The following is a 71,057-nucleotide window of genomic DNA, read 5'->3' on the forward strand; positions in this document are numbered from 1 at the left end:
ATGACATTATATAATTATACCACTCTTCATTTATCCAGCCTTTGGCAGATGGATATGTGAGTCAATTCAGTCTTCCTCTTATTCCTAATAATACTGCTATCACTGTCTTACACAGGACCCCTTGTGCCGAGAGCAAGGGTTTCTCTAGGATGCCAACCAAGAAGTGTTCCTCCTGGGACATGGACCATATGAAGTGCCAGCCTGAGACAGTTGCCAAATCGCGCCCCAAGCAGCTCTGCTGAGCTGACTCTGGGAGGGCATGGGCGTGCCCAGGGCTCTGCACCCTGCCTCCCCTGACCTGGTATGGTAAGACTTTATCTTCGTGCCAGTGGGTGGCTGTGAAATGGTACACGTAATTTTATAGCCTGCTTTTCCTACTTAACAGTATAGTACAGACTACTTTCCTCAGTAGAATGTTGTTCTATAAGTGTGTGCTTCATGGCGGCACAAGCTTCACGCCTCTGTTGGGGTGCTGCTGGGATTTTCTTAACTCATTGCCTGTGGTTGGACACCAGGGTTTGTTTTTGCGGTGGATTGGAAAATTGGCCCCAGATACCGCCCATCCTTGTAAGCACGCTCCTCTGCAATGTGACTTTGCAGCTCCTGCTATTAAAAGGCAGAGTCTATTTCTCCAGTCCCTTGAATCTGACTTTGGCCACCTGACTTGCTTTGGCCAATGGGACATTTTCAAATGTGAGGTAAGCTGAGGCTTGAAAAGGGCTTGTGAACGGGGACTGGCTCTCTTGCTGCACCTGGGACCCTGAGAGCCCCCCGGCCCGCCGTGTGAATGAGCGCTGGCTAGCCTGAGGGATGATGAGACACCCTTGGCCAAGTCGTCCTGTCAACCCAGCTGACATCGAGCCATCCACCAGGTCTGTGAGGGAGGTCATCCTAGACCATCCAGCTCAGCTGAGCTGACCTAGACCAGATCAGAAGAAAAGTCCGCTTGACCCGCAGAAACATGAGAAATAAATTTGGGGGTGATTTGTTAGATAGCAAGAGCTGACACAAGTCTAATCAGCTCTTTTCCTTTGCTTGGCCAGTTACTGCCTGTGAACCTTGGGCAAGTTGCTGAACCTCTGCTTCCTGCTCACTAGATTGGGGGATTCAATATTCACCCCTCAAAGTCACTGTGAAGGCTGAACGAGGTGGCACCTGTCGGTGTCACATGGCAAAGACTAGGTACCCAGGGGCTCATCTTTCACATTCTGGTGGTCTGAGACGTGACCTTGAAATTAGGCATGGCCACACGACTTGCTTGGACAGATGAACGTGGATGGACACTTTTAAGAACCGTTGTGTGATTCTCTGTGCTTCCTTCCCTCCTGCAGACAACCAGAAGCCTTGGGTTGAGACAGAAGCAGCACGAAATAGTCAAAACTCTGCCAGCCCCGGTCCCTGTGAGGTTTCAATGAGCTAAGACTTACCTAAGGACCCCCATTGGACAAGAAGCATGAGAAAGAAAAAAAGTGTGTTGTATTGGGCTGTTGGAAAATGGCAGCATGACCTCACTGCTATGGGTTGAGCCGTGTTCCTCCAAAATATATGTTGAAATCCTGGTCCTCGTTAGCTGAGAATCTGACCTTATTTGGAAATGGGGTCAGTGCAGATGTTACTAGTTAGCTTAGGATGAGGTCATACTGGAATCGGGTGGGCCCTTCCTTACAAGAAGACCGATGCCATGACACAGAGGCAGAACCCATGTGAAGCTGGAGACGGGACTGGAGAGATGCAGTTGCCAGCCAAGGTATGCCAGGGACGGACGGCCATCCCACAAGCCAGGAAGAGGCAAAGAAAGATTCTACCCAGCGTCTCAGAGAGAACATGGCCCCACTGACACCTTGATTGCAGAATTCTAGCCTCCAAAGCTGGGAGGAGATCAATTTCTGTTGTTTTAAGCCATCCAGCTTGTGGTACTTCGCACAGCAGCCTCAGGAAACGAATACACTTACACTCACTAATGCAACCTTCAGTAAAGTAACAATCATCACAGCGCCTGTTTCGTGAGACTTTCTGTGTACAAGGGAAAATGCTCAATGCTCCACATACAATATTCATTCCCTGATTATTTACTTATTTTATAGATCATGTGCTTCCCGTGTGTCCAGCACTTTTCCCCGGGCAATGGGAATGCACAGAGAACAAAACAGCCTACACCCCTGCCCTCGTGGAGCTGGTAGACTAGAGGTGCTGGCTGACTGGATAACTGTGTGACAGATGTGCGTGTGCCATTTTAGACAGGATGGTCAGGGCCGGCTTTTATGAAGAGATGATTGAATTCTGGCCAATGAGACATAAGCCAAGGTTTGTATAACCTCCGGGATAGGGATGGAGCTTGTTTTTCTCCTTCCCCTTTTTTCCTTCCTGATGTCTAGAATGCAGCTCTGATGGAGCTGGAACAGCCACCTTGGACCATGAGCTGAACCTGGGAATCGAGGCCACACGTGGCAGGGCAACAAGATGGAAGGAGCCTGGGCCCCAGCCCTGATTGTCATTCCCTGGCCTTTAACTGAGATAGAGACAAACTTTTCTGTTGATTCAGCCAACCCACTCTCAGTGCTGTCATTTCTACCTTATGGAGGTCTTGTGAGGACCAAATGAAGTAATACCCATGAGGCAGTCAGAATACAGAGAGTGCTGGGAGGAGTAACGGAGTAAAGCAATGTGCCTCACAGTCAGTAAACCCTCCCTGAAAGAGAGCTAGTATTATTGTTATGGATGTTATTTCATGATCTTTGCCCAACGTATCCAGCCTTTTGTGGTCACACTGTGACAACTTGATAAATAATAATATGAATAACAACCAATATTTATTGTGTGCTCTGTTCTGCACACTGTTCCAAGCTGCACACCTGCTAACTCATTTGTCACACTTTGTCTAAGTCAGCAAGTGTCCACTTCTTAATATCCTCCAAATCAGGATGCACTTTACAATTGATGGCATCTCAAGTCTGATGGGATATGGTTTCATACCTCAGGATACCCACAACCTCAAGAAGTCCACGGAGCTCTCCAATGCCCAGAGGGCAGGTCTGGGGGGTCCCTGCTGTTCTGTTTTCCTATGATCTGTTGATCCCAACTTCCCAAGATGTCTATGGCCACCCTCAGGGTCCCTGGGGACCCTCCAGCTTTCTCTGGCTGCACAGTCTCTCCCAGGCCTGTTTTGCCCTAGTGAATGAGTCCCCTTTCCTTCCATGCCCCATGCCCTGACTGACTGGACCTGGAGGCGGGGGTGACAGTGCAAGAGCCCAGCCTGGACTGGAAACAGCAAACATTTGACCATCTCAGCCACAGGGCTGCCCACCCTCCTCTCTCTCCTGGACCCTGGCTTTGCCCACCGTGGCCATCCTGCCCACATACTAATCAGAAACTTGCCCCCAGAAACCTATCCCGGGCCCCACCTGAATCCCATCCTCAAGCTAAAGGTACATTGTGCTTCCTGATACCAGAGCTTCCGCCCTCTAACCTAGGTGAATTCTGCCACTGTCCTCAGTTGGCTTTTCTTCCCTGCAATGCTGCTGTTCCTGCTGTCGGGGAGAGGCAGTTGACACCCTTCAAGGTCCCTGTCCCCAGGAAGCCATCTCAGATTCCCGACTTCACAGCATTCTCCTTCCTGACAACAATCACAGCACCAAGAGGGAGGGAGTGAGAGGTTAAGAAAACAGACTCTGGGGTCGGTGAGATCTGGCGTCTCTGAGCCTCAGTTTCCTCACCTGTAAAATGGGTTGAATATAGTGTCTACCAAACTTGAGTAGCTGCTGGGGGATGAAATTGGATCAACAAACATCACCATCAGCACCTAGAGCGAGGACTCAATCAGCAGCAACAACAGCTACCACAAGGAGCATTTACCGAGGGCTTACTGTGGTCAGGGACTGCACCACCACCTCTGTGATCACACCCGAAGTATTAATAACAGGGTGTTAGGATACCCATTTTGTGGTTGAGGAAACAGTGTCAGCAAAGCTAGGAGATGAGACATGAAAAGCCAGCCATGCACTAGAGATGTGGGCGACACCAAGGCCGGGCTTCCAACAGAGCAGACCCTGAGCCCCGAGGGTGGAGATCCCAGCTGAGCCCACACGGCTGCACACGCCGTCTGCAGGAGGGCAGCCGGCTCCCTGGGCTCTGGCCTTGGATATCCTGGGCTCATTCCTCCACCTTCCAGCTGAGTGAACCTGGGAAAGTCACTGAATTTTCTTGAGCTCAGTTTCTGCCTTGGGAAGGTGAGATAATTGTCTCTACCTTGCAGGGGTGTGGGAGGATTAAATGAGTAAGATGATGGAAAGGTTGAACCCAGAGCCCGATGCATAGTGGGGCTGGTTGGGAAGGTAGAATCAGGCGTGGAAATTCTGAAGGGCAAACATGCATTTCTCACAAACGTCACCTCCTTGGCGAGGACGTTTTTCTGAGACTTGGCAGCAAAATGAAGTTCTATGGATGACAGAAATTCTCAAATTTGCTTATTTTCCTAAGCGGGGCATTTTTTCATTCTGCACTGGGGCAAGAGGTATGTCCTTGGCCCAGGGATTGCTGTCCATAGATTTATTCATTTATTGAGACGTCTCCCACCCGTTAGGTCATTTAAGCCCAACCTCAGGGTCTTTGTATTTGCTGTTCCCTCTGCCTGGATCACTGTTCCCCCAGGGGGGTCTCTTCTTATCCTTCTAGTCTAGACTTAAATATCTGCCGTCCAAGAGATCTTCCCTGGGCACTGCATAAAAATGCATCCTTCATATAAACTCTTTCTCCCTTCCCCCGCTTTAGTTTCTTCCTGTCTCTTTTATTGTCTGACATCATATTCTAAGTATATTTGTGTATCTGTTTGTTGGCTGTCTCCTTGTCTTAGTCATTTCAGGCTGCTATTCCAAACTACCATAAACTGGGTAGTTTGTAAACAACAGAAATTTATTTCTCGCAGTTCTGGAGGCTGGCAAGTCTAAGATCAAGGTGTGGGAAGGTTCGCAGACCGCGCCTTTTAGCTGTCTCTGCACGTGGTAGAAAGGGCGCATGGGGTCTCTCTTGGGCGCTAATCCCACTCGTGAGGGTTCCACCCCCATGACCCAATTACCTTCACCAACCCTACCTCCTAACTCTGTCACGTTGGGGATCAGGTCTCTGCATATGAACTCGGAGGGGACACGAACATTCAGACCACTGCACTCCCTCCCCTATTAGATCATGAGCTCTTGAGAATGAGGAGTGTATCTGAGGCATTCATTTCTATACCCCTGTTACCTACAGCATACCTGGCATACAGTAGGTGCTCAAAAAGTGTTTGTAAAATGGATGAAGTATTGAACTCTCTAATTCAAGCATTTTCTGAGCACCTACTGTATACCAGGCCCTGTGCTATGGGCTGTAGACACAGAAATACATCAGACAGAGTCCTCAGCCTCAGGCCACTCGGTCTGAAGGAAAAAGAGAAATTGTAGCGATGCCATAGCTGAGAAATTCTAGCTTCTGCAGATATTCATGGAAGTGAATGAAGGGTGAAGGAAGAACGATGTGTTGAGGTCCTATTCTGTGACAGGATGTTTCACATGCCACCCTTGTCTCAATCCACACAATAGCCCATTTTACAGATTAAGTATCAAGAACTCAGAGAGGTGAAATGACTTGGCCAAAGCAAACTCATGGTAGAACCAAGGCTGGGACCTGGGAGGCCTAATTCCCAACTTGGTGTGCTGTCTGCTCTCCCTTGAAGTCTCTCTTGCCCAAGAGAAAGAAGTTAAGTCCAGCTTAAGTGAGCACATGCAAAACAAATTATATATATATATAGTCATCATTATTATTATTTTTCTTCTCATGTGACAGATACACCAAAGAGTAGTGGCCTTCAGGCATGGCTGGATCTAGGGTCTCAATCAATATCACCAGAACCACTCCATTCTCAGATGGGCTCTTAGGTCACAGTGGAAAGACGGCTTCCTCCAATGACAGTTCTCTCTTCCCCTCCCCACCCCCCAGCCCCAAAGAACCAAGTCCAGAGGAAAAAAGAATGCCTCATAGCAAGTCCTAGGGCTGGCTAATTCAGCACCCATTCCCATCAGCCTCCTCCCACTATAGAGGCTGTGCAGTCTAAGGTTCACTTTTCCACCTGTCCTACAGGTGGGCAGCCACAGGACACAATTCTGGCCAGGAAGACATAAGCTGAAGCCAGTGGCAGGAAGAGCTTTTGCTGTTCTTTTTTTTTTTTTTTTTTGAGACAGAGTCTCGCTCTGTTGCCCGGGTTAGAGTGCCGTGGCATCAGCCTAGCTCACAGCAACCTCAAACTCCTGGGCTCAAGCGATCCTCCTGCCTCAGCTTCCTGAGTAGCTGGGGCTACAGGCATGCGCCACCATGCCCGGCTAATTTTTTCTATGTATATTTTTAGTTGTCCAGATAATTTCTTTCTATTTTTAGTAGAGTCGGGGGTCTCACTCTTGCTCAGGCTGGTCTCGAACTCCTGACCTTGAGCAATCCTCCCGCCTCGGCCTCCCAGAGTGCTAGGATTACAGGCATGAGCCACCTCGCCCGGCCGCTTTTGCTGCTCTCATAACAGGAGTGGATGTGGCAGGAGCTGCCCCTGCCCACTTTGTCTTAAACGCAAACATGACACTTGGAGCATGGACCATCTTGCAACCACAAGGGAAAGGCAAAAAGCAAAACAAAACAAACAAACAAAAAAACCCACATTAGCCTGACATCGTGAAGCTGCTGGACTCCTAACTTCAGACTTCCTCCTAAGAGAGAAAAATAAACTTCTGTTGTTTAAGCCACAGCATTAAATTCCCTGTTACTTATTGCTGAAAGCATTCCTGACTCATATACCTCTTTGTCCCAAGTCCTCATAAAATTCCTAGGAAGATATCACATTGGTTCCCAGGGGATCATGCTTCCATTCCGGACCAGACTGTGGTGGCCAGCAGAGACAGGATGTGCCGACTGGCCACCCCAGTGGCCACCCCCACCACCTAGGGTACGAGTGGTAGGGATGGTTGCCCGGTGTAAAAGTTGGTGGGGGGGAGCGGTCTGCTGGCAGAGTGGGGAAGTGCTGGCTACACTCCCTACACCTCTGCACCGGCAGAGATAATAAATAACCCTGTTCTGGCCTAAGGTTTGTTCCATCATTTTCTGGAGCACAGAGATGATGGCTCATTGGTCCTCCAGGATTTTTATTTGGGATTGGGGGACATAATTCAGTGGAATTACCCACCTAGGGGATCTTCCTGGGAGTAAGGACAAGCCATAAAAATGGCATGAAATGCCAATGTGCACAGCGTCCTCTCTGTGCCCCAGGACCCTTCCCCTGCACGAGGTCTTGAGCCAGACAGCCCTGAGTTCAAACCCGCCTCCATCACGCCAGCAGGCGGGCAGCCTTGGGCACGTCTCACCTCTCTGCACCTGCGTCTCTAAAACTGGGGACAGAAGGACCCACTTCAGTAGCACAAGAAAGAGTGGCCCAAGTGCCTGTCCCATGGTGGCCCTGTGGCCAGCAGCAAGACCCAGAGCACTTTCTCTGCGAATCCTTCCTTGACAATCCCAGGATCCCAGGTAGAAAATCTGCTCCCACCTGAGGCAGGAACCACCCAGCCATGAGCAAATCCATTCTGGACCCCCCAGTCCACCCCACTGCATATGTCTAGGCCGTGTGACCGAGTTCCAATTTACCACACTCCTTCCCCTCCCGTGGGCTTGATGCACACAGGCCGGGAGACCTCGGGAGCCACGAGGGAAGATGGCAGAGCTACAGTACGGCAGGAGCTTGGGTCCTGGAACCACTGCTCGAGAGAGCCGCTCACTCGCCAGGAGCACCGTGTTGGGTTCTCGGTGAGTGAGAAATAGACCCCTGTGGTGCTCAGTGCATTGTGCACCTGGGCTTACTAACCTTGCCCTCATCCACCGCCTGGGGGCGCCTGTAAAAGTGTGCAGGGTGGTCAGTCAGGGAGGGTGTTCCCTGTGGCATCAGCAAGGGCAGAGGGTGGGAGGCAAGGATGCTGAAGAGCCAGTGGTGACCATGCTGCAGTGCCCAGACCAGGCTCCATTGACTACCAGCCCCCCCCCCCCCCACCGACTGCCAGACAGTGGCCCATGGTGGACCAAGCCTGCAGTCGGGCTAAGGGACTAATAACACCAATAACACGATGACAATAAAAGTAGGCATCTCTGCCAGTATTCAGGAGCACTTACCTCTTGCCAGGCAGGGCTGATTTCGTCATAGGCCTGACCTCACCTCATCCTCCTGCGACCCGGCAATGAAGGCAGAGCTGGTGTCAGCCCCATTTTACAGATGAGAACACAGAGGCCCGGCGGGTGTCTGAGGACACTCTCCGAAAGGCAGAGCACTTCCCTCATCAGCTTCCTTCCAGCACAGCCTTCCCTTGGGGCGTGTACCTTCATTCCACCATACGCCTACGCGGGCATTATTCATGGGCTGAGGACACAGCAGTGAACGAAATAAACGGAAATCCTGGGACTGGCCCAGTTCCCAGGGTCATGGAGAAGGTTAAGTGCAGGTTGCCTGGTGCTCAGGAACTGCTGGGAATCGCCACCATTGCTATGGCTTTGCATCCTATCAGGATCGCTGGTGTCACTATTAGTATTAGTGCAGGTCTCTCCTGAGGTCCCTTCCAGCTTTCCGATTGTCCTGGCTGCTGCCTGTCCCTAACCCCTTAGTGTCGGGGGACAGTGTTCCTCCACCTCACTGCTGCTGTGCCTGGAGTCGGGGTGGGGAATGGGGCTAGACCTCCCTCCCTGAGAGGGGACTCCAGCCCTGCTTCCTGCCTCCCAGCCTCCCAGCGCTCCTCACCCGGACACCCTCCTGCAGGGACCCAGGCTTTACTCCCCTGAGAAAGAAAGTTTCTATCAGGAGGAGAAGACAGGACCAGAAATTGTCCCTAAGGCCTGAATGTCTGCTAGGGCAGGTTTTTCTTTTTGAGACATAGTCTCACTCTGTCGCCTGGGCTAGAGTGCCGTGTCATCATCACAGCTCACGGCAACCTCCAACTCTGGGGCTTGAGTGAACCTCCTGCCTCAGCCTCCTGAGTAGCTGGGACTACAGGCTTGAGCTACCATGCCTGGCCCTCAGCAGATTTTTTTGAGTCTGGAGGGAGGGGGAAGAGGCAGGAAGAAGCAGCCCCAAGCCTGCCTGCTCCCTCTAGGATGACTGATCTTCAGGGTCCGGGGACAGGTTCCTTCATATTCTTCCTGCCCCCCTGTCCCACCCTGGCTCCCCTTTCCTGAGGGGACGCTCCTTCTCGCCCCTCCAGGCCTGCCCCAGGCCCACTGGAGAGCAGCAACTGGTCTTTCTATGACCCATTTGATTAAAATGCAGAATGCGCCTGTATCCAGAAAATTTGCCGTGGCCCTAATCACTCCCAGCCTTCTTGGCCGAGTGGCCACTCGCTGCTGGCTGCCCTCATCCCACACTGGACGGGATGAGGGAGCAGAGGCCCGAGTGGATCACAAGCCAGGCCTCAGACTCCCGTCCAGCGCTCAGGCTGGGCGGGACGGTTTGTGAGTGGAGGGTGGGGCGGGCAGCCCAGCGGTTGCTCCCCGGGACGGGACCGAGCGGTGGGTAGGGGGGTGGGCTCTGATGTCAGACAGCCCGGGTTTGCAGTCTGACTTTGCTATTTACTAGCTGTGAGTGAGTTAAGCCCGCTGGGTCTCAGTTTCCTCATCTGTCAAATGGGGCTGATAATGGAAGATTCCATACTGAGAATGGTGCCCCATCCATTGTTAGCACTCAACAAATCACTATATATGACTTTAGCCCAAGACTGCCACTGTCACCCCGTCCCTGCGTACCTGTGCCTCTCCTGCTACTTGCATCAGAACTGCTCTCAGTCAGGCACTGGCGGCCACACACAGCCCAGGGACGGGGCCCTGACAACCCTCTTCACCAGTCACTGAGCTCCTACCAGGCGCTAGGCACAGCGCTGCATGCTGCTCTCTCTTTTTCTTATTTTGGTGTAACAAGTTCTAGGAGGGCATAAGGCAAAGAGTTAGAACCGTGTCCTGTCCATCTGCTCCTGGGTCGCAGCTCTCTTCGCACACAGCTCCGTGGATGTCCCCGCACAGGCCACTCCGGGGCTTCTTTGTCTGCCGAACAATGGGCTCTGGACGAAGCCCTGTCAGCGCACGAGCGAGCCCTGCATCAGGCTTTGTTATCACTGCAGTTTTCCACCGTGGGGCTGGGCCACCATCAGTGGAGCCAACTGCCCCAGTGGACATCTGGGCTGCAGCCAGTTTCCTTCCGACAGAGGTGCAGGGAAAGTCCCCATTGGTGTCTCTTTGTCCACAGGGACATGCTTCTCTAAGATGAACAGCATGTGTCCTTTACATGTGGGGGTACCGCCAAACCCCACCTCTCCAGCAGGCTGCTCTAGACTCCGTCCCCCATGTGTCTGGGGGTCTGTTAACCTCACTCCTCCATCCTGGCCGTCCCCAGCCTCCTTGCCTCTCTTGTTTTCTCGTTCAGTTCCAGGTGGCTCGAGGGCCAAGATTCCTCTCGCGGCCGCGCTGTGGACGCTTGGCCGTCAGCCAGCCAACGCTGGTTTAGGTCAGTGTTCGTCTTCATCTCAGTGGACACCATCACAGGCATCCGCAGGAATCAGGGATCCGTGGGGAAGCAGTTTGGGGTCATAGACGAGTGCTTTGCATTTAGGGTTTGGGAGCCACGTGTGCAGGTTCAAATCCCACTGGCTGTGCGACTTCAGACAAGTCACCCAACGTCTCATTTTCAGCTGGGTCGTCAAAAAGCCAGGCCAGTAGGAGCATCTATCTAGCTCAGATGGCTGCTGTGACGTTTGGATGAGTTAACACACACTCAGTGCTTGCGAGAGTGCTGGGTGTGTGAGCTGTTGGTATTGTTGTTGGCACTGGCTGTACAGTAATGAGACCAAGGGGATGTCAGGAGGTGACAGCTAGTGCTCATTGCTTTGCATGAATGGCCTTACTTAATCCTTACAAGTAGAGCGACCTGAAGCTCTGAGAGGTAAAGGGAGGAGCCGCCTGCAGCTCTGTGAGCTGTTTCTCCACATGCCCTGTGGGCTTGTTCAGGTCCCAGTGGGGAGGGTGGCTGGTCTGAGGGTGGCCCAGCCCGGCTGGGAAATGGGATTTCCAGGGCTGGCACCCAGGCTAAGCAAGAGCCTTGATGAGGAACAGATGCACGCACAGTCCAAGGCCCCGTCCAGCCCTCCTCTGCAGCCTGGGGTGGGGGTGGCGATGGCTTCCAGATGGGCTCGGCTCTGAGCAGTACCTAAAGTGACTCAGCCTGGGGTCCTGCGGTGAGGGACCGAAGGCCTCTTCCCTGGTTCTCAGACCCTCTGGCCCTGGTAGACACCTGACACAGTACCTGAGTTCGAGCCAGGTGACCTTGGGAACGTCAGCCTTGCTCAGAGCCTCCGTTTCCCCATCTGAGAAACAAGCGTTCTCCAGCATGCTGGCTTGACAAGAGCAGCTGTGTGCAGGGAAACCCAAGGAAAAACAAGAGAGGACTTCCCGAACTGGAGAGGGCTGGGCACATGGGACAGAGGCTCCCAGACCAGGCATCCCTAGGCAAGTAGGGCTTTTTGATTTGGTTTTATTTTCCTTTTGCATTTATTTTCTGAATATATTAATATAATACATACCCATGGTACAAATCTCAAAAATACAAAAGGGGACATAGTGAAAGTGAATCTATCTCCCACCCCTGCCCTCCACACACTCAGACCCCTCTTCCCCGAAGGCAACTGCTGTTACCAGTTTCTTGAGAATCTGCCCAGAGATATTGTATGCACATGCAAGAAAATATACTTTTTACCCAACGATGGCAAACGTCACCCACACTATTCTGTGCTGTCATTTTGTTATTTAACAGCATGTTTTAGAGATCTTCCTATGCCACTCTATAAAGAGTGCCTCATTCTTTTTGATGCCTGACCAAGATGGTTTCAGAGCATCACACAACTGTTCAGCATGAACACTGACTGGCAGTGCACACCCGCTACGGCTGCACGTGGCTGATGGCTGGACACCAGCTCTGTGACTGCACAGTTTACCAGTGTGTGGATGGGCCAACATGCACAGAACTAGTCTTCAAACGATGGGTATGGGCTATTTCCAGTGTTTTTCTCTTTCAGTCAAGATTGCAATAAATATCCATTTTGTACATTTGTGGGAAGATATATGTAGGATAATTCTAGAAGTGAAATTGTATTCTACATCCACACGTTAAACAAAATCTCTACCCCCACCTCTCACCATACACGAGAATTAACTTAAAACAGATCATAGATCTAAATGTAAAACCTAAAACTTCTAAACAAAAACATAGGAGAAAACATTTGTGACCTTGGGTGAGGCAAAGATTTTTTAGATGAGACCCAGAAAGCATGAACCATGCAAGAGAAAAAGAATGATAAATTTGACTTAATCAAAATTTAAAACGTCTGCTGTTCTAATGATATTCTTAAGAAAATGAAAAGGCAAGCTACAGATTGGGAGAAGATACTTGCAAAAGTTTTACCTGATAAAAGATTTCTATCCAGAAAAAAAAATTATATATATATATACACACACATATACATGCATACAGTGCTTTCACAACTCACTAATAACAAATAATCCAATAGAAATGGGCAAAAGATTTACCTAAATCTTCACCCTAAAATAGGTATTGATGGAAAATAGGCACATACAAACATACCCAACTGCATTAGTTATCAGAGAAATGCAAATTAAAACCAGAAAGAGATACCACGACACACCTCTTAGACTGGCTAAAATTAAAAACAACTGATTACTAAGTGCAGGGGAGTGTACGTAACAACTGGAACTTGGGAAAATAGCTTGGTAATTTCTTATAAAACTGAACATTTGCTTACCATATAACCCAACTGCCCTGGTCTTGGGTAAAAGAGTAATGAAAGAGAAAAGATAATTGTGTTCAAACAGAAACTTGTAGGCAAGTGACTATAGCAGCTTTTCTCATAGTCACCAAAACCTGGAAACAACTGTCCGCCCACAGGTGAATGGAGAAACAATGGGCTACTACTCAGTAATAAAAAGGAACGAACGATTGATACAATCGCGAAATGTAGATGCGTCTCAAAGGCATTACCTGGAGTGAAAGAAGCCAGATGCAGAAGGCTGGCTCACCGGGGGAGGGGAAACGGGAAGATATTCAGGACGGAGAGGGGCCTTGGCAAGTGCCCACCGGACTCATGATGTGGTGGCACCTCGGTGTGAAGAAAGGAAACCCCACTGGCAGGGGCAGGGATGCAGGGTGACAAGAGGCCCTCCTACTGCAGTATGGAAAGTATGAGAAATGGGCATGATGTGCAGCTTCAAACTCAGGCCTCCCAGCCCCGAGCTGTGTGTCCCCAAGCGAGGGACTAAATCTCTGTGCGTCAGCTTACTCTTCTGGGAAATGACCCCTTCTCTGTTGGGCTGCCTGCGGAGTGAAGTGTGCCTGGCACAGAGGGGGCGCCCAGAAAGTGAGTGATCCGGTGCCCCCCAGTGCATCCCTCCCTTCCTTCTCTCGTTCATTCCACAGCCGTCACCTGAGAGTCTGCCCTGTGCCAGGTGGTCTCCTGGGTCCTTGCAATATGGTATAAATGAGGCAGATATAATATAATCTGTGCTTATAGTCTGGAGGGGAAGACAAACACAGTCAGGCGAGGGAGGCAAATTGTAAAGAGGTAAAGAATTAGGTAAATAAGATAATTTTAAATCACATTGAGGGTTAGGAAGAAAAATTTTAACAGGCACTAAATAGAGAATGACTTGGAGAGGGGCATGATATTTAAGGTTGAAAAGGTTATCAGGGAAGGCCTTTCACAGATCTGGCTGTGCCCCTTGGCTCTACCTCCTACCACCTGGGGCACTGAGCCTCAGTTGTTTCACCTGGAAAATGGGGAGAAGGTGGCAAACGTGTGAATAGATGCTCACTTAACCTCAGTAGTAATCAGAGAAACGAGGGTTGAATAATGATGTGGCACACCCTTCACCCACGCCCCAGGACTGGCAAAAATTGGAAAGCTGGGAACTACCAAGTGTTAGCGAGGGGGTAGGAGATGGGTCCCATGTTCTGCTGGGTGTCTGGACTGGTGCAGTACCTAGGAAGGCAAGTCGGAGTGTATCCGATGACCCAGCCACTTTCCTGAGTAGATACGCCAGGGACATTCTCCTGCAGGTCCAGAAGGAGATGGGAAGAGGCCGTGAGTCACTGTGACACGGTTTGAGGAAGTGAGTAGTAGATGATAACCCACGTTAGTTTCGGGAAGAGGAAACACCAGGTGGATAGGGGGAAAAGTGAAAGACAGGAAGGAATCTGTAGCACAAGACTGTTTCTGTGAATTAAAAAAACCTCACAAACATAAAAAACATCCCTGTGTGCTTTAAAAGGACTCATGTACACGCAAGGACAGAGGGCAGAGCAGGTGCCTGGGTAGGAGGCGGAGGGGAAGGGCAGGGTGGCATAAAGAGAGAACTTCAAACCAATCCAGTTAAGCAAGGGACACTTTTGCAAGAATTGATAAAAAATGTTCAACTCAGCTCTTGGCACCCGAAGTCCAAATTAAAAAAAAAAAAAAAACAAGGGAAAGGAGATAAAGTGGGGATGACAGAAGGGCGGCCACAGGAGGGAGCACCTTTCTCAGGGGGAAGCCATGCGTCTCCCGTGAGCTAGAGCACTGGGAGCACTCAGCGAGGACTGCAGCCCACTGTGCGCCGTAACTGTGCGTTGTGTTCTGTCCAGCCCCAGCCCCAGAACCCAGTGCGAGCCTTGCTCCTCCTGCGCCCTGGGCAGGGCTGCCCTCTCCTGGCCCAGACAATGAGTCAGACTGAATAGAAATTGGCTGTGGCCCGAGGTGTCCTACTACAGTGTGGAAGGAGAGAAGGGAGAGAGTCACGGGAGGCTTCCTGGAGAAGGAGTGACTATGCAGAAGGACGGATGCGATTTGGAGTCAAGGCCATTGATAAGCGAATGAAAGAATGAATGGAGTTGTAATATCGAGTGCTACCATTACTTAGCCCTACTATGTGCCGGGCTTTACATACCTCCTACCGTTCATCCTCCACCACCCATGGGAAGGGGAGTTATTGCTTTCAGCCTCATTTACAGCTGCAGAAAGGGAGGCCCCGTGGATTAGTGACAGGTCCAAGGTCAAGCAGCCAGCTGGGTGCAGAGCTGGATGTACACTCCAGTCTGTGTGACTTGCTGGTGCATTCTGCCATCCCCACCTTGGGGTCGACCGGGGAACCCAGGTGAGCTCAGGCACAAACCACTCCTGAGCCTTGTCTGGACCATGTCTTAGCAGAATTTCACACCACGTTTGCACAGTGGGTGGAAATGGAGCTTGTGTGGGCAAAGGAGGAAGCTCTCCGTGGGACAGCATGGGGGGCAGGCAGCTGGGCACCACATCCGGGGCTTAAAGGCTGGGTGCGGGGGTGGGGTGTCACTCCTTGAGTTCAAGAACATGTCTTAAGACACTGTCCCCAAAACGCCTTCATTTTGGAATTTACATCAAAGCCCCTTGAATCCTTATTGAGGGTATTTAAAGACCAGTTTTCAAAGTGTCCCCAAAGTATTTCATTTTTTTTTTTTTTGTGCTTGGTAATATATTTCCATGGCTTAAAGTTTGAAAAGAACAAGAGAGAAAGGTGAGCCTCCTTTCCACCCGCTCTAACCACCTCCGCCCCGAGCAGTCACTGCTGCTGATTCCTAGTGTGTTTTCACATGTAGGTTTTCACATACATGAATCATACACACATGTGTATTTCTCCCCTCCCCCTCCCCGCGTGGCAGTTCGCCGTGCACACTGTTCTGCACCTTGCCCTTTTCTCTTAAGCAGCCACCTGCGATTGCTCCGTGGCATTAGGGCAAAGGCTTCCTCGTGACGCTTCTTAGCTGCGTGGCACCCCATCGTGTGCTGTGAGACTGTGTCTTAAACAGACCTCCTCTACGCACTGAGGAGCTTTCCAGCTTTTTGTGCCACGTACCCAGGTATGCTTGTCGTTTTGCACGTGGGCCAGGCTAATTGGAGGATAAATCCCAGAAGTGGATTGCTGGGTCCGGGGACATGTGCACTGTAATTTTGATAGATGTTGTCAACTCACCTTCTACAGAGGTTGGGCCAAGTCACCCTCTCCCCAGGAAGGTAGGGGGGAGTGGCAGCTTACTGCCAACCCAGCCAAGGCCCTGTGGTTTCAATTTTTGGCTCTTTGCCAATCAGGTATGTGAAGAATGGCAGTTTTGTGTGCTTTTACTGTCATTTAATTTGAGTGAGGTTGACTGTTTTTTCTGGTGTTCAGAGCCATTTGAAGTTCCTTTTCTGGAAGAAGCGTTTTTGCCGTGTAGGCGCCATGCTGAGCAGTGCAGCTCTGGACACGTGTATGTCATATGATGCTCATCTCCTTGGGCTGAGTGGGACGTGCCCCTTGGGGGTGCCTGTGCAAGAAGTGGCCAGCTGGCGGAGGGCAAGGTTTTGAGTTCCTGTTCCACTACTTACTTTCTGAGCCGAGGATTCCCTGTCTGTAAAATATTGGAATAGCGAACTCACTTCAGAGGGATCTGGGGAGGATGAATTTAAGTATTTAATGTTTGATGCCTGGCACAGTTCCTGGCTCAGACTTGGGAAATGTTTGTTGAGTGAACAAATGAAATACATGTAACAATTTAAAAAGTTTTTATTGAGTACTTACTATGCATTTAAACCTTTTCTCATGTATTAACTTATTGAAACCTCACAGTGACACCGTGAGGGGTTCTCTTATTATCTCCTTTTAAAGATGAGGAAACTGAGGCACGGAGAGAAGTACGGAATCTTGCTTAAGGCTCACAGCTGGTCAGTGGTGGTGAGGGGATTTGTGGCTTTGCTATCTGCTCTTGCCCACCTCACTGCCCTATTCCCCCACCCTAGGAGAGACACGTCATGATTTACCCCTGTTCCAGTTGTCTACTGTCACAAAACAACCCTCCCAACTTAGAGGCATAAAACAGCAACCATGTTATTATGCTCATGGGTTTTGAGGATCGGGACAAGGTGGGGTGGCTTATCTCTGCTGGGAGGACTCTACGGCTGGGGGCTGCGACAGCTGGGACTCCTGATGTGGCTTCTTCAGCTGCAGGCCTGGCTGGACAATCTAGTCCACCCTGAGGATGGCAGGTCAAATGGAAAGGCGTGGCTAGGGGTGAGGCTGGGAGTTGAGGGGGGAAGGGTGGGGGAGTCGGCAGACCCCAGGGCTGATAGCTTAAGAGGCTTGGAAATTCTGGGGTTGGCACCCCCAAGAGTGGCTTCTCCTCCAGGCCTCTGCACGTGCTGTTTGCTCTCTCTGGGAAACCCTCCCCACCCCTGTCATTAACGCCTCCTCATCCTTCAGCCCTCAGCTTGGCTACCTGGTCCTGGTGGAGGAGCTGCCTGGCCTCCGGAGGCTGTGGACAGGATTTGCTATCTCTCCTCCCAGATTTTGCCCTCTGTGGAAGCTCTTATTACACCATCAGAATTGAATTGTCTGCAGACTGAATGCTCAGGGGACAAGGTCAGGGGCTTTATCACCAGCACCCAGCACAGTGCCAGGCAACCAGAAGGCACTTTATGCATATCTATTGAATGAATGGATGGATTTTGAATGACTTTGAGTCTCGGTTTCCTCTTCTGTAAGTTCAGTTGCAGGGTTGCTGTGAAGGTGGCAGGAGATGAAGGATGGGAAAACGTGGGGTTCATAGAAAGAATTCAGCAAAATGGCAGTTATGATGTATATTGAGGAAGGAAAAGCAAAGGAAATGAGATACTGTACCTGAAGTGCTTAGCAGTGCCTGGCACGTAGTAGGTGCTCCAAAAATATAAGACATCATTATCATCATCATCATCATTATCATCATCATTGTCATTGTTCCTGCTGTTTTTATTATAAGAATGCACATTTCCTAGGCCGGGCGCGGTGGCTCACGCCTGTAATCCTAGCCCTCTGGGAGGCCGAGGCGGGCGGATCGCTCGAGGTCAGGAGTTCGAGACCAGCCTGAGCGAGACCCCGTCTCTACTAAAAATAGAAATACAAATTATCTGGACAACTAAAAATATATATAGAAAAAATTAGCCGGGCATGGTGGCACATGCCTGTAGTCCCAGCTACGCGGGAGGCTGAGGCAGTAGGATTGCTCGAGCCCAGGAGTTTGAGGTTGCTGTGAGCTAGGCTGATGTCACGGCACTCTAGCCTGGGCAACAGAGTGAGACTCTGTCTCAAAAAAAAACAAAAAAAAACAAAAATGGAGTAAGAATGCACATTTCCTGAGTTAGAGGGACCACATAGGATGGCTTGAAATTTTCTTACAGGTGAAAATGGAGAAGTGTAATGCTCCACATGTCACCTGGGGCTGCATGTCTTGGCAAGAGGTCGTGTCATGGTGACTGGCGTGGGATGTGGGGCTCCGGTCTTCTCCTGAGTCAGGTTTCCCCTGCGTGCAAGGAAGGGCCTGGGCCAGGGACCCAGGGTCGGACCCTCTCTGCACTGCTGTGAGCGCCGTTCAGCTGAAGTCACTATGGCAACTGTTGCCCTTCAGCCCGAGGCGGGAGGCAGCCTGTCCCCCGCCCTCCCCTGCCCTCCGTCCTCCTCCAGTCCTGCCAGAAGAGAACCCCAACAGGTCCCTCCCGTTTCAGAAAGGCGCTAAATTATGGTCCTGGCTGCTGCGCTGTTCTCGATTGAGCGGCGCACTCTAGTGGCAGCATGTGGGAATGACATGCAGGGCCGCCGTGAAGGGTCGGCTGGGATGGGGACCGAGTGAGCAGGGGCCGGGGTCGGGGCTGGGGTTGGGGGCAGCCTGCAGAGAGGGTCCTGGTGTGGCCTCGCTGGAATAGGGGGGCGGGAGGGTTAAAGCAGAACGCCCCCAGCTCGGGCCAAGCTGTTGTTGGAGGGCTCAGAGCAGCTGAACGTCCCTCAGGGCTTTGTCCAGACTGTCCCTTCTGGCTGTGGGACCCCAGCCAGTTTCCGAGCTTCTCTGCGAACTTCCCCAAGCTTCTCCTGGAAGACGGGATTAGGGGATGACCACCCGAAAGCAGAGGGTCTCCTTCCCAGAAGGCGCCCCTGTCCTCCAGAGAATGTGGCAGAGGCTGGGAACAGCAGAATGTCTGAGGACCAGAGGTTCCCAAGAGGGGCTTGGGCCCCAGGAAACTTTATCTTCCAATTTGAAAACATTAGAAAACATTCACAGACCCCTGCTGAGGACAGAGGACCAGGCCTCCTGAGGGGAAAGAAGGTGGCCAGGGAATTGCAGGACTGGAAACTTCCACTCTTACCTTGGTCTTCTAGAGTTGTGAACTTTAGAACCTTCTATAGAATCAGATCGCTGAGCCTTGAGGTCAGAGTCAGAATTGCAGCCACAAATCTCAACCAAGCTCCAGCACTCTGGGCTGGAAGTCATCTGAGAGCCACCCCCACCCCCAGCTTGTCCTGGAACGAATGAGTTTGCTCTTGAACTTGTTCATGATTGGTAGGTCTGGGCTGGGGCCCTGAAATCTGAATTTTTCAAAAGCTCCCCAGCTGATGCCGTCAGGCCTCCCAGATTTGGGCAATAAATTTACTCCAGCCATGCCTCCTCTTCATCTATCAGATGGGTAAACTGAGGCCCAGAAAGGGGAAATGACTTCGTCTGGACCCCACGGATAGCTGTTGACAGAATGGAACTTGATCCTGGGCCTCCCTAAGGCGGAGGCCATTGTCACCAGCAGCCCAGGGCATTTAGGTGGCTCCAGGGAAGTGTCTGCCTCAGAGGTGCCCCTGGCCCCTGAGACATGGCATACAGAGCACAGTCGGGCTCCTGGGGCCACTTCTGTGATTCCTGGGACTGAGATGTGCCGGGGGACATGGTGTTGCCCTCTTCTGCCTTTGGCTGAGCCCCCTTATTTAGAGAGGCCTTGGGGGCCCCTCCTTTTTTCAGTGCCCCCCAAGCTGAAAGCCTACCCTGTCCCCAATGCCCCCTCACCCCTCTCAGCCCTGAGCATTCCAGAGAAAATCACTCCGCATGTTTCAGATTCTGTGACTCCAAACTCATCAACATCATGGTTTTGTAACACTCATTTGATGCCCAAGAAGCATTTGGAAGTTTCTTTTTTCTTTTCCTTTTATTAAAAAAAAAAAGTTGGGTTCTTAAAACAACACAGCATTTCAGAGGCACAAAATTTTGCAGAAGGGAAGCTGATGGCTTGGCTGGGCTTGGGGTGGCTCTAGTTGTCCTCAGGGAGGCAGGACAGAGGAAGTCAGAGTGAGGGTGGGCCTTGGGACCCAGGCCTCCAGGGGCCTGAGCTGAAGCAGTGCCAGGGGATCCCCATCTGTCAGGTGGAGGGCAGGTCTGAATGTGGCACTCCCTTGGGGGGGGCTATGTGACATTTTATCACCTACAGCTTCTCCTCCAGCCTGCTGCCCACCTCAGGGCTCAGACACTTGCCTCTCCTGCCCACTGCTGCTCCTAGCCATTGAGTGCCATGAGTTCAGCCAGCAGGTAATGGTGACTACAGATCAGGAGCGCCCCTCTCCGGGGATTCTGGGAGCAAAGGAAGAAGGGGGTACTACGATGGCGGGATGACAGGCAGTGGGAACAAACTTGCTTCTAAGCTCGGGCCAACTTGGAGAGTCCTCCCAGGGTCCTTCCTGCCTGGGGCAAGGGGGCATCACAGTGAAAGTCCAATGCTCAGGGTGGCAGTGGTGGGTGCGGGTGAGTGGGGGCTCTTCCCTTGCTCCTGCCCCAACAGTTTCCTTCATCCTCTCCCCTAGAGACCCCCGGAGTCTCATTTCAGCCATGAATGTGCCAACCATCAGGTAGGAGGCAGAGCATGAAGGTTCCCTGTGTGAGCTCGGGCAAGTCCCTTCCTTCTCAGGCCTCAGTTTCTCCATGAGAACAATAGGCAGGAGGTGCCAGGGTGGGGAACAGAGTGGCTGGATAATCTCAGCGCCCCTTCCAGCTTTGATGGCCTCTTCTGGGCTGAGCTGGCAGTTTCCCCAGGGGTGACAGCCCCACCTGATCCAGTGCTCGGGTCCCCAAAGGCCTAGGGAACACCGTCAGCTTGGGAACAAGGTGCAAGCGAACTGTGAGAGGGAGGCCGGTGGGGGGCATGGAGGGGGATGTGGCAGGCAGCTTCCAGGGGACAGAGCTGGCGGGCACAGGGCTGGCTGTCCAGCCAGAGGCCCCGTCATGGCTCCTCTGCGGCCAACTGGGGTAAGCTCTCCAGGCCAGGCCACAGGAGGCCTTGGAGCCTCTTCCGCAGGCTCCTGGGGGAGCTGGTGGCAGAGGGCTGTGGAAATGCCCTCTAGGGACTGGCCAGGGGACGAGGCACTCACAGCAGGTTCTGGGCTCTTCTCTGGAGCAGAAGCAGGGCTCCCAGGACTCGCCTGTGCTGTGGCCCGGGCCTCACCCCTGAACCCCTTCTCTGCAAAGGTGGGGTCAGAACAGGGTCAGGGAAAGGCCTAGAGAAAGATGTCTGCTTTCTTTAAGGAGCAGACAGAGAGAGCTGCAGGGAGGGCACAGGCTCGTGGTCTCTCTCTTACAGTGAGTGTGTGGGGGGCCGTGCTGGGGTCAGAGACAGTGAAGGACAGGAGGAAACACAGGAGCGAAGGGAAAGAAAGACGGATAAAAAGAAAGGAAGAAAGAGGAAAGGAGGGAGGGAGGGAGGGAGGGAGGAGAGGAAAATAACGATTGAAGAAATAAAGGACATAGAGCACAAGACAGGAAGGAAAGGTAGAAAGAAAAAAGAGAGAGGAACGAGGAGAAGATAAATGGAGGAGGAGGAGGAGGAGGAAGAGGAAGAGGAGGAGGAGGAAGGAGAGGGGGGTGGGTGCAGCAGTCAGGGCTGCCTGGTGGGTGAGCGCTGCCTGGCGTCCAGCCTGCGGCCCGGCTTCCTGTCCTTGTGCGGGCGCCGGTCCCTCCGGCCCTTCCTCTGGCTGCTTCTCTCTGCAGTGAGAGCACAGGGCCTGCGTGTGAGGCTGCAGGGCCTGCGGGGGCCTGGGAGGCCCCCCAGCCCTGCAAGACGAGGGTGCCCCACCCACTCCCTCATGATGGGGCCCAGGATCTCTGGGGGCCGACCTCACAACCCCTCCTTTTCACAGTTGAGACTGCAGGCTGGGTTACCCCAAACTGAACATCCCCCCTCGTTCTGTAGGGAGAGGGAGGGGCGCTAACTCGCTGAGGACCCCTGTGCTGGGCATCTGGTCTGGCCAGGCCTGGAGGTCCACATGGGGACCCGCGGTCAGGACTCAGGGTGGCCTCGTGGGGTCCCCATGGCCCTCCCAGGCGCACTCACTCCACAGTGTACCAGGCTCTTTGCTGGAGACTCAGCACTTTTTACCTGGGTCCCTGCACCAATTTCTCCACTCACCTCCCTGCCAAAGGCTCTGCCGTTCAAATATCGCGACAGCGACAGTAATTGAGCATTTAGCTAGTGCTGGCTATGGCACCACGTGCTCAACTCCCGACAGCAGAGAGAGGCAGGGACAGCCCCATTGCCCCATTTGACGGGCATGGAGGGGACCCCCACACTTGGTGCCCACTGTGGAAGGGGTGGGCTGGGATGCAAACCTGGGACCTAACTCGGAATCGTGACCCCTGCCCCCTGTGGAGCTGAGCTGACTCTCTAACATCTGATTAGCCCCGTTTCTCAGATGAGGAGTCTGAGGCCCAGCCAGAGGATGAGTTGCTCAGTGTCACAGCCTGGACTGGAGTTTCTAGAGTCCAGCCCAGACGGCAGGGGTGAGTGGGCGGAGTCCCAGCATGCTCTCTCTTACAGCAAAAGAGATCCCTGTGCCCAAATTCCTGCAGTGGCTCTGGCTCACCTGGGGTTAAGGACCGAGTCCCTGCCCTGGCCTGCCCGGCCCCTGCTCCTCCCTGACCTTGCGGCAGCCTGTCACCTCCTGGCACGCTCCGCCCCAGCCACACCTTTGTACTGGCTGTGCCTGCCACCTGGAGTGTTCTTCCAAGCACTTGTTTGTCATTATTATTATTGACAGGTAAGAAAACCGAGGTGTGGCTGGGAGCCAGGCCAGCCCAGATTTCTGCTTTCCAGGGTGTCTGCAACACCCAGGCTGTTGTCGTACGATTTGGTCCCCACTCAGTTCCCCAAAGCGAGCTGTGTGCCCATTTGAACGCAATGAAACCGAGGCTCAGGGCGTCACTTTCCAAGGGCACAGGCAAGGCAGTTAGAGATCTCGGAGCCAACTGCAAGGGGACGGCAGTCAACTGTATGCCGGTCTCCCCAGGAGTCAGAGCTGCACTGGCTCCAGCCCTGGCTCCTCCCTCTGCAGGGCAGGGGCAGGGGCAGCCCCTCAAACCAGCTGCCAACTCCTGGGGCTCCCCATGCCCACTCTGAGTCTGTGGGGGGCACTGAAGCCAGCTCCCGCTCTAAGCTCTGGGGCTGACTGTGCAGCCCTCAGGTGGGGACAGCTTTGGGGAGGGGGTGTGGCTGCTGTCAGAGCAGGCGCTGCCAGCTCTGAAGGTGGGGGTGTGGGGGTGCGTGGCTTTGTGTCCCTTCCCTGTGCATGCCTGGTAGCTGCCCATGTACCCATCCCTCCACCCACCTACCCACCCATCTACCCACCACCCATCCCTTCACCCACCTACCCACCCATCCCTCCATCCATCCACCTATGCACCCAGCCATCTACCTGCCCACTCTCCCATCCATCCACTCATCCAACACATGTCACCTGGACACCTGCTACATGGCAGGCCCTGCTCCAGGCACTAGAGAGACAGCCATGAACAAGACAGAGACTCGCTCTCACTGGAGACCACACTCCAGTAAGAAAAACAGACGCTAGACAGGCAAACACAAGAGTGAACAAGATCATTTCAGAAAGACACAAGTGCTATGATGTGAGACAATGGAAAATGACTCTTGGGAGGGGGAGACGCATGGAAAGCCTCTCTGAGGAGGAGATGTTTGAGCTGAGACCTGGGTGATGCAGGAGCTGTGGTAGGGTTGCCGTGAGAATTAGTCATATGTACAAAGCACTTAGCACAGTGCCAGGACATGGTGAGCGCTTTGTGGATGTTTGCTGCTATTAATATTATTAATTATTACTATTATATGGGGGAAGAGCTTTCCTCTCTTGATCCTTCAACACAGCCAATCAGCCACCAGCTCGCAGACGCTGTAAGAGGTGTGGCCACAGCAGCCACAGCTGTAGAGACCTGTCTGTCTGCCTGTGTGGGTGCTTCCCTGGGACTGGGTTCTCTTAGTTTCTCTGGTCCCATCTCAACCTCGCTCTCTGTCCCCAACTGCCCAGCATGGCTCCTAGAGGCTCCCATCTCTGCTGTCTGCACTCCCAACCCAAATACCCACGTCCTAAAACCAGAGGTGTCTCTGCTTCAAATCCTGCCTCCACCACACCCCAGCTGTGTACCCAGGGTTGCCTGGCTTCAGGTCCCTCATTCCTTATCACGACTTTAGATTCCTCTTTGCACATCCACCTATGTTTGAATTCTAGGTCCACATGTCCTTGGCTGTGTGACCCAAACTCTCTGTGCCCCAGTCTCCTTATCTGCAAAATGGGGATAATAATAATACTTTCCTCATAGTGTCATTGTGCAGATAAATGAGTTAATGACTGTAGAGAACTTAGCATGGTGCCTGGCACATAGTACCTGCACAGTTAACACTGCTGACTCCATATCATTACTGTTAATACTTACCATTCACATCTTACCAGCTACACTCTGTGGCCTCTCTTCTATTTAAATCAGTGGTTCTTAGCAAGCCTCCAGGGGTACTTGGGAAATCTGTGTTGTGGTCTCAGTTGCCACAATGAAGTGGCATTTAGTGGACAGGGATTGGGGTTCTGCCTCAGAGGTGCTGAGAGGGTTGAGAATTCCTGGCAGTTCAATCTTCCTAATGTACATGGGACTGATCCCAGCAACAAAGACCCTCCTTTGAAAGGACACTGGGAGAGTGACACATACTTGACAATATGGCCAGTGGTGGCCTTTCAGGCAGACTTACGGATACTATTAGTGGAGGCAATGTCCCAACGCCACTCAAAGTCACCCGCTGGCCCTGCCGTCTGCAGCCCCGCATACCCGTCCTGGTGCTCACCTCCGGGGCAGCGCCTCTGGATGGTACATTTCCTTGACTCAGACAGCACCTGGCAGGTGGCCGCCTCCTCCCGCCCCGCGTGGCTGGCCTCTCGGACCCGGGTCTCCAGGCCCCAGGCTGAGCCGCAGGTCTTCCCGTTGTGTGTGCAGGGGCTCCAGCTGCCCCAGGGGCTCAGTTCACACTCCTCTGCGGGGTCAAGGGAGAGACAGACAGACAGACGGGGTCAGCTGGCAGTGAGGGGCCTTCAGATCCAAGGGCAGGGCCTGAGGGGTTCAGGCCGCTGAAGACGCGTCTCCACTGGCAGCAGACTCAGTGTATTACTAGGATCAGAGGGGAGACATTTAAAAAGCTACTCCTAAGAGCCTGGGGTGAGAGCTATGCTAAAGCACTCGCAGACTGCGATGGGCCAGAAGCCAGAGTGACCGACGGTCTAGCTTTAAAGGGGAAGGTTTCCTGGAGGAGGTGACATATGATCTAAAGGTAGAGAGAGTTTCTCAAGTGGAGAAGGAAGAACATTCTAGGTAGGCATGCAAAGCCCTGGGAGCCCAGCGACCACGTCTGAGAGACGGGGCAGCTTGAAGGTGAAGGTTCTGGGTGAAGGTAAATGTTCTTGAGGGTGAAGTTTCTGGAGCGGAGGGGAGGGGCAGGAGAGGAGGCTGGAAGGTCGTCTGGGAAGCACTTGGGACCAGGACATGGGTTTCGTTTCTATTATTGATTGACTTATTTATTTTTGAGTCAGGGTCTCACTGTTGCCTGGGCTAGAGCACAGTGTTGTAATCACAGCTCACTGCAACCTCAAATTCCTGGGCTCAAAGTGATCCTCCCGCCTCAGCCTCCCAAAGTGCTGGGACTACAGGTGTGAGCCACTGTGCCTGGCCAGGACATGGCTTTTGAACTTGATCATGTGCCTTTGATCCACCTTAGAAGGCAGAAGCTACCCAGTGCTGCTGTGAGGGAAAAGGAGTCATGGACCTAACAGTTCTTAGTAGGAGGTAATTTTAAAATATATGTAAATAAATAAATGTATGTATATTAACATATGTAAATGTATATGTATTTCACATTTGATTATTGTAAGAGTCCCTGAGAAGTAGGCCCAGAGTATGGGTAAGTATGAATACTCCCATTTTGCAGATTAGGACACTAAGGCCTAGAGCAGGCAAGGGGTGTGCTGAGGGAACACAGCAAGGGGCTCACAGTGGACACAGCAAGTTCAAGAGGCAGCAGGGCCCAGACCTTAGAACAACGGTCTTTCCACTAGGTGCATTCATCGACCAGGAAAGACTGAGCACCTGCTGCGTGCCAGGCGCTGTCCTGGGTGTGACAGGCAGCAGATAAGACTGGCCCGGGCCTGCCCTCTGGAATTCACCACTGGAGACCAGGCTGGGAGGCAGGGTTGGTCAGAGCAGTGACAGGTGCTGTGGGACCCCAGGGGCAGCCTGGGTCATGGAGGAGGAGACTCCTGCACTGGGTCTGGAAGGTGGGGTGAGATGGGGGGACGGGGAGGTTAGCAAGGCTCACAGGGGGTAGGGAGTGCTCCAGGGGGAAGGAATAACTCCAGCAACGTCCCCGGGGGGATTCTGCTTGTGATACCCACCCAGAACTGGGCAAGCTGGAGCATGAACTCAAATGGGGGAGGCACACATGCTGGGGGTGAAGCAGCCGGCAGATGGGCCCCAGATTGCCCAGGGCCTGGGTGGCTCTGCCTGAGGGCAGTGGGAGCCACGGAAGGGCCTTGAGCAGAAGAGGAACCTGCGCAGACTGTCATTTTGAAATAATCCCTCTGGCTGCTGGGTGGAGCGTGGGCTGGAGAGAGTGAGATCTGAGGTAGGGAGACAGGCAAGAGGCTGCAGCCAGAATCCTAGTGACAGGCAGAGGGTGGCAAGAAGGCGGTAGGTGGCAGGGAGTGGGGAGGGGAGAAACAGATGGGTGGGGGTGGGGTGGGCTTGGGAGCATTATGCTGCTTCGTTTTTTGCCCCAAAAGTTCTTTCTGCCACCCCACATATTATGCATTTATTCTCATGCCTCTCTTCTGTCTCCCCACTGAAATGTCACGTTCATGAGGGCAGAGGCTTTGTCTGCCGTGTCCTCAGCACCTAGGAAAGTGCGTGGCCATAGCAGATGCTCTAGTAAATATTTTTTAAGCGAGCACATGAGCAGATTGGATTGGATACAGGGTGAGGGAGCGAGAAGAGCGAACAATGAGGCTTGCGTCTCGGCCATGGCCGCCCAGGGATGGCGGAACTGGCTGTTGACAGAGGAATCCCAGGGGAAGCATCAGGCTAGGGGGGAGTAGAACGAAGGCACCCAGAAGGTGGGTGGGGGTGTGGGTCTGCTGCTCAGGGAGGGATACGGCCGGAGATGGTGAGTCAGCTGTTACAATGACCGTGAACGTGAGCCCAGAGAAGACACGTGGGCAGAGATGCTTGTGGGTTCCGGTGAGAATGTGGAGGAGCATCCTCGTGTAGGACTCACAGACAGGAGTCTGACAAGGAGCTGTCGGGAAACAGTCAGAGCGGGAATAATAATGACCTTGACATGTATTGAGCTTTTACTGTATGCTAGCTACTGTATCGAGCTCTTTAAATTGCAATGATTCATTTGATCCTCCTAACAACTCCTCTGCATGAGGTAGGTTTTATGTTCTAGTCTAACTTTTTCTTTTGACGTTTGGAGAAACTCGGGGACAGAGATCTGAAGTGACTTGCTTAAGATCACTAATGGGTAAGGTTTAGGGCTAGGATTTGATCCTTTGTCTGTCTCATTCAAAAATCAGTGCTCTTTTTTTGTACCCTGCTGCCTCCCTTGGTAATAATAATGATGCCAATGTTGGCCGTAATAGTATCCCTAAGAATGATGGTCATGTTGGCGCTGGTGTGTTGCAGGATTGCCATGAGTGCCTGGACTACCTGCTGTGGTGCTGTTGGGCCTCCCATCGCCACGTGGCATTCGACTAGAATTTCTTCCAGGTCTCCTGACACCTCTCACCAAGCCCCTGCTCCAGGGAGGGAGAGGGAGGGGGCAGGGCAAGGAGGTCCCCACTCACCCTGGCACTCCTGTGTGTTCTGGTGGGCCAAGGTGCCCGGCGGGCAGGTGGGCAGACACTTCCCCTTGTACAAGTAAAACCGCCTCTTGCACCGGATGCAGAAGTCCTGGCTGAAGCAGCTCTCGCAAGTGGCCCCACATTCTGTAACAGAGCCGGGACACCCAGGTGAGGGTGGCTGCCAGGGAGGGGCCCTCTGGGTCTGCCTGGGGTGGGAGGGCCTCTGAGCAGCCCCAGGCTCTGCAGCATTGGGGTCAGGACTCAGTGTCTCCTTTGAGGCCCAGACTTGGCCAAGGTCAAACTGGGCTGCCTGTGAGGGAGTTGCGGTTCTCATTTGAGCTTTGGCTCAGAGAAAGCAAGTGACTTTCTTGAAGTCACACAGCCAATCTGGGCTGAGAGGGAGGACTCCCTGCTTCTTTTCCACCAAGGCTCAGAGGCAGTGATGGCTTGTCCCAGATCACAGAGAAAATTAAAGTTAGGGGTTAGGACTCCTTTTCCCTTTTGAGCCAAAACCAGAGAAGGTGAATTACACGCCCAAGGCCACACAGCAAACTTGGGCAGAAGTGAAGGTTCCCTGCCCTATAAGTGCTGAATAAGGCTGAGAGGGGACTGACTTGCCTAAGGCTGCAGAGCCAGCCGGGAACCAAGCAGGTGTCTCAGAGTCTGGCTCAGGCACACACCTGTGTCCCCTCTGGCTGTGTTGGGATGAGAGGGTGGAATCTGGGCCAGCAGTGTCCAGGAGCCCAGCACTAGCACAGGACAAGGGAGCAGCCACGTACTTTTGCACCTGTTGACCTCCTGGCCGCGAATGCCGAAGTAGCCGGGGGGACAGTCGTGCACGCACTTGCCGTACTGGCGGATACCTTCCCGGCGAATGAACAGGAAGAGCCTCTGCTGGCAGGTGGAGCAGCCGTTCTCCTCCGAGCAGATGATACAGCCCGTGCAGTTGCCCCCCAGGCCAGAGCCCACTGCCAGCCAGACCAGGGTGGAAGGAGGGGGAAAGGAGAGAGAGATGATCAAACTATGTGTGTGAGCAACTCAGACCGTCTCGTTGGGATATTAACTGGGCACATGGCTGCCCAAACAAAAGACTACATTTCCCAGTTTCCCTTACAACTAGATATGGTCATATGACCAAAATCTGGCCAATGGGAAGTAAGGTAAAGCAGTATATGCAACTTCCAGAAAGCCATCTTAAAAGGCAGGGACATACCCTTTGCATCCTCTCATCCCTTCTGTTGGTGGCATGTGAACACAATGGCTGGAGCACAAGCAGCTATTTTGAATCATGAGGTGAAACCTATATCCCATGAGGTGGTGGAGAAATAAGGTAAAAAGAGCCTGGGTCCCTGAAGAAGAAAGAACTGTTGTACTAGCCCTAACTTGCCTGTGTAGACTATTATGTGAGAGAGAAATCAACACCTATTTTGCTTAAACTGCTGTTATTCGGAGTTTCCTCTTACAAGCAAACTTAATCCTTACTAAAGTAGGGTGTATTTTTGAGAGTGTAGGGAGTGCACATGCATGGGGGCTGGGGCGAGACCTTCGGCCTCCTGCTTGGCTTCTGAACAATACTCCATTCCTCACTGTCTCCAGCATCCATCAGTAATAGCAAGCTGAGGACCAGGGAAAAAGAGGTGGAAAGTCCTCTAGAACCTTGAAGAGCTTCTCCAAGGCTCACAGGGAGTCTCTGTTACCCCGATCATCACTTGAGGATCCCTGATTAAACCACTCATGGAGTTAGGGATTGTCAGCCTAGGGAAGTGGGTGCTGGTGTTGTGACTTTTCTTCTGTTCCAACCCTCCAGGCCAAGTGAGGAGGCGCCAGGGAACTGCTTACAAAGACAGGGGTGCCTGCAGGAAGGTGCCAGCATCTCCTGTCCCAGTTGGACATAAACTTGTGTTCACGGCCCTGCAGATCCTCCCCCTTCCCACATCTCTTTGGGCAGAGAAAGGAGATCGGGACAGAGAAGGGCAGAGACAGCAGTGGAAGAGCCTGCGTGTCCTTCGTGGCAAGCACGAGGAGGCTGTCAGTGGCTAGGGCCACCTCAGGAGGAGCCAGGCACTAGTGGTATTGCTGCTGCCTCACACAAGAAGGCTGGCTGCTGGCAGCTGCCCCAGCAATAAGAGGCAGCAGGGTAGACCATTGGGGGTAGGAAGTGGGGAGGGTCAGAAAGTGACCAGGTGTCGTTAAGGGACAGGAAAGGACATGGCAGCTTCTTAGAGGCAGCAATTGGGGAAACATTAAACTGTTTCCTGTTTATACCCCATTGGGGTCAGACTGTTTAATGAACCGGTCACACACCTTGGCTCCCCTAGGCCCCATGGCCACCCAGCAGGGGACATTCTTGGCTCTCCAGCTCCTAGTCCCTCCCCCGTTCCTACTGGTGCCCCAGCTCCCTTTTAGAGGAACTCCCTGTTGCATGAGGCCTGGTGAAGGCCAAATCCTGGTGCCTTCTCCTTGGCACAGAAAGGAAAGAGGCCTGGCCCTTCTCAAGTTGGCAGTGGGTAGGCCTTAACCGAAGCCTAGCCAGATACACACTCCCCTGACTCCAAGTTCTGGGAGTGGGACACAAGAGCAAGGGGGCACACAAGAATGGGGTCCATGTGATTGCAGAGCAGGCTCTCTGCCCAGCCTTGGCTGGGGCCTTTCTGCCTCCCCTCCCTCCCTCAGTTGCTCCATTCCTTCCTCCCCACCTCCAGCTCTCGGGTGAGAACTGCCCCTTCCCCAAACCTCATCCTCAGCTCCCTGGATCCCACGACCCTCCACATCCTGCTGATAACCCTATTTCTGTTGCTTATATGGAGGTGCACAGTGACTAAGTCATATCCTGGGATTCTGCCCCCAAGCAAGGGTGGCAATGCCCAGAGTGACCTTACCCAGGGAAGAGAAACTGTAACAGGGAAGCAGAATAAAGGTTTTTGTGCTCCCAAAGCTCTATACCTGGCAGGGAACCCAGGGCAAAGAGAAAGTGTGATGTCGTAAGAGGGATTCCCAGGGCCAGCGAGAGAAGAACATCAACTGAGAATTTCGCAGAGCTCAGACTTCTCATCTACTTGGCAAAGAAAATTTAAATTTTGATGCTCCCAAGGGTTGGCAAACACAAGAGAAAATGTTCACTTCTGGTAGAAGTGTAAACTTTGAAGAAAAATCTAGCAGTCTCTAGTAAATTTGAGGATGTCCCTTTTCTAAACACAGCAATTTGGTTTCTGGCATAAACCCTAGAGCAGCAGTTCTCAAACCCTAGTGCACATCAGCAGCTCCTAGAGAGCTTGTGATAGTACAGATTGCGGGATTCCACCTGGAGTGTCTGATTCCTTAGGCCTGAGAACCTGCATTTCTAACAGGTTCCCAGGTGATGCTGGTGCTGCTGGCCCAGGGACCACACTTTGAGAACCACTGGCCTAGGGGAATTCTTGCATATGTGCACAAAGAGATATGTGCAAAGATGTTTACTGCAGCATTATTCAATAGCAAACAATTGAAAAAACTAACTCTCTGTCAAAAGAATAGATAAGCACATTGTGGTGTATTCATACACCCACAGCCACGTGCCACATACACAACCCAGCTATGACAAATGGCTGAGGCAGAGTTAAAGGTATCATTGTGGACACGTCTCAGAGACAATGCTGAAAGGGAAAAGCAAAGTGCACAATGAATCATATGTCCAGAGCCATTTGTATCAAGTTCAAGAACCTGCAAAACAACACTTTGTAGCATTTATGACACCTACATGTATATTAAAAGACATAAGAGACTAATAAACACTGACCTCAGGATAGTGGCACACAATGTTCATTATATTATTTTTAATTCTTGACTGTAGGTTTGAAATAATTTACACTAAAAATACACTTAAAGAAAAAAGAGTTTAGCCTCTACTGTGTCCTGGGCCAGGGAGTGGGCGACATTCTTTTTCCCTCTTCTCCCCGCTTCTTCCCTCCCCAGCTCTGTCCCATCCTCAAGCTCAGGTCTTGGTCAGGGGATGGTGACAAATTCTGGAGACGTGAGACGGGGATTTTGAGATCTGTGGAGGCCCACGTCCCTGATCACGGTAGTAGTTGTCCCCCATGTCCATTCCTTTCCTCGTCCTCCCTGGAACCCTGATTTTAAGCTGGGTGCACGTCTTCTAAGACTACATTTCCCAGGCACCTCTGCAGCTATATGTGGTCACGTGTCTGCGACTTAGCCAATGGGATGTGAGTGGGCGTGCCCCGGTGCCGCCCCCGGAAGTGCCCACGCTATTCTCCTCCCCTTCTCCCTTCCGCCCGCGGGCTTGCAGACTTGATAGCTGTGGGCTTGGCAGACCCAGGTGGCAGAGGAATCTTACAGAAAGACACCTTGGCGCGGCCTTACGAACCCGGGACTGTGTACTGCAGAGATTCTTTTATGGGAGAGGGAGGAAAGCGTCGTCCATCTTGTTTAGGTCCCTGGGCCTTTCTGACACACGATAGTGACTGGTGATGTTGGGTCTTCAGCCGCGCAGGCCAGCAGACTGACGTCAGCGGGGACCAGCGTGCCCGCCCCTGTGCCTCGGCACCACGTAAGCCCAGTGGACCTGAGACGCAACCCCATCGCCACGGGGTAAGGGGACCCTCACCTGGTTTGAGGTGATCTCTGCCATTTGGCAGAGTAGGCGTTCCAATTCCAAATTATGTTCCATTACAGCAAAACAAAGTGGCATTTCCTACAAACTGGATTTGTGGACGGAGACTCACACCCCGACATGCGTGTCGTTGCCCATTTTGCAGCCGAGGAAACCGAGGCTCAAGGAGGTGAAATGATGTGTCCAGGGTCATGCAGAATCAGCAGGGGCAGACCCACGTCTGTCCGCCCCACCCGGCTCTCTTGTGAGCATTTGTTCAGGGCCTCCTGTGCCAGGCAGAGCCTGGGGCCACAGGGGTGAGCAACGCTTGGCCCCTGCCCCTATGGGACTCACAGCCTGGTGGGAAAGACTGAAGCCCACAAAAGTGATAGCAAAGTAGGATGCGATAAGGGTTCCAAGGTGGAGGCAAAGAAAACTCTCACCATTCTCAGAAGAGCTTAGGGATCACTCAGCCCCATCCCTGCAGTTTCAATGGGGACTCTGAGGCTAGAAGGCAGGGGGCCTTCCCCAAGGTCAGGCGGCCAAATTTTTGTAGAACGATGTCTCGATATGCTAAAGGCAAAAGAACCCAAGAACAGTCCCTGATCTCGGAGAGTGTTGGCCCGCAGGAAGGATTTTCAAGCCCAGGTGTTTGAGGGGTGGCGGCTCTGTCTTCTGCTGCATCCTTGACCCTGGCAGTTGGCGAGGGTGCCCTCTAGTGCCTCTATGTTGTTATGGCACCTCTGACTTTTTGAATTCTCGTGGTCTCAGTGGCACATCTCTATAACCCATTAGACAGAGAAATGCCATTTCCCCTCCCCACACTCCACCCCTAAGGTGACGAGTTTAGGGACTTGAGTGCTGACTTTATGAGTAATAAGTAATGACAACTAGAGTTTGTACAGTGCTGCTCTAGAAAGAGCCAAACTTGATGGTTCCTAAACTTGACTATGCATAAGAATCCCCCATCCAAAGAGTTGGAAAAGACTTGTATCTGGTTTGGCCCCAGGAATGTGAATTTTAACAAGTCCAGAATAAATGTAATAGGCATTTTGGAGGTGTCTTCCCAGCTCATGTCTTTCCCTGAGGACTGGCCCTGGCACCCGTGTTTGCACTACTTGGCCCTGATGCTGGCCAGTGGTGGTTTCAGACAGCGACCAGCAGCTCATCAGGCTGAGCTAATTAGACCACCTCTCTTGAAAATTTCGACTTTGGGCTGACAGACAATGGTCTGGGCTGGCCTCTTGATCTAAGGACATTTGCAGGTGGGAAAGGCAGCCTGTTCCTGTGCACATGTGAGAAGCCTTGGTGGGCGCTAGCTAGCAGGGACCCCACCCCTCTCACTCTCAGACTTTGAGGTTCGTGTGGTGCCATCTCCACCCAGATGCACTTAACCTGGGCTTGGCCAATCAGAGCATCAGGTCCCCTTGACTACAGAGGTTAATTCAGACACAGGCACACTTCCCAACAGGAGCTAGTTTTGGGATTTTTGTTTGATTGAATGGGTGTGTGTGTGTGTGTGTGTTTTCTTTTCCACTCTTTGGATCTGGAAGGATGTAGGCCAGAGCTGATGGCTGCCACATTAGGGAAGAGCCTCCCAAGAATAGAGGCCACACAGCAGCAGCAGAGACAGATTTCGAAAGGAGTCACCTGTGCACCTGGATCCACCCATGGGGGATCCACAAATTCTCTTCTTTTCACAAGCCACTTTGAGTTAGGTTTTATGTCAATTGCACCAAATGACTCCTGACTAATACAGAAGCAGAGAGAGAGAAAAAAATAAACAAATCAGATGCAGAGAGAGAAGCAGCAACCAGAAACCTCGTGGGCTCTTAAGACAGACAAAGTTTCTGACAGCCTTCCAGTCCCTCCCAAGGCTTGGCTTGTCCCATAGCTCCAAACAAAGTCACTTTTTCACTTGGGCTAGTTCTGTTCTGTCAACTTACAATCAAAATGGATGTAGCTTGCTAGTTAGGAAGCAGATCCTGGTGGAGCAGCTCTGCCTCGCCAGGGGTGAGGACCCTGGAGCCCCACCCCCTAGCCTAACTGCTCTGATGCCCCAGGAGACCCTGGGGTTCTAGGGAGCACACTTTGAACCCCCCTGGGTCCTTCTGCACCTCAAGTGCATCTTGGCCTCTATTGCTGTCCTCTTCCAGCTTGGATGTGTATTTCTAATGAAGAGCATTTGAGCTCTAATTGCAACCTCCCCAAGTTTTCTTGGGACATACATCAGAGCAGATGGCAGGCACCCCACGTAATTTCCCTTAACAACTATCTCCCGTAATCAAGACCATCTCTGTCCCCCACCCCCATCAAAATGCCAGTCAGCCCTAAAAGTATGACCCTGTGTTGCTCCAGCAGCTGGAGAGGCTTAGAATGACATCTGAGTCACTCCGTCTTTCTCCAAGCACCCAAGGGATGAGTTGAGACTTGGCTGTCCATTTTATGGAGAATGATAGTGGAATTAAACACACCAGGCTTGACAGTTTACAAAGTGATGAAGGCTCATGATGACTCTGAACGCATGCATTAACCCAGGGTTGAGTCATTCATTCATTCATCCGTTCAGCAAATAATTACTAAGCCCCTACTCTGTGTCAGGTCTAGAGTGGCTCAATGGTTATGAGCTTTGGGGGCAGTTGTGTGGCCATGGGCAAGGTACTTTACCTCTCTGAGCCTCAGTTTTTCTTGCTGTAAAATGGGAGTAATAATACTTTTCTTGCAGAGTTGTTATTAAAAGAGATGGTGCATGAAAACTCAGCTCAGAGCTCAGCACACAACAGGCATCTGATAAACTGGAGCTATTATTATTATGTCGAAGAGGATGATGTGTCTTCTGCCCTCAAGGGACTTAAAACTCTAAGGACATTATGGTGCAGGTGTCCAGGTTGAAATCCTGGCTCCATCACTCATTATGTGACCTTAGACAAGTGCTCTTATTTCTGTGGGCCTCAGTTTCCCCATCTAAAAAATTGTGGCAGCAATTCCTGCCCCCACAAGCCTTATTACGAGGGCTGTGAAAACAAACTAGCAGGTGTCTGGCACATAGTAGGTGTTCCTCTCCAAACATAAGTTCCCTTCCTGTTCCCTCACCATCGTGATGCACGGTGGGATTGCCAACCAACATTTGCACCCTCCTCCTCTTTCACAGGTGAGCAAACGGAGGCCAGAGATGCTGGTGAGGCTGGAAGGTGGGTCTTTGCCTCTCTGGATGGTGAAGAGCTCAGGGCAGAGATATTAGGAGGCAGCTTTGGTCCTGGGTGAAGGGCAGGTTTATTCTTTCTGTTGGAAACAGGGAATAACCTGTGCTCTTCAAGTAAGGCTTCCCAAGTTTAGGGTCAGGGTCACCCACATCCTGAGAATAGCCCCAAACCCCTTGTTTCAGCTGGAGCCCAATGGCTCAACATTTGCAAGTGATCTCTGTATTTTCTTCCATTTGGGGATTTGGAGCGCACTTAGGGTCACCTCTGCAAAGTCATGCCTCCCATCTACCTTCTCTCTCTGCAGGACATTCCTTGAGAGGGGTCACAAGGCACAGGATGACATCTGGGACCCTGAAAATGACATGTTCTCCTGGACAAGTTCATCTCCTTAGCAGCCCACGGTGAGTCTGTTGCTGAAATATCCTCAATACCCAAGCCAAGAACAACTCTAGTCCTACACTTTTTTTTAAAAGAATAATTTGGGTAGGTTGCCAAAATTTTTAAAAATTAAGAGATTTCACATTAAAAAGCCAGAATTTGGACTTCTCTGGAAAGAGTCAGGACATCTGGGCCTGCAACACTGGGCCTACATTCTCAGGGCAATGGGTGGCTGGAATTACATAAATGGGACATATGCTCTTCAGTTTGCTGCAGTCCCTGCCACTCCCTATTATTGTCCCTGATGCTGAGGGCAGAGGTCACCTGCCATATATTATCATCCCTGGGCTGCACCTTATGGCCACTTCACCCACATTAGAAGACAAGGTAGAGCAGGGTTCTCAAACTTAGGCATGCGCCAAAGTTACCTGCAGGGCTTGTTAAAAACACTGGCTGCTGGGCCCCACCTCAGAGTTGCTGATTCAGTAGGGCTGGGCGGGGCCCGAGAATCTGCATTGCTATCAAGTTCCCAGGTGATGCTGACGCTGCTGGTCCTGGGCCCACACTTTGAGACCCACTAGTGTGGAACGGGGTTAAGAGCCAAACTGGTCAGGTTCAAATCCCAGCTCTGCTCCTTGCCCTTGTCTGTGTGACCTTGAACTAGTGCTTTAGCCTCTCTGTGACTCAGTTTTCCTGTCTGTAATGCAAGAATCCTACTGGCTGACCTCACAGGTATGTCGTGAGGACCCGGGCAGGGCCTGACACTTAAGAGGGTCTCCATGGTATCCCTGTTACTATTACTGTCACCACCTGCCCTGCTTCCACTGGCATTTGTGATCCTGGAATTGCTTTGACAATCAGTCCAGAGCTTTCTATTTTGATGCTAACATTTTGGGGGGTAGAGTTTCTTCATAATTGGGGTGTGCCCAGGAAAGTGTGTCTTGCATGAGAACATCGTGTGTCATGGTGGACTAAGGATTTAACACAGCTGTCCTGAGGACTCCCTGGGGGTGAGAAGGGCGATGGGGAAGGAGAGAAAGATACCACTGCCCCCTGCCCCAAGGCAGTGAGCCTGAGGGGGGTAGGCCCTGCCCTGGTCCCTGCTCTGTCCTTGGGAAGGATCCAGAATGATGTACGGGTGGCCTCACAGAAAGGGTGCTGTGCAGACCATCCTCCAATCCCTGCCTGGCAGTGGGGGATGCATGTCAGTGATGACCAAAGGAAATAAACAACATCTGGGCACCCGCCTGCCCGCTCAGGCCGCCACATATGGGAGGCAGTCGCCACTGCTGGAGGCTGGCTCAGAAGAGCCCCTGGCACATTCCTGCCTGGGGGGTATATTGCACCATTCCTGCAAGGGGCTGAGCCCTGGAGACTCCCCAGGGTGCGGGGCTAGAGGTCTCCAGCCCACTGGACCCTTCTCAGTAAAGGAAGAAGGAAGGAGGGAGGGGAACCCAGAAGGCCTTATGTTCAGCAGAACACTGAGGTGGTCTTGGCTTTGGGGCCTGAAAAACCACCACTTCCTGGCTAGGTGATCTTAGGTAAGTGGCTTCACCACTCTGAACCTCAGTCTCCTCTTCTGTAAAATGGGGACAATAGTAGCATGCACCCCCCCCCCCACCCAGCCACCTGTGAGGATGACATGAGCTCATCCATGCAAAGTGTTTAGCACAGCTAAGGGCAGAGGAATAAGCGCTATGTTATTACTTGATTCATGAGAGATGCTCCCTTGAGTGCTGGGGTCCAGCTTGGCTTGTTCTCCTTTAAATCCCCATCGCCTTGCACGTTGGAGGTGCCGCTGTTTCTTAAATGAATGAATGAACTGTAGCTTCATAAATGTTCTCAAAAACTGTTCCCAGGGAGCTACAGTCCAGTTGGGAGGACCAGGCTCATAGAAATGTAAAGAAAGCTGACGACCTCTGCCCCGAGGGGCTCAGAGCCAAGTCCAACAAGGAGCCCATCAGTAGGTGTGTGTTCAATCAGGCGATGAAATGCCTGTTCCCTATGTGTCAGGTCCCTTCCAAACTCTCTAGGAGTGATTCTCTGGTCCCCTGGAATCCTGTATAGACATTGGTTTATACGGGCCAGTTGGAGGAGGGTAGTGGTGTAGCCAGGGTTCAAACCCACATCTGTTGATTTCACAGCCAGTGGTGGTCCTCAAATTTAAACCTGCATCAGCATCACCTGAGGTTGCTTATTAAAAACAAGAGGTGCCACCACCTCTCGATACCTGCTGTTGGTTTCACGCTTGCGGTGTGCCCGGTGTTGTACATGCATGAACTCATGCGATCTCCAAAAACTACTCTGTGAGGTCAGCCAGGGCTTCCCACCTATTATATAATGTGAACACAAGTGCCTGGGGGTCTGGGGTTAAAATGTAGATTTTGATGCCAAAGAGCAGGGTGGGGCTTGGGGTTCTGCTTTTCTAGCAAGCTCCCCTGGGAAGCCGATGGTGCTGGCCCCAGACCTCACTGTCAGCAGCAGGGAGGGAGGTGCTGTCAGTGCTCCTCGTTTCACAGCGGAGGCGGCTGAGACTCAAAGACCAGCAACTGGAAGTGGTGGGGCCAGACTTACCACCACAGCTGACCCAGTCCACAGACTCTTTCTCCTGGGACACAATGCCTTGCCCTGGTGGCCCAATGTTGGATGGGCGGGGGATGTTGGGGGTGATATTTGGAAGGGGCAACCTGGCTCCTCTCACCTCTCATAGGACAGACATTTCCCTAAGTGGTCCAAGTTGGGGACAGTCCCTGCTCAGCTCAGCATGACAGGAAGAGGAGGGGCTGGGTTCTTATGTGCCTGAGCATGGGTGTGTGGACAGGTGAGACCCACCTCTGAAGGCTAGAGGGCCCCCGAGTGGAAGCACGGAGAAGGCCCTTGGCCCGTGCTGCCCTGCTGGGCCTTCTGAGGTACCAAGTTGGGGGCGGACACTGTCCAGCGCAGGCTGCTTGTGCCTGGCTTTCCTCCCCACACCAACCCAAATCTCTGCTTCCCTGTTCCTTAAGGACCAGATGCTTTCTGCCATCCATTAGCTACTCGCTAGGAGAAGTTACATTTGTGTTCCTGGTGGGAGCCCTCGGGGCACTGCTCAGCCCAGAGCAGCCACCAGTGACCTTCAGAAAGATGGTATTTAGAAATAAGCACTGTTATTGGATTCCTCATTATTCTGCAAGCTGAACAGGAGGGAGGGACAGTCAACTGAGAACGGGACAGGGAAGGGAGTCACCCCCTCCAGCCAGCTTCCCCCGGACCCATTTCCTAGAGCTCAGCATCCTGTGAGCCATGAACACAGAATTGTCACAAAGCTGTCCCAAGTACGAAACTGTCACAAAACCAAATCTGTCTGTGGAACTGTCACAAAACTGTCTTGTGTGTGAAAGCGTCACAATGCTGTCAAGTATGTGACACTGTGTAAGAAATTGCCTTGCAATTGTCCTATAGGCAAAACTGTCATGAAGTTGTCAGGTACGTGTGGTTTCCACTGATTTGGAAAAATATTAGGAAACAATTCCTTTTCTTTTCATGTGATGGGGATACGGTTACTGTGTGTATGACCTTGAACAAGTTGCTGAAGTGCTCTGTGTGCTTCAGCTGACGGTACCTGGTACACAGTAGGTGCTCAATGAGTACTTATTGAATGACTCTTCCGGGCTGGGAGTGGACTCAGACAGGTTCTGGCTCTTTCCTGTCCTGGTTTTGTCCCGCAGTGAGGTGGTCTGGTGCATGAGCTTAGGCAGGTGTCTGGCCTCTGGGACCCTCTCTGAGCCCACCCTGGTTGTTGTAAAGTCCTGCGTATAAAGTGTCTGGAGATACTGGGGGCAGAAACGTCAGCTGCTAATTCCCTCTCCCTCCCTCGGGGAGTTTACGATGCTCAGGGCTCTTTAGGACCATAGAGGCCTCTTGTGGCTCTTGGGGGCGCTGTAAAGGCTTCAGCTTTGGCTGAATAGGACATTAGGACCCTGGCAGGACACCTCCAGCTAATCAGGATGCTCAATGTGACAAGGTGGGGGACAATGCCCACTGCTCCAAACCCAGGAAGCCCCCTCTCTGTGCCTCAGTTTTCTGAGATAATAGAGATAATAACAGTACCCACTTCGCAGGTTTATTAAGAGAACTGAATCAATTAATATCCATAAAGTACTTGGAACAGAACCTGACATTGGTAAATAAAAGAATGCAGGTGACATCTGGCATAGAGGAAATGCTCAACCACAAAACCAAACCAAAAAGAGACTTTTTTAAACCTTTGATGCCAATGAAAGTTAAGTACTTTTAAAGAAAAAAAGATATATTTTTAGGAACATACAAGTGGGTAGAGATGTAAGTGAGGAGTGTGCTCCTGGGTGTCTGCCACGGCCGGGACCATTCTGTCCTGACGGTGCGCACAGCCCAAGGCTCCGAGGGAAGGACTGGCCTGCAGGCCGTGAAGGCTCTGTGTCTGGCCCAGGCCTCAGCCCAGTCCCTCTCATGGAACCGCACAGCCAAGCCACAGACCCTACCTGGCAGCTTCACGTTGCTCAGGTAACTCTAGAGGCCTTTGAGAGTCACCCAGCCCTGGGCTGGGCTCCGGTTATTAAGAAAGCTCTGCAGACAGCCTTCAATCTGGGAAAGCGCCTAGATTCCTCTTCTCTTGTGACATTTATCCCAGCCCTGGGAAAAAGGCAAAGCAGACAGCACTCCCAAGTCACACAGGGGGAAACTGAGGCTCTGAGAGGCTCTAAACCAGACCTGTGAGGGCCGGCAGCAGGCTGCCTTCCTCCACCTACTCAAAGCTGCCCTCACCCCCGGTCTGTCCTGCACCCTTACTCCCACCCACAGCTGGGCGGCCTTGGGTAAGGTGCTTCCCCACTTGAGCCTCCAATTTTACAAGTATTGGCCTCTTTTCAGCCCTCACGCTCCACTGTTCTATAACCCTTCTCCAGAACTCCAGAGAGAAAATGAAAGTTGACCTGCCATGGAAACTGTAAAGTGCCATACAAACAAGAGGGTGGTTAATAGCAGCATTAGATGGGTTTTCTGAAGTCTACAGCAGGCAGGATTTGCTCCTGTGAGTTTTGGAATCAGGAAGACCCAGGTCACACACATATTTGCTATGTGACCTTGGATAAGCCAGTCCCCCTCTCTGAATCAGCTTTCCTCTTCTGGAAGTGCAGGGACGTGGGGTGGGGGCAGCCATGTCCACCAGACAGGGCTGGGGTGAGGACGAACCAGAAAGGAACATGCAACGACAGCCACACGCTGGCTGTTCAGGGGTGTCTGATGCAGGAGGATATTTAGGGCTCCGACAGATCATTCCACCTCCCAGGGGCTGAAATCCACACACCTGGGGAGAGATGTGGCTGCCAGATTCCGGGTGATTAGAAACGAGCATCTGAACTAAGGACCTGCAAAACGTGCCTGGAGCGGTGCTGCTCACTGAGGCAATCCATGCGGCATTCAGAGCTCTGGAGCCAGACTCCCTGGGTTCCCATCCCAGCCACCCTCGCTGCTGCTGTGCGACCACTGGGCCTCATGTCCTCATCTGTAATACAGGGACCCTCCCGGAACCCACCCTCACAGCTGCCAGGAGGGCCTGTGTCAGGTCACAATTGAAAAGGTCACAGAAGATGGGCTTGGTCGATACAATAACTTCCACGCTTTTTTGACAATGGTAAGAAATACATTTTTATATTAGTACACACACAGTACACACAATACACACGACGGTACACACACCACAGCCACACGCACACACTCATTGACACACACATCCACAGATGTGTGCACATGCCCCCACCTATGTGCATACACACCACCCATGTGTACACACATTTACATATGTAAGTCAATTGAAACACACTGCTCAAAATGCTAATTAATCTTAACACTTGCAACACACTGATATTTTCTAAAAAGGAGCTTGGCAGACCACAGCCTGTGGACCAGATCTGGCTGTTTCTGTACAATCTGCGAGCTAAGAATAGCGGAATGTGTGACAGATCATCTGTGGCCCGCAAAGCCTGAAATATTTACTATCTGGCCCTTTACAAAAAGGTTTGCTGATGCTACTCTATTTTATTCAATTCTGTTCTGTTCCTTTCCATTCCATTCCATTTCATTCAAACACGCTGGCTGCAACTTACTAAATTTATTGCCCCAACCTGCTGATGGACTGCAAACCACAGTTGGAAAAACTGAATTCATGTGAGCTTCTGTTGTTTTCACTAGATAGAAGGATGGATGAACAAACCTTACCCGCGTGACACCTTAGCCAAGCAATGTCCCCTGTTTGAGTGTCAGGTTCCTCAGCAGAGATGGGGACACCACTGGCCTGCCTGTCAAGGCCATGTTGAGGAGCAGCCTCAGGGGGTCCTATCGGTGGCATTCTCACCGACAGACTTCAAGGAGACGCTGGGCCCTGTGACAGCAGGGACGGTGGAGCACCCATCTCGACACCTAGCCCGGGGCTGGCCCAGAGGAAGGGCTCAATAAATATTTCCTCATGGCAGATGAGTGGCACCCAATGCCCTCCATAACCGGATTCTGGCCCTATCTGCAATCAGACCTCCGGCCACACAGTCCCTTGTGCCCTTCCCACCTGGCCAACCAAGCTCTCCCCTCCTCCTGCAGGAGTCCCCACCCTCCTGCCACCTCTGCCTGGCAAATTCCTAAATCCTACCCCTCTGATGAGGCTCCTCTCAAATGCCTCCACCTTGCAGCCCTCAGCAAATCTGGACAGGATTCATTGCTATGTTCATGCACTGGCTTTGGAGCCTCCAAAACTCAGGGTCCACATTCTGTCTCAGCTACTGTGAGTTCCTAGGCAGGCCATTGATCCTTTCTGAGCCTCAGTTCCCTGATCTGGGAAATGGGTATAACACAAGGCCGTGGCAGGGTGAGGACTCACAGCCCCACATGCAGAGCTCCCGGCAAGTGGCCGGTCCTCCCTCAGTGGCCTCAAGGGTCTTCTTCAGTGGCTGGGCAGCGGGGTTGGATGGCTTCCATCCACGGGAGAGGGAGGTGGGTTCCTCTGGGGTGGGGCAGTACGAGGTGAAAGTAGCAATTCTTTGTACCCAAGATGGCTGTGTGAACTGCTGAGAGGGAGAGGGAGGCCGAGTGGAGCTTGGCTGACCGACCACCTACTATATGCCAAGTATTCTGCTTTCTGTTTCTCAACTAGCCCCTATGTTATGAAGAAACCCAGGCCAAGAGGTGCAAGGTGGCGTTCTACAGAGACACAGCGCCATCCCCTCAGCCCTCAGTGTCCAATTATCACCCTTGCTCTGCTCCGTAGGAATCTCTTTTCCCTTTCAGAACTGCCCTGCATCTGAACCTGGCATCACCTGGATGCCAGCATCCCTGTCCCTGCTTGCCTGTGTCTCAGCGTCTCTGTCTCAGGCTTTGCAACTTACGCAGAAGTATCACGTTCACTCCACTTAACAGGCCTGGCATGGGCACTGCCATAGTCATTTTATGGTAAAGAAAAAGAGGCTCAGAGAGGGGAGGAGGTTTGCTTGAGATGCACAGCAAGCAAGACGCAGAGGCAAGATTCAACCTGTGTGAGACTCCCCTCCCCCACATCCAGGCCACATTCCACTCTGCTGTAAAATGCGAAGGAAAAGTGGATGAATCCTTATGAAGCCCCTACTGTGTGCCTTTGGGCACCTCCCCTCTAGAGCTGTGACAAATCTTCCCAACTTCCCACAGAGGCAAGTACAATTGTTCCCATTTCACAGATGTGGAAACTGTGGCTCAGAGAAGGCATGTGGCCTATTCAAGGTCACATACCTGGGGCAGAAGAGGGCTCAGGATTTGAATCTGGGCCTACCTGAATTCCAGAGCTCCTTGCTCTGCCCTTTGCTGCCTCAGCTCTGGAAGGATCTAGAAGCTCCATGTGACTGTGGGGATCCCCCTGCCCCCCGCCAGCAGGCCTTGGATGTTGAAGAAAGCCCGTCACAGGCTGGCCTCTTGCCTAAATGCAGCTCCACATCCGGGGTAGGGGACGCGAACCAGAGCCCCCTCACTCTGCCTGACTGTCCCATTACCAGGACATCCCAGCATATTTCAAAAGAAACGTCCCCATCTGGTTCTGATTCATTTACACTCAATTAACCAAAATGTTGTTTTGTAAGAGACACTTGAGATCCAAGAAACTTTCTCAAGACTTTTCTTTCGTTCTTTCTTAGAAACAGAAAAATTGGGTTTCATCATAAAACAGTGACGCTGGAGCCTACGGAAACACGGTTCTGTGGGAGCCAGGCCCCCAGGGTGACGGCGCGGGCTGGGCAGCTGCTGGGCCCAACAAGTCGTTGCTGCTGACCTTGCAGACCAGGCTGAAGGCTGAGGCCAAGGACTTAGGTGTGGAAGGAGCTGGGGAAGGGCAGGGAAGGGTCACCCTCCTTACTGGCAGCTCTTCAAGGGCAGGCCCAGGTCTGCTCACCTTGGTATCCCCAAGGTCCTCAACACAGAACCTGGCGCATAGGCTGCCCGGTGACACTTGTTAAATGAACACGCAAATGAATGAATGAATGAATGAAGCACTGCCAATACCCACGTGTCTTCAGGCACATTCTTCTGCCAAAGTTAGATGAGAAAGTCAAAGCTGGTAGGACTGTGGGGTGATTGCATGCAGAACTTTCCAAGCAGATGCCTCATGAGAAGGGGTGTCCAATGGGTAATGAGTGTGGGAAAGGGTTTCCTCTCCATCTCCACCTCTTCCCCATACTGAGAAGTCCTGGAGTCAAGAGATCTGCAAAACCCAGCGTTTCCCAAACCTATGTAGCCAGGACTCCCATGGCTGCCTTGCAAAATACGCTACAGGAAGGATTTGTTTAGCCACTCCCTCCCATCCCAGTGCCAATAGGGAAACTGAGGCTGTGGGTGGGGAGAAGGGGGGAAATCCACTCACCCAAGGTCACACAGCGCAACCCGGTCAGGGATGGGACTGAAATCGAAGGCTATGCCCATTGCATCCAACTAAGTGGAGCCCCAAGGCTCTCTGAAGATGCTGGGCAGGTGTGTGTCCCGCAGACAAGAGATGAGCTACGGGGCAAAGGCTGCTGAGAGCGCCTCCCCAGCTTGGGGCAGTGCACAGAGCAGCTGTCTCCCCGCCTCCTCACTCAGCCCCTGGGGAGGTGGTGGTGAGCTGTGGATGAGGGGAGGGGTTGGAATTTTTCATTTTTCTTTATTTTCTTCCTTTTTTTTTTTTGTTTTTAGAACTGAGAAACATATTAAAGATCTTCTAAACCAGATCCTCTTCAGCTATGGAAACTGAGGCTTTGCAAATGGAAGACCAACACAGCTCAGGAGAGATCTCAGATTGGGATTCAAGCCTCCTTTGTTCCTTACCTGCTGTGCAACCTAGGACAAGTCAGTTCCCCTCTCTGAACCTCAGTTTCCTCATATAGAAAATAAGCATCTCCCTGTTCCTTCCATTAGGCTGTTGTGAACAGCGGAGGACACAGTGGACAGGAAATGAGAATGATGAATACCTACGAGTGCCCACCAGGAGCCTGTGCACCCAGCTGCTCCTACCATACACACTCGCTCATCTTCCTTACGAGTTGGATACTTGAGATTATTATTCCCATTTGAAAGATGAGTCAATGAGAGGAAACGTGGTTAAAGGACTCTCAGACGGGTAAACTGAGGATTGGAGAAGCAAAGTGACTTCCCCGAGGTCCCTCAGCTGGTAACTGAGGAAGCTGGGATTTGAACTCAGGTAGGCTGGCTCCAGAGGCCATGCCTGTAACCACTAAACAAAGGCCACTCGCAGAGTGGAGCCCCAAACTGCCCCCAGCACAGCGGAAGCCCACTCGCCTCTCCATTCCTTTGGTCCCTCTGTCACAGAGGGGTTGGGGCCCTTGGGGCCACATTTCCCCCACCCCATCCAATCCCACCTGCCACAGCCTCACTCGTCTTCCTGCTCCCCCCAGGAGTGACTGTGCCATGCAGGGCTTTTTACACATTGGACTGGAAACCCCCAGAGGGCAAGCCACTCTCTTCCTCTCTCTCCCACTTCGCCCTGCTCAGACCCAATGCCGGAGCTGGGGAGACAGAAGAGGCCAGTTCTTCCACTCACCCGCTGGACAATTGAGCAAAGTCACTTAACCTGTTTGAGCTTTGGAACCCCAGCTTTACAAAATGGGATGACCCCTGTGTCATGAGGACATAGTGGGGACTCAACGAGATAGTGCATGGAAAACCCTTGGCACAGTAGTTGGCATTCTCAGATCGGCACCCAGAGGCCAGAGGGCTGCCTAGCTCAGGCAGGGGACTTGCTTGCCAGCTCCCTCTCTTGGGGGACAGCCTCAAACTCACCTCCTGAGGACATTCTGACTCTTGCAGCATGGGACCTAGAGGTAAGTGTGCATGGGGCTCCTGGTACATTTATAATCTGAACCTTGGTTCATCTTCCTAGTGGCCCTAAGAGGTCAAGATGGAAAAACTGAGGCTCTTTAAGGGGCTGGACTTCTTCCAAGTTGTCCCCAGAATAAGTGGACTTGAATTCAGATCTCATGTCCTGCTGAGAGCCCCACCGAGGATCACTGCCCTCAGAGGATCACCTGAGCTAGAGTCAGTGATGGGGCAGGGACTGGGGCATCTGGACTCCCAGCCCTGGGCTCTTTATGTCACCTCCTGGCTCAGCATGAACGCTTGGGATGACTTCTAAGCCATTAACTTTGTCTCCTAGTCCCCGTGCCCCCCACCCCAGGCTGGCTCTGGTGGCTTGTCTCAGCACAGAGCCATGCTCTTCCTGGCCAGCGATGTGGCTACTATGGGGAGATTCCTGCTAGTCCTTCTCTCCGTGGAAAGCTTGCTTGGTCCAGCTTGCTCAGTGGCTCTCACTGGTTTCCCCGGAGCCTCAGTCTCCCCATCTGTAAAGTGGGACTGCCGCCTATCTGGAGGAGCCAATGGCCCAGGGCTTTGGGTAACAGGCAGACGCCCCAAGCCCATCCCCGGCCACCCCGCCCGGCCTCCCCTCGTACCTTGCTTCTTCCTTCGGTTCAGGGCAAGCATGTCCACGGCGTGGGCGACGAGCAGCAGCAAGTAGAGTGGCGTCCGCATCTGGGCAGCCTGGTCCGGGCGGGCGCGCGAGGCTCCTGGCACCCAGGCGGCGCTGCTGGGGCTCCCCGGGCGGCCCAACGGCCTGGCGGTGGCGCGGCGGGCGCAGGGGCTGCTCGGGGCGTGCCGGGCGCATCCGCCGGGCTCTGGTCTGTCCCGCCGCCAGGGACCTGCCGTCCGCCCAGGGGGCTGCGGCCAGGTCGAGTGAGGGAGTTGTCGGAGCCGGGCAGTGCCCTGGCGGGGAGGAGCCGGCACGGTGGGGGCGGCGCATTAACCCGCTCGGGGACCTGGCGCACGCAGGGGTGGGGGCGGGGTGGGGGTCGCCCGGGCCGGGGTCCGGGAGGTCGCGGTCTCGCGTCGTTCCCGCCCCCTACACCGGCCTACACGTGTGCACAGACCCACCGCGGCCGGCCGGTCCCGGGGACGCACAGGCGCGCGCACACACTTGTACACTAAGGTGCAGACGCGTGGCCACCCAGAGACCCCCGTGTCCTGCGACCACTCCCCGCCTGTGGTTTTCTTTCTCTCCCCCGCCCCCACTCCCTTCTCTGTTTCTTCTTCCTCTTAGCCCTTAAGGACCACTCCTTCCCTCTTGCTTTGGCGGTCCCCCCGCATGTCTCCCTGCTCTGCTGCCTCTTCCCTGGACTCCAGACTCTGTCTGGTCTGTTCCTTTATCACTTTACTCGTGCTGTCATTCTCCTTCTCTCTGGCCCACTGTCTCTGTCTTCACCTGGCCCGCCTTCTGTTTCTGCCTTTTCTCTGTCTCTCCCTTCGCCCCCGTTCCTCCCCTTCTCTCCTCCTGCAGGACAGAGAGAAGACGCCAGTTCTTCCACTCACCCGCCCGACAATTGAGCAAAGTTACTTAACCTGTTTGAGCCTTGGAACCCCAGCTTTATAAAATGGCACAGTTTGGGTGGGCTGGCTCTGCCATTCCATCAGGGTACCCAGGATGTTGTCTGCCCCTGTTCACAGGGCCCCGAAGGAGGAATGGCCCGGCCAGGACTGTATGGGGGCTCCCGCTGCCCGGGTGGGTGTATGGGGGCTCCCACTGCCCGGCTCTCACTTTTCCTCTCTGCTCTGTCTCTTTCTTCCCAGAGAGTCCCCATAACCCTGAATGCTTCCTGTGCAGCCTCGGGGGAGCACCTACTCTGACTGAGCGTGACCAGCACCTCATAAATTCGCTTGTGACAGGGCTGGGGACCTGGATTGTGTTTCCTCCAACCTTATCACCAGCCTGGGAGCAGCTGGTTCGATTTTAACCCTTTCAGTGCCAAATTCTTCCTCCAATCCCAAAGCACACTCCCACCTCTTGTCACCCTATTCACCTAAAATAATAATAATAATAATGCTGGCTATCAATTTTGAGGCACATGCTTGTCATTGTTAAGAACTTTACACATAATATAATTTTCAAAATAACCCAGTGAGTTTCTATTCTGATTAAGCTCACTTTTCAGGGGTGGAAAGGGAAGCTCAGAGAGGCCAAGTGACTTGGCTGAGGCCACACAGCATGTCAGTGTTCTGTCTGGGGCCAGTGCCTGCGCCTCTCAGCTGCTCTCAGACACAGTTGCATCAGAAGGAAAGGAGCCTTGGAGGCCCAGAGGAAATTATCCTTGAAACCCTCTTGCTGAACAATGATCCTTCCTTTTTCCTATGTGTGTAGCTTGATCTAAAAGAAATGGAAGGTAAATGCTAGTGTCTCCTCCAGCTCCTTCTCCTAGTGCCATGAGGGACACTTGAAGGCATGTCAGGCGGCCGGGGGGAACACACAGAAGGTGTGGCAGCTGAAGAGACAGTGCTGGCCTGGCCATGCTTTCTGTGGGGCTCTATGAACACGGGCAGATAGCACCCTGGGGAGCTTGATGGAATGTCAGCCAGCCCACCCAGACTGTGCCATTTCACAGATGGGGCCACCAAGGCCTCAGGACTGGGGATGCCTAGATTAGGTAGTCCAGTAAGTTGAGGACAAAGCTGGGATGGACTTCCAGATGTCCATAGAATGTTGGCACTTTGAGAAATGAGGTGGCCTCAGAAGATCAAGCCTTAGGAAAGTGGGTACTCATCCCCTGGAGTCTCCAAAGTCCAGAGGGGGCAGCTTCCATGTGAGCAGGGCCAGAGAGGAGCAATGGCATTGTGAGTCATGCAGAGGTCAGGGCTGCGGACAGCCACACAGCTCTGTGGGACGCAGCCTTTCACCCTGTTTTGGACTTCTCCCCCACTCTGCACTCCCTCTGCTCCAGCTACCCAGGCCTCCTCTTGTTTCTCAGACTCCTGCAATGTGTCCTCTGCAGGGCTTTTTGCTGTTCCCTCTGCCTGGAAAATCCTTCCCTGGATATCCTCAGGGCCCTGGATAAGACAGAAGACCATTCCCTTTATCCCTGTGTCCTGCTCTACCCACCATAGTGCAAAGCACCACCAGCTGTTCACGTCTGTGACTTGCTTGTCAATCTTCTGGTTTGAGCCCTGTGTGCCCAACACATAAAGTGATTAATAAATATCTGTGGGATGAACAAAAGAAAGAATGAATGAATGAATATTCACTCATCCTTTGACTCAGGGGTCCCCAACCTATGGTGAGTTGTATAATTATTTTATTATATATTACAATGTAATAATAATACAAATAAAGTGTACTATAAATGTAATGTGCATGAATCTTCCCAAAACTATCTCTGGCCCTCCCGGGTCCGTGGAAAAATTGTCTTCCATGAAAACAGTCCGTGGTGCCAAAAAGGTTGGGGACTGCTGCTTTGATTCATGTGGGACCTCAGGTCCTGCTGTCTTGAGCTCTCTTGAGCTGAGTGTCCCCATTTGTCCAATGACACAGATGGGATTCTGGTTCTGTGAGAGCCTTCCCAGTCCTTCCAGAATCTGATATTTCTAGGGTTTTAAGGCCCAGAACTCAGGGCCTTTTCCCACCCTGAGATGCTCAGAGGGCCTTGGGTTCTCTGTAGCTCTACGGGGCTGTCTGGGCATCTCTGCCTGCCATCCAACCCCTCTCCCCCAGTACAGGTGCCCAGGGAGGACATTGAGGCTAGCGATGCTGATGGCGTGCCCAGGAGCTGTGCACCCCAGGGGTGTCACTTAAGGAACCACTGTCACAAATAGATGAAGACAGGTATGATGGCTGAAACATACGTTTCAGCTATAGCATGTGTTCCTGATCAGCAAATCCTCATCCATGGGACAGGGAGGACCCTTCCAGCTTGTGTTCTGCCCTCTGTGGTTTAAAGCTCTCTGGGAAGGGGCAGGGCTGATGGGAGGTACAGAGCGTGCCCACCCATGTCCCATTGGGCAGAACTTGGTCACGTGGGCACACCTACCTGTGAGGGTGGCTGGGAAATGTAGTCTAGCCATGTGCTAGACTACATACAGGAGGAAAAGCAAGAGTTTGGTGAACATCTGGTTCATTGACCACATTGGGCCACCCTTATTTCTTGCTCCAGTGATGTGGTAGCTCCTGTCTGTATCTGCTCTGGTTCCTACAAGCTTTTCTTCCTAAGCAGACAGAGGACCTGTATTTTCCACCAGGTGAAGCCTGAACTTCTCCTCAGAGACACAAGGGCTGCATCATGGCCCCTGTTAGGGGGCCATCTGCTAGGGTGACCAACTTTCTGATTTGTCAGGAACTGAGGGGGTCCCTGGGATGCAACATTATCTCATGTATAGCTTTGTAGAACCACAACCACAATCAAGACACTGTGCCACCATCACAAGCCTGTGCTACCCATTTATGGCTCCACCCTCCCTCTCCACTTCCAGCCCTAACCCCTAACAACCACTAATCTGTCCTCCATCCCTATAATTACGTTGTTACACAAATCTTATGGAATTGAATCCTGCAGTCCGTATCCTTTTGAGATTGGCTGTCTTCATTCAGCACAATTTCCTTGAGATTTATTCCAGATTCTGCACGTGTTGCTTCTTACTGCTGAGCAGTATTCCATGGTATGGATGTACTATCGTTTGTTTAGCCATTTAGCCACTCAAAGACCTTTGGATAATTTCCAGTTTTTGATTATTAAGAAATAAAGCTACTGTGTACATTTGTGAATAAGTTTCTGTATATCCCCTTTGGTGAAACATCTATGCATGTCTTTTGCACGTTTTTAAATTTTTTTTTTAGTTAATGTTGTGTTTTAAGAGTTCTATATATTTTTCTAGATAGAAGTTCTTTGTTGGATATGAGATTTGCAAATAGTTTCTTCTGGTCTATAATTTATCTTTTCATCTTCTTATTAGGGTCTTTCACAGAGTCTTTTATAATTTTGAGTAGGTCCACTTCATCAATTTTTTCTTTTTACGGATTATGCTTTTGGTGTCAAGTATGAAAACATTTTATAGTCTCAAGTTTCAAAGATGTTCTCCTATTTTTCTAAAAGTTATAGTTTTGCATTTTACATTTAAGCCCATGATACATTTTGAATTAATTTTTGTGTAAAGTGTGAGGTTTAGGTCAAGGTTCATTTTTTTTTTTGGCCTAGGGATGTCCAATTGCTCCAGTACAATTAAGTAAAAGCTATCTTACCTCCATTGAATTGGTTTTGCTCCTTTGTCAATTGGGCATATTTGTGTGGATTTATCTTGGGGTTATCTGTGTGTCTTTCTGTCTGCCAACACTATACTATTTTGATTACTGTAACTATACAATAAATCTTGAAATTGGGTAGACTTATCCCTCCCGCTTTATTCTTCTTTTTCAAAATTATTTCAGCTATTCTAGTTTCTTTGACTTTGTGTATAAATTTTAGAATAAACTTATTTATATCTACAAAAATTCTTGTGGGAATTTGATCCGAATTGCATTAAATGTGTATACTAATTTGGGAAGAATTGACATGTTTACTATGTTGAGTCTTCTGATCCGTGAACATATCTCTCTCTCCATCCATTTAGATCGTCTTTGATTTTAAAATGTGCTTTGTCATTTTCATCATACAAGTCTGGTACATGTTTTGTTAGATTTACACCTAAGTATTTCCTTTCTCTTTTAGAAATTGTAAATGGTATTGTATCTTTAATTTTTCTATCCATGTGTTCATTGGTAGTATATAGAAATACAGTTGATTTTTGCATGTGGATCTTATATCCTGCCACCTTGCTAAACTCACTTATTAGTTCTAGGAGTATTTTTGAAGATTTCTTGGGTTTTTCAACATAGACAATCGTGTCTGCTACAAATAGGGACAATTTTATTTCTTTCTGATCTTTGTGCCTTGATTTACTTTTCCTGCTTTATTGAACTGGCTAGAACTGGCTAGAGTATACTGAGTAAGGGTGATGAGAGTGGACATCCTTGCCTTGTTCCCAGTTTTAGGGGGAAAGCATTGAGTCTTTCACCATTAAATATGATGTTAGCTATAGGTTTTTTGTTGATACTCTATCAAGTTGAGGAAGGTCCTCTCGTTGCTATTTTTCGGAGAGTTTTTATTATGAATGGAGGTTGAATTTTGTCATTTTTTCTGCATATTGATATAATCATTTAATTTTTCACCTTTAGCCTGTTGATATGGTGTATTGCATTGATTGATTTTCAAATATTGAACCAGTCATCCTCCAATGGAATAAACCCCAGTTAGTCACGGTGTAACCGTTCTTTTTATATATTGCTGAATTCTACTTGCTAATATTTTGCTAAGGATTTTTGTGTCTATATTCATGAAGAATATTGCTCTATATTTCTCTTTTTTGTTCTGTCTTTATCTGGTTTTGGTATTAGGGTAATACTAGCCCCAGTCGCACCAGAAGAACAAAGCAGACTAGAATAGAATTGCAAGGACTCTAATAACTAAACTGTCATTGATTGGAACTATAGCCCACAAAAGTAGAAGAGAACCTACGTGCTACACCTAAACGGTGATACTACCTGCTAAAATAAAAGAGTAAACAGGATCTGAAGTTGCCTAACATTAGCGCCAAAATGTCCAGGATATAATAGCAGATTGACAGAAAAACCACAATTTTAATGAGAAAAGATAATCAACTGATGCTAATCCCAAGATGACTCAGATGTTGAAATTGTCTGACAAGGATGTTCAAGTAGCCATTATAAAAATGCTTCAGCAGAAAATTATGAATTCTCTTGAAACAAGTGAAAACAGAAAAATCTCAGTAAAGAAGTAGAAGTTATTAAAAAAAGAACCAAATAGAAATTATAGAACTGAAAAATATAACAGTTGGGGGGGAAAAACTTGCTATGGACTCAAGAGTAGAGTGGAGATGTCCAATGATGGATAAATACCCCAAGGCACGTTCAGTGATGTCTCCCAGAACTCCCTAGAAGGACTGAACTTAAGTTCCCATGATACTAACCATCTGGATAACCCCTTCATGGCTGCCTTCCCTTCCTGTTTCACCTCTTATGCCCCACACCATGTTTGTTGGGGTCAATTCCCCCCAAAATTTCTTGAACTCAAATCTTTGTCTCAGGGTCTGCTTCTGGCAATCCCAAGACAAGACAGTATCACACTAATTCTCGTGACCACCTTTGAGGTAGTGCAGATAAAACATAGCACAGCATGTAACCCAGAGTAAGTTCTCACTAATAACTTTCATTATATGTGCCTCAATTTCATCATCTATAAAACAGAGACACTGAACCCCCTACCCACCTCCTCTAGACTTCATCTTGTTCTCCTCTTAAATCAAAACCTCTTTAGCCCCCACCTTCATTCTCCATTTTATCTGTTTTTTTCCAAGGGAAGGCAAAAAACCTTGTCCCTGTGGGATGTTCAGACAGACAAAGGAGCTGCTTCAAGCCAGCCGCCCCTCCCTCACCAGCCCTAGTGGAATCACAGCCTCCACGGTGGGTTGGGTTGTTGTTTTTTTTTAATACCAGTGTGAAATAAATTGAAAAATTACCCATAAAATACAGGTCTTCAGCAGCTGGCCTGAAGTTTCTTTCCATAAACAAACAAGTTTAAAGAGATGCCTTAATGCCACCCGCCAATTCCTCCCCCAACATTTTATGTCCCCATGTGGGAGTGGGGTCAGCTGGAAGATTTGGCCTCCTGGGCAAAGGCAGGCTGCTGGGGGCCACAAGTGCCCCCTAGACCTTTGGACTGACTGGTGCCTGTCATCCCTGTCTGTCTGCTCCATGAAGATTCTCCCAGACTCATTCCCTGTCCCCAGTTCCTAGACTCAGCATAGACTTGGGAGCCAAACTGTCTGGATTTGAATCAGAGATTTTCCACTTATTCAGTGTGACTTTAAGCAAGTCAGTTAACTTCTCACTGCCTCAATTTCCCCCATTGACAAGAGAGATAAGTACCTACTTCATAGGGTCGGTTGAGGATTAAATTAGTTAAATATACATGAAGCTCTTAGAACATGGCACAAAGTCATTCCGTGTAACTGTGTTTTAGCTATTATTAGTTTTACAGGCAGAAGAGAAACTAGGATAGAAGATAGAGTAGGAGGCTTAGTGACATTTGGACTTTCCCACAATGAGCGTTCTTTGGAGTTTCTTCCAGGATGTTTACAGAAATGTCTGCCCGACACTGCAGTTTGCAAAGCTTGCTGACGCCTGCTATCTCCTTTGGTGTAACATTTAACTATGGAAGGGTTATGATTATCCTCAGTATCCCCAGTTTACAAACGAGGAAACTGAGGCCCAGTGAGTGAACTGACTTGTCCATGGTCTCAGGAAGTGGTAGAGCCAGGACTCCATTTTGGATGAATCCTGATTCTCGTCACACACTGAGACCAGGTCAGAGCCCTGACCCTGCATCACACACTGAAACTTGAACCTGATTCTAGACCAAATCATAACCCTGGTCTCAGGTGGGGCTCTGACCCCATTCTTAATCATGGACTGAAGCCCAGACAAAGCCTCAATTTTGGTTTGAGTCAGAACTCTGAACCTTGTTTCACGCTAGGCTCTGACTCCAGCCTCATACTGATCCCTGATCCTTGTTACAGTCTGAGTCCTAATCCTGGTCCCATATTGACTCATGATCCTGGTTCCATACTGAGCTCTAACTCTCACCCCTGACTGATCCCACTGTGTGAGCCTCTAACTTGGAATTCCACCTCTACCCCCACACTGGATCTGTTGTATAAATCCAATTGCCCATGTTCCCCAGGCTTTCGTCCACCTACCCTTTGGAGAAGGCCTAGGCATCAGAGCAGAATTTACAAACCAGTGCAGGAAGCCAGTCCCCTGTCTCATCTCCTGTGTTTGCAACCCCCTTCAACCCCTACCCAGGAGGGACAGCCTCAAAGACCCAAGTCCTCCTGACCCAGGGGGAACAGCCTCAAAGACCCAAGTCCTCCTGAGGAGTTCTATTGTTTGGGTGGTTTTTAGTTTTGATTATTTAATGCAGTTGTTGCTGGTTTTACATCATAGCCTTGGTCAGCTGGGTAGGGTTTTTCGTCCCCCTGTGGTTGAAGTTGTAACACTTTGTCAAACAAAGGAAAAAATTTTAAAAAACAGCAGTGAAAATATTTCCAGAATATGTTCACAATCAAGTTAATCCCTTGACCATTGGCTGGGGGTGAGAAGGGAAGGACAAAGAGAGATTTTTTATAATGAGGGGACAGCAGGTCTCTGGTGGGCTGCCCTCCTGGGGTTGATCGTCTGGTTGGACAGGAGCTGGGGGAGGAAGACAGATGGTGGAAAATGCCACAAAGGAGAAGGGAACTGGGCGCCCTACCTGGGAGAGGCGGACAATGGGAAAGCCACTCACTTGGGTGGTTAGATTTTGTGTGAGAGCAGAGACCTGGGTTGAGAATGATTTAAATAAGGTGCAGGTGTGTTCTCTCCCACAGCAGCCCAGATGTAAGGCGTGCAGTTTGGGAAACGTCTCCAGCAGATGGGAGTGGTCAGCCCGCAACTGCCCGGCCGCGCCAACCGCAGGGGATGCTGGGAAATGTAGTATTCACCAGGGCAGCCTTGCGCACACATAAAAATCAGGGAAATATTATTAAACAAGAGGAAGGGAGTTTGGATATGGGGGATACCTGGCAGTCCTTGCCACAGGCGCCAGCAGGAAACCACCAGCCCCCACTTCCCTGTGTTTTGCACATTCATTTCCTGGTCCTTCCTCCTGCGAAGTGGAGGGAAAGATGGCCGCTCCCAGCCCTGAATGGGCCTGACCCCACACCCGCTGGTAGTTCCCTTCTTCCCTCCCCGTCTCTGCTCTCCGTCTCCTGCAGGCTCTGTTCTCTCCAGCCTTCATTGCTCCCGTCTTCCCTCCGATTCTCCCTCTCATCATGGAACATCTTGGAAGCTCTGCCTACACACGCCCTTCTCTCTCCACGCCCTCTGGGATCTGGCCTCTCCCCTACTCCCTGCTCTGTTGTGTGGCCTACTCAGCAGGGCCCAGTCCCTCTCTTTTTGTCTCCAACCTCCCTGTGGGCCTTTGTCCTGCTGGACATCCTTCCAGATGCTCTGTGTGACACTTCGCCACCCACTGGAATCGCAGAATGTGGGCTTTGCAGTTGGGCAGAACAGGAACGAGAGTGCTTCTCTTCTCTGAGCCTCAATTCCCTTATCTGTAAAATGGGATTGAGAACATCCATTAACTAATTAAACAAATTTTTTATCTGCAGCTATGACATACCAGGCATTTACATAAACCCGTGTAAACACATCCGAAAGCGGTGATAACACAATCCATATTACTACTATGGAGCACTTAGCTCTTATCCAGTGCTAATCTCGTCACAGGCACCCGCTCAGAGTGCTGCTCCTCCCACAGCCCTGTTTGTACCCTTTTCTTCTTTTTTGCTTAACCCCTCTTTCTCTTCCCCCTCCTTGCTGCATTCCTGAATGGTCTGTGGCTCTGTTCTGCCCTCTCCATCTCCGCAGCTCTCCCAAATCCTTTGCCAGCTCTGACATGTCACCACACTTTGTCCCTTCTGGCTGGACAGTATCTCTTGAGGTCCTGTGGGCATCTCAAACCCAGGGTGTCTGGAACCAAACTCAACTTCTTACCCTCCTGGCTTCCGCCACTGGGACGGACCCATGCACCTCCTCACTGGGTCTGTGGACCCAGGCTTTGCTCTCGAGGAGGTCCCCACCCCCTCAGCTCCAGCCTGCCGCCCCACTCCCCATCCCGGTACATGGCTGCTCAGTCACTATCCCTAATATACTTGTTTTGCATCAACATCCCCCCCCCAACCCCGCCATGTAGCACACACTGTCACTGTCCTGCCCACATCCCCTCAGCTCTCACCTTTTCATGCCCACAGAGCCTTCTGCAAACACCTGCCTCTTTCTGCCTGAGGCCACAGGGGCTGGAGAATTGAGTCCCCGAGCAGCCCTGGCCAGTGACGGATGGGAGGTGGTGGATAAAGCAGCCAGCCCCCTGCCCTCAGCTGGAGGTGTGTTGTTCACGGCCTCCAGAGTGCCCCAGAGGGGTTGAGCTCCCATTGCCCACATCTGCAACTTGCTTCATTACACATTAGTGTCTTCAGTGGCTTACTGTAGTGTCCTCATTGTCTCTGGGCCACAGAATTTTATGAAAGTCACAGTGCTCTCCCTAGAGCCCATCTATGAAGCCTCTCTACCTCTGTTGAAGAGGTGACAGTCTCCAGGATGACACCCAAGCCACTTATCTGGCATTCAAGGCCCATGACATGCTGACCCCATTACCAAGTATCTACTCTTCCGTGCTTTGCTCCATGATCATTCTTTTGTTTAATGCTTGTCTAATACCTACCCTTCAAGACTCAGCTCAAGTTCACCTCCTCCAGGAAGCCTTCCAGACCACATTAATCCTCAGAGTGTTCCCATAGCCCCATAAATCTGCTCTCCAGTTGTGGCACATATAGTGCCTTGGGTTTTACTGCGTTTGCTCCTCCAGCAAATGGTTAGGTTAGCGTTTTCTCTGTGTATGGCCCGAGAGCTGGGAAAGCTGGGGACATGAGGATGAGTCAGCACAGACCCTGCCCTGAGGTCTGAGCTGTCCAAGGGAGATACTCCACAGGAGGTGGAGTTGGGCATTCCAGGCAAGGCTACCAACTCCATGAGGAAAGGGACCATTTTATTTTATACATTATGAGAAATGCACGAATCATTTATTTTAGCAGCTTGAAACAGGGGTTGGCAAACTATGAACCAGAGACTGAATTCAGCCTGTTTTTATAAATAAAGTTTGACTGGAGCACAGCCATGTTTATTTACGTATCACCTGTGGCTGCTTTTGCATTACAATGGCAGAGAAATTGTGAAAGAGACCACATGGCCCGCTAGTACCAAAATATTTACTATCTGGACATTTGCAGGAAAAGTTCACTGACCCCTGGCTTAGAACACCATAATTGTTTATTATTTCACACAGCTTCTGAGGGTCAGGGATTTGGGAGTGGCTTAGCTGGGTGATTCTGGCTCAAGGTGTCTCAGGAGGTTGCAGTCCAGGTGTTGCTGGAACTGGAAGATCTGTCCCCAAGGTGACTCACTCGCACAGCCAGCAAACTGGCGCTGGCTGTTGGCTGGGGATCTCAGTTCCTCTCCACCAGGGTCTCTCCATGGGGCCTGCTGAGTCCCACCACAGCACAGCAGCTGGTTTCCCCCGTGAAGGCTTCCATGCTAAGCACTTTACGTACAGCCTTGTTTCATCCTCACGAATATCCTTACAGGACAGATATGATTATCGACATTTCCCAGCTGAGGAAACCAGAGCTTGGAGAGAGGAAGTGACTTGCCCAAGTCAGGGACAGAGCTGGGACTGGACCTCAGGTCCCTCAGGCCCCAAAGCCCTCCTCCTAACCACGAAGCTGTCCTTCTGAATCATCACGGAGTCCCTGCAAGTGATCTGGGGCTGGGGATCCGGGATCATCGCAGTTTGAGTCAGACCTTTCCTTGCGGGGGGCGTGGTCCTGCTCTCTCTCCAGCATCAGCTCCACCTGTGGCTCCTCCTTCTCCCGGACCCTCTATCAAGTGAGCCAATGGCCCTGTCCAGCCTGCCCTCCCAGTAGTTCTGCCGTCCTCCTCTCCTCTTTCCCAGCCCCACTGCTTCAGTCTTACCTTTGGCCATCTGGGCTCCCACCTGGGGACAGTCAGAGGAGGTGATGCTTTCTGCTGATGTTCCTTAATTTTACCTGCCTGCTCCTTGCTCCACTGGCCCTGTGCACTCTCAGCTCTTCTCTGTCCATCTTCTTGGAAGATGGAGATGCAAAGGATGACCCTGGAGCTGTAGGAAGGCCCCAGACACCCCCCAAAGTTCTGCAAATGGCAATTCCTGGTCAAGCCCTATTGCTAATCAATTGATAAAATTAATACTAATAACAATATATTAATAATTTGCTTTGCTCAGCCCTCTACATTCACAAATGCCTAGACCTTGGAGTCAGGTGAACTGGTTCAAGCTCCTGCTTGGTCTTTGCTAACATGTGTCCACGGGCAGGTCACAGTCTTTCTTTGGCCTCAGCCTCCTCATCTCAGGATTGCTTGAGGAGGTTAAAGGACATTGTGTTGTAAAGTGCTTAGCATCACTTTTGGTGCAGAATAATTGCTAGATCCATGTTGCAAAGAACATTCAGTGCAGTGTGGGAATGAAAACCCAGGGCTCTTTCTACTCTACCCACTGACCCATCCTCTCACCCACCCAGCCAGTCGCCCACCCTCCCATCCACCATCGTCCCATCCCTCCGCCCTCCTATCCATCCATCCACTCACCCACCCAGCCTCCCATCCGCCTTCCTCCCATCCATCCATTTATTTGACAGTTGCTGAGAGCCCACCATCCACCAATCACTGTTCCAGGGACTGAGGCCTGACTTTGAGCTAGTCAAAGTCCTGCCCCATGGAGCTCACATTCTGGCTGTGGAAGGCAGACAATGCATGAATAAATACATATTGTACATAAGACATAAGTGCTACAAAGAAAAATAAAGGAGTAACAGGGAAGTCCTGTCTGACAAGGTGACATTTGAGCAGAAGCCTGAAGGAAGTGAGGGAGAGAGCCCCGTGACGACTTGGGAGGGAACAGCTGTACAAAGGCCCTGAGGTGGAAACAGCTTTATGGGCTTGGGGACCAACAAGGAGGCCAGTGTGGATGAGGCAGAGTGAGGAAGGAGAGGTAGGACACGAAGGGGCCAGCCAGGGCCAGATCACAGCTGGCTTTCTCAGTCACTGTGAGTAACTGATGTGGAGGCTGAGCCTGTCCTTCTCCCATTACTGAGCCTGTCACACACCTTAGCCAGGTTCATCTCCATCCTCCTCCAAGGCTGGCATTCTCGGCTCCATCTCAAAGAGTGAGCCTAGTGAGGCTCAGAGAGGTCGTGCAGCAGGCTTGAGGTCACATGGCCAGGGGGTGGCGCCAGATTCACCCAACTGTCTAGTCCCATAGTCTCATTGTTTCGCTCAAATTGAATCTTTCAAAAACTTACTTGAGCGCCTACTGGGTGCCAGACTGGGAAGGAGCGGCAGGTGCAGATTCACTCCTGGCCAGTTTCGCAGGGAGCTTCGCAGTCACATTCACCCAGCACTACCTGTGAGGAGCAGAGGCTCAGCAAAGGTATGTCCTTCAGACCACACAGCTTAGAGAGGAGGAAGTGGGGATATTCAAATCAGCTCATTTTATGACAGCTCTACAGGGTAGGAAAGGAAAAAGAGCCCACATTTTCCTCTACAATTTTAGTGGCTTGACATGGGGCCTGAAATAGATGTGTTCTTGGACTGTTGGCTATAAAACAAACCAACTTCCCCCTCTGATTGTCACTGTGTTTTGGGATATGGAGCCTGGGACTTCGCTGTGTCCACTGTGGGTCAATATCTGCCCCCAGACAAGCATTTCTGGTACAAGTGGGAACTTCTTAATTTATTTCTTAATTGATCGATCAATTGATTTCTGTGTCCCTATTGGACAAAGGGTTTGAGGCAGCCTGGGACAGAAGGGAAGGGTGGAGACTGGTCATCTTCTGTGCTTCTTACATTCCACTCATTAGGAACATCAAGAAATGAAAAAAAAAATCCAGCTGCTACATAGCTGGGGAACAAATTCTTGGTATGGAAGTAATTCCGCTAAGGCTAGCCTCCTCGGAGTACATTCCAAATGCTTTTCCTATTTTCAAATTTAATTAGGAGACATTTCTGTAGTGTGAGTCATCACTTAATAATAGGGACTGTTTATTAGGGAATGGGTGGGCAGAGGACAGGACAGCTGGACAATTCAAATCCTGGTTCTTCGAGTCACTGGCTGTGTGATCTTGAGTGAGTCGCTTTACCTCTCTGAACGCCAGTTTCCTTGTCTGTAAATTAATATTTACCTGGCAGGGATTTGGTGAAGTCTAAACTAGATCGTGCACATGAAAACTTGCCAATGCGGCACATGGGAGGTGTCTCTTCCCATTTCTCTTCTCATTAATCTCCCGAGCGACCTCGGGGACCATGGTGGATGTGTTGTTTTGTCCAGGATGAATGAAAACCTCCTAGAAGCCACTTAGCCACTTCTCTGAAATGGTATTTCAGGTCAATCCAATGGACCTTCTGACACTGGTACCTTTTTGTCTCTTCCTGTAGAGCTAAGCACATGTTAGTTATAAAAATATGTCTTTGGATGGGGTGGGAAGTTCAGAGGTGAAAGACATCCCTGGGGTGGGGTATTCGTGGAAGGATCCCTGGGGAAGAAATGCTAGGATTTGGTTAGATGCTAGGAGGGTGGCAGTGTGTGGAGGCAGAACTGAGGTGAGAGATGCTGTTATTGGAGGTGATGATGGTAGATTAGTCTGAAAGCTGCTGAGAGCTGAAGAGCAGGAGAGAAGATGAGTTTCTATTGAAGAAAGACCGAAGTCACTCACTGGCTGATTTGTGCTTGGGGAGGGGAGAGCATCTCTTTCCTCCCTCTCTTGGAAGTCCTGTTTCCCTGGGACAATACACACTGTTCTCTGCAGAGTGTGTTTGTCCACTATACTTTTTTTTGCCCTCTCCTGTCTCAGGGGAACTCCTCCCCGATTCCAGGAGACAGGTTGGAACTGTCACTGAAGATGCCTGTCTTCTGCCTGCAAGGGGAGGGCTTTCCAGGTGGGGCCAATCTAAATCCTTTCTTTCTGCTGGGGCTGCAGGGGAGGCTGTCTGTCTTCATGCTGTCAGGATGTACCCTTGGGGCTGCTGGTGTCAGTCATGCCACATGGAATGAAGCTGTCTGAAGCAGGCAAGGATATTACCAAGCAATGAGAAAAGCAAAGTTGAGTGTGGAGCCTCCTTGCTGATACTGTCCATGTGCTTGGATCGAGCCATGCCTGAACTCCATCTGGTTTGCTCTCATGGGGCAATAAGGGAATAAGCAATTCCCTTTGCTTATTTAATAGGATTTCTGGCCGGGCGCGGTGGCTCACGCCTGTAATCCTAGCTCTGGGAGGCCGAGGCGGGTGGATCGCTCGAGGTCAGGAGTTCGAGACCAGCCTGAGCAAGAGTGAGACCCCGTCTCTACTAAAAATAGAAAGAAATTATCTGGCCAACTAAAAATATATATACAAAAAAATTAGCCGGGCATGGTGGCTCATGCCTGTAGTCCCAGCTACTAGGGAGGCTGAGGCAGTAGGATCGCTTAAGCCCAGGAGTCTGAGGTTGCTGTGAGCTAGGCTGATGCCACGGCACTCACTCTAGCCCGGGCAACAAAGTGACACTCTGTCTCAAAAAAAAAAAAAAAAATAGGATTTCTGTCACTTAGCAACTAAAAGCATTCTGATTAATACAGCTGGCAAATGAGAGACAGGTTTTCTCTTCAGGAAAGGACAGAGCAAGGAAGGGACCCACTGGCACGGAGTCTGAGTGAGAGTCTGTACTTCTCCACTAACTCACTGCAGCCCTGGCTCAAGTTGCTGTCCCTTTCTGGGCCTCAGTTTCATCATCTGTGAAAGAGGCTGTTGTGCACAGGAAATAAAATCATCCATTTGTGTCCTACCTTGCTGCGAGATTGATTTTAGGTGGCTTACCTAGGTCATAAAACCAGGGGTTAGCAAAAGAAAGGGATAATGAAATTGTGAGAATGGAAAAAAAGGCAAACTCGAGGATGAGGTCAGGTTACTGAGTGCCTGCCGTGAAGTCGCTGGAGGTGAACAGAAAAGTTTGTTCTGAGCTTCCTGGTAGCCAAAGCAAGAAAAAGGAAACATTGTTATATGGAGTTGTAGGGAAACAAAACAAAACACAAAAAAAGAGTTCGTGAGAAGAAGCCCAACTTTTCTTGGAATAAAAGTCTGAAATAATTTTCCTTGTGGTTCCCCATCAAAAGGACGTTGTGAAACAGCATATGAGCAAAGAATAAGGACTAGTACAGATTGAGTATCCCTTATTCAAAATGCTTGGGACCAGCAGTGTTTCAGATTTTGGATTTTTTTTATTTTTAGATTTTAGAATATTTGCATATGCGTAATGAGAAATCTTGGGACTGGGACCCAACCCTAAACACAGAATTCATTTGTGTTTCATATACACCTTATACACATTGCTTGATGGTAATTTTATTTTTACTTCAGGGACACTGAATCACCTGTGCATTGTGCACCTGTGTTTTGACTGAGCCCCGTCACATGAGGTCAGGTGTGAAATTTTCCACTTGTGGCATCGTGTGGTGCTCAAAAAGTTTTGGATTTTGGAGCATTGCAGATCTCCAAATTAGGGATGCGTAACCTATAATGGGCTGGAGTAAAAAGTTGCAACATATTTAATAGTCAGAGGATTAAAATCCATAATAAATCAAAAGCTCCTAAATTAATAAGGAAAAGTCAAAACACTCCATCATAAAATGGGCAAAGGGGAATAAATACTAAATTTACAATAGGAGAAATAGCTTTCAAATTAGCAAGCAAAAAAAAAAAATCAAAACAATGAGTAATACCAGTGTTGGTGAAGATACGGGGAAATTGGCATACTCAGACACCTTTATTTACTTTTAGCTCTTCTAATGACCTGAAAGATTAGATATTTATGTCTTTTTTCATTTGGGAGCTGTTTCCCCAACCAGGTTGCAAGTTCCATGAGGGTAAGGACTATCTCCTGTTCACTGCTGAATTCCTGGAAGCTAGAACAGTACACCCAGAGTAGGTGCTCGATAAATATTTATCAAATGCGTAAGTGAGGGAATGAACGAATAAGAAAATGAAGGACACGGTGTAAATTGGGTGTAACATTTTGGTAGGCGATTTGGCAACATCCATTAGAATTCACATGCACATACACTGATTCAGAAATTCCTCCTTTAGCCATAAGCTCAATAGCAACATACAAATACTCAAAGCAATGTGTACAAGGATGTTCCTTGCAGCATTGTTTAAATGGCAAAAGTTGGAAATGACCTAAATGCCCACGAATACTGTACTAAGTTATGATACATTCTCACTGTGGAATATTACGGGCTCTTTAAAGAAAAAAAAGGAGAACAGCCAGTTGATACTGATGTGGTCAGATCTTGAAGACATATTATTATATTAAAAGAAAATAGCAAATCACAGAACAACAGTTTGTAACATTTATGGGGAAAACAAAACAAACTCCGTCTAGCTAGCTGGCTAGCTATCATCTATCTATCTATTTAACCATCTATTTATCAGTGATCAATCTATAAATATATACACACAGAAAAATATCTTGGAAGGAAACTCCAAACCGTTAACAGTGGTAGCTTCAGAAGAAGGGAATAAAATGGGGAGGTATGCAAAGGACTATTTTTACTTTAAAAATTTATTTTAGTATAATATGCATTTAAAATGTGCACAGATAGGTGTGCAAGTTGATAAAGTTTCACAAACTGCACACACCCCTGCAAGCAGCACTCGGGTGAAGAAAGAGATGTTGCCAGCACTCCAGCAGCCTTGCTTGTTGTCCTTTCAAGGATAATGATCACTACCCTTCTATACTTTTATCACCTAGCTAGTTTTGCCAATTCTTGAACTTTATATAAATGGAATCATAAGGTAGATACAATTTTGTACCTTCCTTCTTTGGTGCACTATTCTTTTTATGTGTTTCATGATTTTTACTTTTTTATTGATGTATTTCTCTACATTTCAAATATTCAGAGAGGATATACCACTTGTATTCTACCTGTGTGACTCAGATAATTGAAGTTTATTAAATACGAGCACCCACGCCAATGCTGTGTGTGATGTAGGGGCTTTGTCACCCATCTCTGCCTTCACCTAGTACCGTGGGGGTGGAGGGGGTGGGGCAGGTTCACAAGTGAACCAATCGCTCAGCAGGTCTGCAGGCTGCTTCTTTCAGATCCTTCATCCCAGAGCAGATGGTCCGTGAGTCCTGGAACCTGTTTTGTAGGGGTATTTTTTGGGCTTCGGCTGAAGATTTTATGAGAGTTGGAGGCTGGGCTGATGGTACTCATTTTCCACCATAACAACAATTTCCATGCAGTGAATTCTGGGGTGCCAGATACCTGGCAAGTGCTTGCAGGCATCCACTCATCTTCAGGCAACAACTCACAGGGGAGAGGTGACTTGGAACATTGGAGTTGGAACTCAGGTCTGTCTGGCTTCAGATCTCGAACCCTTAGCCAGCCTTTTACAGTTTGGTGGTGAAGGCAAAATGGATAGCCAAGAAAAAGATGAAAACACGCTAACTGAGGCACTTGTAGCTGCACAGAAACCCACACCCCAGCAGGTGTGGCTGGGCCTGGCAAGGGGAGAGATGAGGATGGTGGGAGGTCAGGGACACCAATGGACACTGATGCAAAATGCAAAAAAAAAGGCCTGCATGCTGGTGGGGTGGTGGCCTGGATGTGCAGCCAGGGGTCAGGGGGCCTCGGTGCTCATCCTGGACCTTCCAGGCCTCTCTGCCTCCTCCTTCAGGGACCAAGGGGCTGCAGTCTCTCCCTCTAGTCAGTGGGGAGACAGACTTGCACAACCTCCTTTCATCTGCCATCCATGATTCTTTTCATGCATTTCCAACAGTGTGCCAGGACAGCTGGTATAAGTTGCCAATGAAATTTTCAGGTAAATTACCACTTTATTTATTTATGCCTGTATGTTTGCATTTATTTATTTATTGTTACATCTCCTTCTCCTCCTTCTCTCCCTGCTCCTCCGTCATCTTCTTCCTTCTTCTCTGAATATGTAATATTAACACATGTTGTGCAAGAACACACGGTGCAAAAGCGTATACTGGGGAAACTAATTCTCCCTCCTTCCTGTCCCCAGCCATCCAGTTCCCCTTAGGGGAAGCAGCAACTATCTTCTGTTTCTTTCTTGTGTTTCCATGCAGAGATGGTGCATGTGTTTACGAGCGTGTGCACAAACATTCTCCCCCACTTTTTTTCTTTACCAAATGGTAGCACACGCTGCAGTGTTCTGCATTTCACTTTTTGCAACACTTTTCGGAGAGCATTCTTCAGCAGTGCATGGAGAGCCACCTCTGCACCAGCTGCATAAATTCCATGGCGTGGATGTGCCACCACTTACTTCCTTGTTCCCCTACTGATGGATGTTTAGGTTGTTTCTTGCCCTTTGCTATCATCATAAGGATGCAATGGCTGCCTTTATGCAGATGTCATTTTGCAAATACGAGAATGTGCAGAATAAACTCCCAGAAGTGGAATCAGTGGGACAAAGGGAATGTGGATTTGTAACTGGCTAGATAATGCTAAATGACCTGACACTCGTTCAACCAATGTGGCAGAATGCCTGTTCCTCACCACACAGCCACCCAATACTTTTTAACTAATCTGCAATCTGTATTCCAATTTTGTACCCTGTCCCAGGAATGTCTTTTATAGAATTTTTTTTTCCAGTGTAGGATGCAGTATGGGATTGCATATTGCATTTAGTTGCCAGGTCTCTTTAGGCTCCTGTAATCTGGAACAATTTCCCAGCCTCTCTTTGTTTTTCATGACATTGACATTTTTGAAAAATATAGGTTAGTTGTTTGATGGAATTTCATGTCCCTCAGTCTGGGTTTGTGTGATGTTTCCTCATGATTAGACTCAGGCTATGTCTTTTTTTTGCAGGAATATCTTAGAAGTGACACTGTGTCCTTTTCTGTGTATCACATCAGGAGGTCCATGATGTCAATTTGTCCCTTTATTGGTGTCAACTTTGGTCACTTGGTTAAGGTGATGTCCTGTTTCTCCACTGTAAACTTGTCACTTTTCCTTTTGTAACACATAATTTTTAGGGAGATACTTTAATATCTTTATTAAATATCTTATTCCTTGTCAAAGCTGTGGTATGTTTAAAATATGAATTTCATAACTAAGAGTGATGGGAAACATTTACTCCTGTGCTTAAGAGCCATTAGGTTTCCTTTTAAACCAGTGGTCTCAACCTTTTTGGCACCGGGGACCATTTTCATGGAAAACAATTTTTCCACCAACTGGGGGCAGGAGGATGGTTTGGGGATGATTCAAGTGCATTACATTTATTGTGCACTTTATTTCTATTGTTATTACATTGTAATATATAATGAAATAATTATAAACTCACCATAGGTTGAGGAACCCTGTTTTAAATGAATTTTGATGGCCAGGTGTGGTGGCTCACACCTGTAATCCTAGCACTCTGGGAGGCTAAAGTGGGAGTATTGCTTGAGGTCAGGAGTTTGAGACCAGCCTCAGCAAGAGCAAGACCTTGTCTCTACTAAAAATAGAAAGAAATTAGCCAGACAACTAAAAATATGTAGAAAAAATTAGCCGGGCATGGTAGCCCATGCCTGTAGTCCCAGCTACTCGGGAGGCTGAGGCAGAAGGATTGCTTAAGCCCAGGAGTTTGAAGTTACTGTGAGCGAGGCTGATGCCACCTCATTCTAGACTGGGCAGAATTTTTTTTCAATATATTTTTAGTTGTCTGGCTAATTTCTTTCTATTTTTAGTAGAAGCAAGGTCTTGCTCTTGCTGAGGCTGGTCTCGAACTCCTGACCTCAAGCAATCCTCCCACTTCAGCCTCCCAGAGTGCTAGGATTACAGGTGTGAGCCACCACGCCTGGCCATCAAAATTCATTTAAAACAGGGTTCCTCAACCTGTGGTGCGTTTATAATTATTTCATTATATATTACAATGTAATAACAATAGAAATAAAGTGCACAATAAATGTAATGCACTTGAATCATCCCAAATTCATCTCACCCTTTTTGCAGGATTTAACCATTACCCCACCTGATCTGCATTTTGATGCTTCTAGCTGTGTCTCCTGAGATTCACTCCCGTATTTCTGACCCTTGCAAATACAAAGGGGTTTTAGCTCAATTATACCCATTTTTACTCTCTTTTCCTCCAAATATTATTGATGTCGATTTTTGGGTTAATTTTGTATTAAGTGTTTTCATTATTATGACTATGCAAATATTGTTTGCAGCTGAGTAAGTACTCTATTGTGTTGACATTTCCTTTCTCTTAAACTCCCCGCCCTTTCCCCTTGAATTAATAATCACTTCCACAGCCACGCCAGCATTTGTTATTTTTTTGTCTTTTTAGTAATAGCCATTCTAATTAGGACAAAGTGGTATCTCCTTGTGGTTTTGATTTGCATTTCCATAATGATTAGTGATGTTGAGCGGTTAGACAGGAGGAATAGGTCCTGGTGTTCTATAGCACAGTTGGGTAGCTATAGAAACAACGGTCTAGTGTATATCTCAAAATAACTCACAGAGAAGAGCCTGAATACTCTTTACCACAAAGAAATGATAAATGTTTGAGGTGCTGGATGTGCTAAATGTATACATACATCAAAACATCACACTGTAGCCCATAAATATGGACAATTATTGTGGCAATTAAAGTAAAAAAGCAAAAGAAACCATCGTTAGCAATACTCTTTTAAAAATTGCCTTTTTTTAGGGAGGATCACCTGAGGCTAGGAGTTCGAGACCAACCTAGGCAATAGTGAGACTCCATCTCTGCAAAAAAAAAAAAAAAAAGAATCAATCAATAAAAACAATAGAAACTGCCTTTTTTTATTTGATTAGTTTTCTTCGAACATTTGACCCAAGCCTTCCTTCACCCTGAAAACAGCTCTGTAAAACACCCCTCAACATGATTTCCTCACAGACACACCTGCCCAATAATTCATGCTGCTGTCATTTTTTTTCTGGGCTCTCTGACCCTTAGTGCCATCCGGACTAGTTTTGCTCCAGGCCTGAGGCACAGATACCACCAGAAATTCCCTTGTCTCTCTCCTGTGTTGAAACCACAGACCTTTATCTCAAAGTCATCATAGAAGATTTACAAAATAAAGAAGGCAAGGATTCCCTGCCTATGTCCAAGTCCTCTTCCAAGCCTTTCTCTCATAGATGTTGGGCTTGGTCATGTGACTTGCTTTGGCCAATAGGATAATAGGAAACACAACACCAGCAGAAGCTGGAAAATTGCTTGTGCATTTGCGTCTTTGCCCTCTTGCGGCTCTGGGAACCCTGCGACCACCAGGCGACCACCACCAGGCTGGCAATGAACCCAGGCTGGATTGCTGGAGGATAAGAGACCCATGGCCAAATCATCTGTTACCCCAGCTGATACCAAGCCAAACAGCAGACATGTGAGTGAGGCCACCGATCACTAGCTGACCACAGACACACGATGGGGGCCAGCCCACACCACGTGGAGCCCTGCCCACACTACTGAACCACAGGTTCATGAGCAAATAAATGGGGGCTGTTTTTAAGCCTCTAAATTTTGAGCCAGTTTGTTACATAGGTAAAGCTAACTGATACACGTTTTTCTCTTCTTGGTTTAGTTCCTCTTTTTGGTGGAGTACATCCTCTGCTAGAGTGGTAATTTTAAACCATGTCCACAATTCCTTTGACATTTGTCCCATCAGGAGATGGGGTTTGTGACACTTACCCCAGTTTGGCCCTGGACCAACCTTAGTAATGCAGCAAAAGTGATGCTGCATAACCTCTGAAGCTCAGTTTCCACCTGGTTCTCCTGAGATGCTCATTCTGAGGGTAGGGGCTCAGCCACCAAGGGACAGGTCTGACTACCTGAGACCACCATGCTGGAAAGGCTACATATAAACACTCCATCAACAGTCCCAGCTGAGCGTAGCCTTCCAACCATCCGGGCCAAAAACATCAGACACGTGAGCGATGCCATCTTGGACCTGACAGACAGCTCCTTCTACCAGCTGAATCCTCCTGAGTGACCTCTATGAATACCATGTGGAACAGAATAATCACCCAGCTGAACCCTGCCTGAGTTTCTAACCCATAAAACTAATCCACTAATTTTGGGGGTGATTTGTTACAGAGTAACAGATAACCAGAACAGACTCCATCTTGTGATGGGTGGGCCTGCAAAGTCTCCTTGGGAAGGGGAAGACATTCTGGAACAGAAATAACTTGGGGTCATTTGTGCGATCTACTGCACATATTTTAAATTTATACTTTCTTACTTTCTGTTCCTTTTAAATGGCTTCCTGTTCTTGTTTTATGATCGTAATATCTTTATCTCTTAAAGGATACTAATTGTAGGATTTATTTTTAAATGTTTTTCTGCTCCCTGCATTCTCTCTTTCTTGAAGTCCTTTCCCCCCACCCTTATGGTTTGCTTCCATCTCTGTGTTTCATGATGGCAATGTCTTTAAATTTCCAGTAATCCTTGTGTGTCCATTCACATTACCGATCTGACTGGCGGTTGTGGGTGGGGATGGTGGACTGGTGGCCTTCTGTGTAGGGTGTGTGTAGGGTGGCTGATCAAGAGGCTGGTTGCCTTTTTCTATGGAGCACTATCCCCCCAAATTGTTGTATCTGTAGGTCTTTGTCTTGGAAGGGGTTCTACAGATAATTTTCTGCCTGGGGGTGGTGGTGAGGACATAAGCACATCCAGAGACATTCTAGCATGAGACAGATGAAGACAACTGAGGATCTAACCTTCCC

General features: G+C 50.2%; 1 protein-coding gene across 2 annotated transcripts; it reads right to left on the reverse strand.

Moving 5' to 3' along the window:
- Window positions 1-21,803: 21,803 nt before the first annotated feature.
- Window positions 21,804-47,418, reverse strand: RSPO4 (R-spondin 4). Of its 2 annotated transcripts, XM_045528153.1 has the most exons (5): window positions 47,226-47,418; window positions 28,869-29,057; window positions 28,093-28,233; window positions 25,047-25,232; window positions 21,804-21,910 (listed from the first exon to the last, which is right to left on the reverse strand). In XM_045528153.1, exons 1-5 carry the CDS (start codon window positions 47,302-47,304, stop codon window positions 21,804-21,806), a joined length of 702 nt encoding a protein of 233 aa, XP_045384109.1. In that variant the 5' UTR covers window positions 47,305-47,418. The 2 variants fall into 2 exon arrangements, with proteins under 2 accessions (XP_045384109.1, XP_045384110.1); XM_045528154.1 differs by lacking the exon at window positions 25,047-25,232.
- Window positions 47,419-71,057: the final 23,639 nt, after the last annotated feature.

This window comes from Lemur catta, chromosome 17 (genome assembly GCF_020740605.2).
Source record: "Lemur catta isolate mLemCat1 chromosome 17, mLemCat1.pri, whole genome shotgun sequence".
Classification (NCBI taxonomy): domain Eukaryota; kingdom Metazoa; phylum Chordata; class Mammalia; order Primates; family Lemuridae; genus Lemur; species Lemur catta.

What these genes read in the sequence shown, in the direction of transcription:
- RSPO4 (XM_045528153.1), bottom strand. Translation starts at nt 47,304, where the DNA reads ATGCGGACGCCACTCTACTTGCTGCTGCTCGTCGCCCACGCCGTGGAC. An exon ending in GGAGGTCAACAGGTGCAAAA is followed by an intron (nt 28,234 to 28,868) that starts GTACGTGGCTGC and finishes GCTCTGTTACAG; the next exon opens with AATGTGGGGCCACTTGCGAG. An exon ending in CCAGAGGCGCTGCCCCGGAG is followed by an intron (nt 21,911 to 25,046) that starts GTGAGCACCAGG and finishes CTCTCACTGCAG; the next exon opens with AGAGAAGCAGCCAGAGGAAG.